The 72,089-nt window shown below is 42.3% G+C and overlaps 4 protein-coding genes across 5 annotated transcripts in view; 3 read left to right on the top strand and 1 right to left on the bottom strand.

Annotated features, from left to right (window-relative positions):
- cbarpb (CACN subunit beta associated regulatory protein b) overlaps positions 1-15,241 on the top strand; it is a gene marked incomplete at its 5' end in the record, with an annotated part of 20,067 nt that extends 4,826 nt beyond the window's left edge. Inside the window, 7 exons of the mRNA XM_079505409.1 lie at positions 394-455; positions 928-1,090; positions 3,212-3,383; positions 4,069-4,221; positions 5,418-5,652; positions 8,185-8,371; positions 10,399-15,241. Of these exons, the coding sequence (XP_079361535.1) occupies positions 394-455; positions 928-1,090; positions 3,212-3,383; positions 4,069-4,221; positions 5,418-5,652; positions 8,185-8,371; positions 10,399-11,941 (2,515 nt within the window). The 3' untranslated portion in view covers positions 11,942-15,241. The remainder of the gene's footprint in view (positions 1-393; positions 456-927; positions 1,091-3,211; positions 3,384-4,068; positions 4,222-5,417; positions 5,653-8,184; positions 8,372-10,398) is intronic.
- A 2,682-nt stretch (positions 15,242-17,923) lies between these two features.
- LOC306926946 (serine/threonine-protein kinase STK11-like) lies at positions 17,924-38,460 on the bottom strand. Of its 2 annotated transcripts, none has more exons than XM_079506473.1 (11): positions 38,333-38,460; positions 36,299-37,064; positions 36,083-36,166; positions 33,898-33,987; positions 33,674-33,806; positions 33,337-33,473; positions 31,948-32,075; positions 31,103-31,160; positions 26,731-26,939; positions 21,243-21,531; positions 17,924-18,674 (listed from the first exon to the last, which is right to left on the bottom strand). In XM_079506473.1, exons 2-10 carry the CDS (start codon positions 36,577-36,579, stop codon positions 21,293-21,295), a joined length of 1,359 nt encoding a protein of 452 aa, XP_079362599.1. In that variant the 5' UTR covers positions 36,580-37,064; positions 38,333-38,460; the 3' UTR covers positions 17,924-18,674; positions 21,243-21,292. The 2 variants fall into 2 exon arrangements, with proteins under 2 accessions (XP_079362599.1, XP_079362598.1); XM_079506472.1 differs by having other exon boundaries at positions 38,268-38,436.
- A 3,237-nt stretch (positions 38,461-41,697) lies between these two features.
- Positions 41,698-48,418, top strand: fstl3 (follistatin-like 3 (secreted glycoprotein)). Its single transcript, XM_079505921.1, has 5 exons — positions 41,698-41,897; positions 42,381-42,566; positions 45,323-45,538; positions 45,724-45,951; positions 46,582-48,418. The coding sequence occupies exons 1-5, from the start codon at positions 41,834-41,836 to the stop codon at positions 46,632-46,634; spliced, it is 747 nt and encodes a 248-aa protein (XP_079362047.1). The 5' UTR covers positions 41,698-41,833; the 3' UTR covers positions 46,635-48,418.
- Positions 48,419-62,746: 14,328 nt separating this feature from the next.
- Positions 62,747-72,089, top strand: part of rnf126 (ring finger protein 126) — a 9,791-nt gene continuing 448 nt past the window's right edge. Inside the window, exons 1-9 of the mRNA XM_079506933.1 lie at positions 62,747-63,131; positions 63,915-63,973; positions 64,382-64,442; positions 65,207-65,445; positions 66,057-66,125; positions 66,238-66,307; positions 66,464-66,557; positions 69,642-69,757; positions 70,018-72,089. The exon at positions 70,018-72,089 is cut by the window's right edge and continues 448 nt beyond it. Coding sequence (XP_079363059.1) covers positions 63,057-63,131; positions 63,915-63,973; positions 64,382-64,442; positions 65,207-65,445; positions 66,057-66,125; positions 66,238-66,307; positions 66,464-66,557; positions 69,642-69,757; positions 70,018-70,173 — 939 coding nt within the window. The 5' untranslated portion in view covers positions 62,747-63,056 and the 3' untranslated portion in view covers positions 70,174-72,089. The remainder of the gene's footprint in view (positions 63,132-63,914; positions 63,974-64,381; positions 64,443-65,206; positions 65,446-66,056; positions 66,126-66,237; positions 66,308-66,463; positions 66,558-69,641; positions 69,758-70,017) is intronic.

Below are 72,089 nucleotides of genomic sequence, written 5' to 3'. Positions count from 1 at the left end.
TAATAGTTTTTGTTTTTCCAATCATTTGGGGGTCCACTTGCATTGTCCTCACGGCCCACCAGTGGGCTCCGGCCCACAGGTTGAGAAGTGCATGGCTATATGTGATTGTTGTTGGCTGGGTTCTACGAATGGAAGCTGCAGACTTCAGGGGTAATCATGTCACAGCATTGATCTGAGTGTCTTTCTCTCTCTGTGTGTGTGTGTGTGTGTGTGTGTGTGTGTGTGTGTGTGTGTGTGTGTGTGTGTGTGTGTGTGTGTGTGTGTGTGTGTGTGTGTGTGTGTGTGTGTGTGTGTGTGTGTGTGTGTGTGTGTGTGTGTGTGTGTGTGTGTGTGTGTGTGTGTGTGTGTGTGTGTGTGTGTGTGTGTGTGTGTGTGTGTGTGTGCGCGCCCCAGGGCCAGCGATGACCCCGAGAAAACCAACACCACCTACATGGAAGATTCTCAACCCACACATGGTGAGAGAGACACAGATGGAAGAATTTTTGAAATACTCTGTTACAAGTTAAAGTCCGGTATTCAAAATGTACTTAAAGTACCAAAAGTGAAATACAGTTTTCAAAATGTATAAAAACTCTTTTGAAAATATCGGATCTACAAGATCTACTTAGTTACTTTCCACCACTGGGGAGAGAGAGAGAGAGAGAGAGAGAGAGAGCGAGAATCAAGGGTATGGAAGGGACTGATATGGAGAGACATTGATGGAGAGGAGTAATTGATAAAAGAGATAAAGCGGATGAGCTTGCAGATCTGCTTGATACTTTTCTGCGACGCCGTAGTATGATCGATTAGGGCATTCATTTATGAAACCAAAACACAAACAGTTAAAACACAAAGATAGGAGGTTTTCTGCCGGGCCCCATCCCCCCACAGCAGATCGAACCCTGAGTATGTCTGACTCTGTATTGGTTTGTTTGTCTTTCCATCCAGAGATTACCATCAGGGTGGATGAGTCAGAGTGTCTGTCGATGGCCAGCTCCCCTGACCAGCAGACGGAGCGTTTCCTCTCGACAGGCACCACAGGCCGCAGGGTCTCCTTCAACGAGGCCGCACTCTTCGACCACGGCAAGAAGGCCCTGGAGAAAGGGCGAAGGTCAGACAGGATAGCATTTGCACAAACACACACACACACAAACACACGCACGCACGCACGCACGCACGCACGCACACACGCACACACGCACACACACAAGCGAGCGCACACGCACGCGCACACACACGCGCGCACTTACACACTCATGTACGCACTCATGTACGCACTCATGTACGCACGCACGCAAGCACGCACGCACGCACGCACGCACGCAAGCAAGCGTACTGTGCACACTGTACTGTACATATTAAGGACCGGAGGAAATAATAATTTGATCTTTTATCATGATCAAGATAATCTTATTATGGTACATTTTCATTATTGGGATAATCTTGATTGCATGGTTAACATCCTCACATGAGCATCACAAAGCCATTTTTATGTGTCGCTAGTAATGTGTGTGTGTGTGTGTGTGTGTGTGTGTGTGTGTGTGTGTGTGTGTGTGTGTGTGTGTGTGACTGTGTGTGTGTGTGTGTGTGTGTGTGTGTGTGTGTGTGTGTGTGTGTGTGTGTGTGTGTGTGTGTGTGTATATATATATATAGCCAATCAACAAGTTGAACTCGTATGCCTAGTATATATTGTATGCATACAAAGTCAATGGAAAATGCATGCTGTCATCAGTTTTCACATACACTATAGTTCCCCTGCTCTTAGGGTGCCAAGAATTCAAGACAGTCACATTGTTACTGTATCCATTCCACTGATATGTTGGTTAGTTAAGGGTTAAGTTGATGAATATAAAATGAGTCCTGCATGTACGTACAGTATGTATGGTATGGAAGGGAAGTGGCTTCTCTCACTCCCTCTTTCTTTCTCAGTGGCCTACTTTTCGCCAAAGAACCCCACCTCAGTCTGAAGATATGCAAATGCCTCCGAAGGAATCATTCTCTTAGGCTAAACACATTATTGCAGATGCTGTGGGTTTGAAAGGCAGAAATCGCTTTTCTTTCTCTTTGGCGTATCTTGTCTCTTGTGTCATGAATGATGCAAAGGCATGTAAAGTAAGGTACACAAGTTCATGTGTTGCAATTCAAATTACTTATTGTTTCATAACAAAAGGGATGATGTATCAGTGGGCAAGGACTGACACATTATGGTATGTATGTATGTATGTATGTATGTATGTATGTATGTATGTATGTATGTATGTATGTATGTATGTATGTATGTATGTATTTGGTTAAAATGGGTAAGGTTTTAAAAAAGGCAAAAACATGCTCTGTTGCACTGGCCTAAAAGTGGGTCCTCTAAAACTGCTTCAACTTCTGAGAATGTGTGTTTGGTTCATTAGCCACCAGATGGCATATCTTATAAGTATGTGTATGTATGTATGTATGTATGTATGTATGTATGTATGTATGTATGTATGTATGTATGTATGTATGTATGTATGTATGTATGTATGTATGTATGTATGTATGTATGTATGTATGTATGTATGTATGTATGTATAGCCTGGAAGTGATGTGCGACAACACACACACACACACACACACACACACACACACACACACACACACACACACACACGTTAGACAATCTAACATCCGGTCGCGTATTTTTGGCTCTTCAAAATAAAGGTTGAATGGGGGGAAATGCTGGCGTGAATTATCAAAATTATTAATAAATCCTGGCGGGTAAAGGGTTAAGTACAATTTTGAGGTATTTGTACTTTACTTATTTGTACTTAACTAATTAGTTACTAGTTACTTTGTAGATTTTTAATATTATGACAAAACATACATTAACCACTTCAGCCCCTTATACATTTCGGCCATTTGAAAATAGCCAATCTACAAGCTCACAAATAGCCGTGCTACAAGCTCACAATGCGTTGCGATGCGACGTATTGTGAGCTTGTAGATCTGCTATTTTCAAAAGATTTTTATACATTTGAAAACGTAAAATGGGACATTCTGCACAATTAGTACTTTTACTTTTGGTACATTTAGTACATTTTGATGCCAATACCTTTGTACTTTTACTCAAGTAAATTTCGAATTCCCGGACTTGTAGTACTTGTAACGGAGTAGTTCTACAGCACATTGCAGCTAGTATTGATACTTTTAACTTAAGTAAAACACGTGAGTACTTTTTTCCCACCACCCCCCCCCCCCCCAGGTACACGCTCACCGAGGGAGACTTCCACCACCTGAAGAACGCGCGTCTCACACACCTCCACATCCCCTCCCCCGCCCTGAAGATCGTCACCATCCACGAGTGTGACTCCGCCGAGAACACCGTCACCATGGCGACACACCCCGCCGCCAAGTCGGCACTCTCCATCTTCCAGGTGACGAGTCGACGCCGCCGCCCTGCCATTAGTCCCCAGCCGTGTCGTTAGTCATGTCCGAGACCAATTAGAACATCAGTCAGACGCGCCAGGGCTGAGAAAATATATCAACCTAATGTACCCAAACGAGGGTATCATAGATCTTTTCTGTCTGCTCATTTCAATGGGCTATGTGCATTGATTTCCCATTTGGATGGGGGAGTTGAATCACTCATGCTGGATTTGACAGTCTTTGGACTTGAGGTGATGTGGCCTACATGATATGTTAAATCCACCAATGTTCTATTAAAGAGTGTGATTCTGTTTGAATAGTATAAACATTGCTTGAAATTAAAAAGGGAGATGAAACTTGAAATTAAATGAGAGTGCCGGTCCGGCATGTTTTGCCCATCGACTATGACTCACCGTATACTTGACATTACTGCCAATGCCAACCACTTATTTCTTCTGTTATTGCGGAATCCATTGGATTCTGTTAATATCAGTAAGGTGTGAAAATCAACCAGCATACAAGTAGGCAAACCAACACGCAGTGAATTAAGTAATGATGCCACTCATGCCAGTATGGCCCTTCAGGTACTACAGTGTACATTGCTTGAAAAAAGAAGTATGCTGAAATGTTTTGTCTTAAATTGTCCAGGTAAAACAAGATCTAACTTTGTGTACTATGTCTGTCTCCCTGCAGCCAATGCTGTGCCCTCTCCCCCAAACAGCATTGACCAGCCTGAGCGTCAGTCCTAGCTCAGCCCTTCCTGGGGACATCTTCAACTCTGTGGTGGACACCAGCTTCAGAAGCAGCCACACAGCCATCAGCACCAAGGAGCCTAGCTCCTGCTCTGTGAGTCTGCTTCTCAGACCTGGTCATGTCAAGGACCCAGTGCTCATTTCGTCGACTATAAAAACTATGACGAAGAATATTTGTCGAATACCTTTTATCATGCGTTAATATTTTTATTCGCGTTATTTCTTCTGTAATTCATTTATCAAATGTAATCATTTAAAGTCCCAGAACTAGAAATGTTACTCAAAAGACTAAAGACTAAAACCAAATTAATATTTGTTGTCAATGTATTTGGCCACAGGCCAGTCCCCCACGAGAAAATATTTTGTTTTTCTGCCAGGGACCACCCCTATAGAAGATTTGTACTGTTAAAATATTTACAAAATATATAAAAAACGAAATCTATTTTTCTCAAGGTTCTTTTGAAAATAGCAGAACTACAAGCTCACAACGCATGTCATTTAGGGTTAAAGTGGTTCAACTCAACTGTTTTATGCTATATTATTAACACATTTTTCTGGGAACCCCTGGAACCCTCTCAAGGACCCCTGGGGGTCCCCAGAACCACTGATTTAGTTAATACATTGACTGCTCACTTTATCACACAGTGACAACACTTGATCGACGAAGTTAATAAAATGGCAACAATATGAATGATTATGTCAACGATAACGATGTGTTGACTGTGTTCACATATCACACATCTTAGCGCCTTGCTAGATTGCTATGCATGCAGTGCTTACAGTTAACACTGTGATTTATTTGTTAGTGGCTACACAATATGCATGAATGCAAATAATCACAACACACAACAATCACAACAATAGCAGTCTGTGAACAAATAAATCACCAACAGTCAATGTTATGTGTAGATCAGTGGTTCTCAAACATTTTCCCAAATGTATATATTTATTAGGCCACGGACCCCCATTTGAATAAAAGTGCCAGGGACCCCCATTAGATGTTTTGTTGTTAGATTATATTTAGTACAGAACTCTACTGTCTCTACTGTAGGTGAGGAGATACCAGTGGAGAGAGTGAAACTATGATGTGAATGGTCAATTATTTCATTATTATTATTATTTATTATTCAATACAGCAATGCATTGATATTAAAAGGTCCTTTGTAATTTGTACTGCTTAATACTAGTGCACAATTACTATAGCCTAGTACTAGTAGTATACTTTAAATAGTTTGTCCTCTGGTCTTAGTTTTTCCATCCTGACAGAACATCTCTGTGTTCCCCATGCAGATTGAGATGCTGGGAGCAGGGCCCTGCAGGGGTGACGGAGTGCATGGCGTGGGCGAGGGGGCAGCGGCTACCGGTAGCACAGGTGCTGGAGTGGCAGGAGGCCACCATGGGCCGGTGCTGCAGTTCTTCACCAAGCTGCGACGCCACGCCAGTCTGGAGGGGTCCAGCCCCTACTTTAAGATCAAGAAGTGGAAGCTGGACAGCAGCCAGAGAGCTTCCAGTCTGGACACCAGAGGTAATAATGGATCCTTTATTTTATTTTTTGGCTTTCGCCTTTATTTTATATTTTTTTATGAAGGGACAGACAGTAGGCTGACAGGAAATGGGGAGAGAGATGGGGGGAAGACATGCAGTAAAGGCTGTCGGGATCGGGAGTCGAACCCGCGGCACACTGCCAGACTGGATTACCAGCCACGGTGCCTGGACCGCTGAGCCATGGCCCAGGCCTGGATCCTTTATTAATGGATCTTTGACTGCACAACAACACTGTTTACTTTATTTCAGCTATATTGATACAGGATCTGTTCACCAAGAAAACGTTTTTGTTAGAAAACAATGACTCACGGTATACCCGTCATTACTGCTGGCCATTTTCCGAAGCATACCGTAGTTGTTGTGTTTTTCATTGGATTGCATCCATTTCAGTATGGTATGAAAATCAACTTGCTTGAGATAGGTAATCGGACACGCTAAATATCATTGCATGGTTATTTTTGTCAAGTTATGTGACCAATGCATCAATTTAAAAAGTGTATTAAAAAAATAGTTGCTGGAGAAAACATTGATTTGAAATCCAAACCGCTATGACTTAAGTTATTAGCCATGCAATGATGTTTAGGCAACAATGACTCAATTTTAGATAACGTTAGGTAATGTTTTAATCATATTGGGGCAAATTTTATCAACTGCTAAATCTGAAAATAAACGTGTTTATGTATATGGCAGAAGCTGTGAATAATGACGTATGTGTATTGAAGCTGGTATCATCATTTAAACAGAGTGATGATAGTGTTCCAGCATCCAACTGTGTTACGCACGCACGCACGCACGCACGCACGCACGCACGCACGCACGCACGCACGCACACACACACACACACACACACACACACACACACGACAGATGGCTCTGTGACGCACAGTTTGCTCTTTCCAAGTCAATTTGAGGACCTGAATGAAGCCTCCCTGCCGTTCCCTGAGGGAATGACAACACTGACTTATACCCGGTTTTGCACAGGTGGCGCACACTGAAAATAGCTGATCTACAAGCTCAGAATGCATTGCAGCGCGATATAACAATCAGAACCATACAATTGTATATCTGAGTTATATTAAAAACCTCAATTAAATAAAGGTCCTGTACCTGTGTAAGTAATTATTTATACTGTAACCAAACTGTATTGCAGACCAAGAAGAAAACACAAAACTGTTGCTTTTGAATTGAATTACCGTAAATTGCAATATCTTTATCTGACTTAAACTGGATCAAACTAAATACTAATTCAGTCAGACAACTCACGAATAGATTTAACCAATATTTATTATAGAATGAGAATACAAGTGTGCATATGATATTTATCTTGACGTTCGGCTCTGCTGCATTTTCTCCCTGCTCGGCACGATTAAACACCATCATAAAACATTAAGAGCAGGGAGATAGATAGAAAACCCCCAAGGGGAACATAAATAACAGAGCCCACCGGTGGTGCTGGGGTGGTGGTGGGAGCAAACATCACATAACAACCAGGAACCATATGCAGAGGAAGGCAAGGAAGCTTTGTGAAGGAAGAGAAGTGGTCACGTGACTGGGCTGCGCCATGACACTTTCATGGACACTTTCATGGGAGCCAAACTCACACCGGCAGTGCAATGAATACTTATTAATAATACTTAACATTATTTATGAACAATTGAGACCTTTGTCATATAATCGGTTCAGGAATATAAAAGAAGACATATCACAGGTTGTTTTCTAATCACTTACTTTTCTATGTGCACAGAGTGCACAGTATAAAATTTTATCTGAGGATCTAAACAGCAGCAGGTATCGTTTCTGGCTCCGAAGTATCGCGATATTTGGCTGACAGACAGGAAACGGTGGGAAGTCTCGCGATACTTGGTACGTTCAGAAAGGTACTTTGTGCTCTTTAGATACCATACCTCTATAAAAATTACACAGCGTACATCGAAAAGCAACACAGCAGACAATAATGTGTTACATGTCTTCTGTTATTTTCCAGAAGTGATTACTTTACAAAAGGTCTCAGTCATTCATAAATAATGAGCTGGTCACTGAGCTCTCATTGACTCCAGTGCATTCTGCCTGTAGTAAAGGAACCCTGGCCTCTCACTTCCTGTAGGCTACTTATTTTATAACTGTTCCTAGTACCTCACTTCCTGGATCTATTGCTAACATGCTTTTTCCCCACAACATGCTTTTCTTTCTCCACAATTTAGTCGTTATGCCAATGTATTCCTCCACCCACAACCTCCGTGGTGGTGGGCAGGGACTTTACCACTGCACCACAACGCTATCCCGATTTTTAAGTGTACTTACAATTTTGTATTATTGTTATTATTTCAAAACAAAACAAACAAAAAAATTCTGACAATTCCAAATTTCCAATACATCTCCAAAAATGTAAACAAATAGTGAAACTGTGAGCTTGAAGACTGGCTATTTTCAGCTTTTGGGTCTCGAGTCGAGCTGAAAGGTTTGTGGGAACACCTGTAAATTAGACAATAACTTGTCTCCCCCCTCCCCCCAGGCTCTCCTAAAAGGAGACAGTTCCAGCGGCAGCGTGCTGCCAGTGAGAGCATGGACCAGGATGAAGACTCCCGTCACCACATAGACCTCATTCAGTACATCGCCCGCACCCGGGACGTCACCTACTGCCCCGGGCGGCCCTCCTCCTCCCCAGCTCCCCCCTCCACCCCGCCCCCCTCCCTCGGCAGGTATCTTTAAATTCCCTTGCCATTCATCCACGTCCACGGCTTTTGCTGTCCTTTGCACTCATGTCTGTAGTGCTGTCCTTTGCACTCATGTCTGTAGCTAGAGCAGTCGTTCTCAGAGTGGGGGTCCCTCAGGGGACTCTGGCAAAATGTGTTAATATAGCATCAAAATCAGTTTAACCACTTTAACCCCTACACAGGGTACATTGGCGACTTGAAAATAGCCAATCTATAAGCTCACCACAGGGAGCGAAGCAATGGGTTGTGATCTTGTAGATCGGCTATTTTCAAAAAATCTTGTATAGGGGTCCTTGGCACGAGATATTTTCAGAATGGTGAATACATGAATGAAACAGTTTGAGAACCACTGCTCTGCTGCAGTTAATGCTCTGCTCTCAGTAAGCTGCAGCTTTGAAGTCCTTATTCTCACTCAGCCCCTTTCTCTGCACCTCAAGAATGCTTTTGTTCTTTTCTATCACGCTGCCTTATAGCTATTGTTTTATTTATTTAATATTTGCTTTTTTAGGACAGCAATATCACAATAATAATTAATTAACCTTTCTTCTGTTTAATAGATATATAATATTTAATAAATAATATACATTTAGAAATATTTAATTGGATGAGACAAATTTGTTTCCAAAAATGAATAGACAAATAAAATAAAATTACAGAACAATGTTACAGTATATATATGCAGTTTATAGGAGCCAGACAATAATTATAAAGTCACTCCAGAGAAAGTAATTGTTTCTATAATATCTCTCATAGCTATTCTAAATGATTCCTGGTGTGGCTCACCATAAATGGCAGACATACAAGCTTGTAAAACATGAGAGGAGTGTACTGCACAGTATCAGTGCACATTTTGTTTAACAGAAAATACAAATCAATACAATTAACAATCAAGCAAAGGTGGTTGCACACTGGACGCGTTTTTCGGAAAACCGCTAGAAATCCGAAAAAAACGGGCTCGGTGTGTAGGGACCTTTACTTTGGTATTTTTGTAATTTAGCCATGAACTTGATTGCTCTAATCCAGAGTGACAGTGAGTCTTGCTCAAGAACACTTTGTCAGGAAACCTTGACTTTTGTGGAAATCAAACCTGTACCCTTTTGGTTACAATAGCAATGGCATATAACCTGCAGTGAATATAATTGTGTATGAAAAAACAGTACTATTTGACCCAAGTCAGACTTCTAATGTAAGCAATTACCTTAGGATTTCTTGGAAAGCTATTAGATTATCCAAAACCAGACGTACCGTTTTTATGGTTTCCTGTAGTGTACAGTATGTTTGGAGGAATTGGTTGAGAATTGGGACATGGAGTATAAGATAGTATAAGAAACTAGTCCCTTCCATCACTGATGTGGTGTGCTGATAACTAAGAATTCCAAGGATTAAGATGACCTTCCTATTTTAGATTCGGTTTTACGACAAGACAGAATCTGGCAATCCTAATAAGAATGAACAAAATAGTAATTTTTCAACCAGTTACTCTGGTTAAAAAATGTTAAGTTAAAAAAAAGAAAAGTAATTCCCTGTAGATCTTTGTCTATATAAATATGTATGTAAATATAAGTAATTTCCAAATTCCTGAACGCTGCTAACCAAGAATGATGACTAATGTTATTTACCAGTTGCAATTGTAGCTATTAATATGACACAAGTCATGTTGTTTTTCACATGTATGCAGGGAAACACATGACATTAGTTGAGTTCAGTTTGTTAAGAACATGCAACAACCATAGCAAGCCATGAAAATCACATCAGTGTGCACTGTGTACATAGCCATGTCTCAGACGAATGTGGTGATTGGCTTTTTGCTTTGGAACTGACCCTTGCCATGGGTGCGCGTGTGTGTGTGTGTGTGTGTGTGTGTGTGTGTGTGTGTGTGTGTGTGTGTGTGTGTGTGTGTGTGTGAGCACGTGCGTGAGTGCTCGACTGCTCGTGTCCATGAGTATCCATGATCCTTTTTTTGCTCTCTCTCTCACTGTGAATTTTCCCCATCGTCCCCGTCTGCTTTACAGGTTAGAGGTGGAGGTGATGGTGGAACCCAGCTGCTGCCGTGGTGGTCCGGGGGTGATTGGCCTTTCCCCTGATCCCCAGGATGAAGCACTGACCGTGGCCGAAAGGGACAGTGCTGACCCGGTGGAACCCCTGGACCCCCAGGACTCCCAAGCCCTTTACAGAGACATCTGGACCCTTCGTGCCTCCCTGGAACAGCACGCCGGCAACGACAGGAACTCCGTGTGCAGTGACGCTGACAGCGTGTGTTCGCTGGGGGGACACGCCGAGACAGAGAGAGAGAAGGGGGAGCTCCCAAGCTACCCATCACAGGACTTGGGAGACGAGGCAGAAGATGTCGGAGAGGAAGACAAGGACTTGGCTCTGTACATGGCTGAGGAGCTGAGCGAGAAGAAGATGAAGAAGAGGAAGCAGGACAGCACGGACTCAGAGCGAGGGGGCAGCGATGGAGAGACAGGGAACCGCAAGCTGCTGCAGATGGACAGTGGTTATGCGTCGATAGAGGCTCCGTCCCGCGGACCGGAGGACCTGAGGCTGTTCGGGAGCAGCAGTCCTAAAGAGAAAACCGCCCTGGAGAAGAGACACCACTTCACCAGTGCCGGGCGAAGCGGCACGATCGGCGAGAGCTTTGAGTCCTACCTCAGCGAGGAGGAGCCTGAGGAGGATCCTCTGTTGGGCGCCAGTGGAGGAGTTGCCATGGAGACAGGCGCCGGCCCACTGGGCTGGTCCCCGTACGGTCAGATGTTCACGCCACGGGAGGCGGTGCAGCCGGCGCCCCTCCCACCCCCCCAGCCCCTGCATAGGCGCGACTACAGCATCGACGAGAGGACGGATGCGCTGTTCAACGAGTTCCTCCGCCACGACCCCCAGTTCGACCAGCACGACTCCCCGCTGAAGAAGCACCGTTCGCGAATCCACCTCCGCAAGCAATGGCAGCGCCACAAGCAGTGGAGCGACCCCGGGGTCAGACACTACCACTCCTCCTTTGAGAGACAGCGGACACCGTTGCGGCGAGGCCAGAGCGTGAACTACCCGCTGGACACAAGCTACCACAGCACACTTCCGCGCATCGTCAGCGCTCCAGATGAGGAGGCGGCTGACGGGGCCGGCAGCAGGCCGGAGACCCCAAAGGTGGAGGCGATGCCCATTGAGGGTGGAGGGGAGCAGAGGGAGCAGGGGGCCACGAGGGTGTCCGAGAGCTACGCCAGCACTGTCAGAGACGAAGCGGCCTCCTGCTCCAACCCTCCTCCTTCACACACTCCTTCCATCACCGAGAGTGAGGGCGGATTTGCTGAGCAGCCTGACCCTCAGGAGGACAGCAAACAACCCATACCCCCTCCTGAGCCCCCCGACGAGCGCTCGCCCCCTCAGCCCCCCAAATCCTCGGGCTACGGCCCTCAAACCTTCACAGCAGAGCTGACAGACAAACTGACTGCCAATCTGGAGGAGAGGCTATACGCAGGCCTATACAGAACCAGGGACACACCGACCGAGTGCGTGACTTTTACGGTCACGCACGCTTCTCCTGACCACAGCCCAGTGTAGCAGGGTTTCAAGTCCTCCACCCCAACACCTCTTGTCCCACTGACTGACAACATTCCATTTGATTTCTGTCCTGCCTTGGTCTTGACACAAATATCTCTACTCTGTATAGTTTGTGACCTAGACATCTAAAACACATTGGCGTATCTGTTCTTTCAGTCCATTTAAAGACTGCGTCCCAAACTGGGCACACAAGCCATGTGACTGACAACTTGTGTGGTTCAGCTAACTCACTAGCGATGTGAATGTGAACAACAGTCTTTCTTTATACTGGTTAGCATTAAGCAAGTTACATTTTCATAATTTTAGTCTGTTGAGAGTAGAGAAAGCCAAAAATAGTAAAATGATAATAATAATAATTTAGTTAATAGTCATTGGATAAAAAATAAAATAAACATTCAAGTTTTTCTTTACAAACTTGGAGTTTCTCAGAGTTAGCTCCACGTCTCCATACGTATTTGTGAACTATTTATGCCCTACCTTTGTGTCACTACTACTGTAACTCCTCCTCTTCTCCAGTGGAGAATTGAGGAGAACAGCCAGTATTCCCTCTGTACTAGTGGATTCACTGTGAAATCAGGTGCTATTAGACATGTAGGGATCTGTGGATTTTGATACAACGGTCATGTCAGTCCTGAGCACGTGGTTACTATTTATTTTCACAGGCTATAATATCTGCCACCCATTAGCAGGGGTCTTCAACGTCTTTCAGGCCAAGGGCCTCTTAACTGAGAGAGAGGTGAAGCTACACATAGTATAAAACTGTGTTGCAGATTCAACTTTTCATAGATAGCTGCATCAGTGTTGGATTCATGTTACTTAAACAGTCAATACTTAGTAAACTTGACCTTTGGCTCTGTACTTGGTCTACTCTTTTTTCCCTCTACACACAAAACCTTGTTGCCGAAAATAGCCGATGTACAAGCTCACAATGCCTTGAGAATAGGGATGCTAGGGTTCAAATGAGTCATGTAAAAACAGAATCCTACCACACAAAGATTTGGCAGCCCCCCTGTAGTAACTCTGAGGACCCCTTAGGGGTCCCGAACCCCTTGTTGAAGACCCCTGCATTAGAGATATTCAATTCATATGAGGCGTACTATGTCACATTATGTCCCAGGAAATCATTTAAGTCCCTGCAATTGTACAAATGTGTGACTGAGACAAATATCTGCCAAATCTGGAATCCAAGGTTGTTTACTCACTGCTCTTCAGACTCCATGGTTCCTTATAGTGCATATAGACGGGCATGAATTATACACTTAGCAAAGCCTGTATAATGTGTCCTATTGAAATTGCAGTTAGCTCTCATTTCTCTGTATCAGTGAATGTCTGGCTTTGGAAGGGTGTTTCTATTTAAACATGTTTCCCTGAAGAGGGAAATATTCTACCGATACCTGACGGTTGTGCTGTTTAATGTCATTGAATGTTTCTCATTTTGTATCATTCATTGAAATATCCTGTTTGTATTGCTTTCTGCTTGTGACAATGAGAAGTGACACAGTAGGACAGGGTTAGAGCAGCCCACGAGGAGGCTGTGTAACTAATTTTGGTGCCAAAAATATATTTGTATATAGAGGGATCTTAACAATGGCACGATAGAACAAGGAAGGTAGGCATATTTTAGCACTCCTCTTTGGTGACAAAGACTGAATCACAGATATAACAATACTGTCTGATTGAATGAATAAGCTATGACTCCAAGTTCATCTCTGAAGACACTCATATCTTTGTAAAGATTGAGAATAAGCTCAGTTTTAGTTACTTTTACAGACATGCTGGTGGGGTTATTTTAAGGCTGTTGAATGGGACTGATGCGGTCCTCGCAGACGTTAGTGTTTATTGAGTTTCTTTATGAGAAAGGCATGCTTTCTTGTGCATGGAGCTCACAGGGAACAGGCTTTATTTGTTAACAGTTCACATTCTTTTTTTCCCCTCCCCTTCTCTTTTTCCTCCTGAGAAAGTTGACAGTGCAGTGCATGTTTCCCTCAGGGGCAAGGACTTGCACTTCCTGTCGGCGTAGAAAACCAGAATGAACAAACATGTTATTTGTTACAATTTCCCCCCTTTTTCTATCCTTCTCCGCCTCTGTATGCATTTCAAGCACGCTAACGAATCAAAGCATATCAAAGGCAAGGAACGGCAAGCCTGTTGAAGAATTGGAAAAATCAATTTCTTGCACTTATAGGCCACCAATGGCTTGAAGCAGCACTCTGCCTTCACATCCCCAGCAGCGTGCGGCAGAGGAACGCTCCGTGAGCGACCCAGTTTTGCTTGTAAATTCCCACTCTCTGAGGGGTTGTTAGGCTCCCCCCTTCTCACACGTGCAGTGAATGGAACCACTGCAGAGGATGGCGTTGAATATTGATTTAAAAAATGGAGGTGGTGGGTCCTCTCATCCTTCCTTCCTGTCCATTCCCTCACTCTCATAGGTGGTTAACGGTACAGCATTGTGACTCTTATCTCCAGTCAGATAAGATCTCTCTCATCTGCCTGATAGAAGTCTCCTCTTGTGGCTGAGTGGACTGAGAGACACAAGCCATGGTTCTCATTAACGGAACAATGCCGTCTTGATTTCTCTGACAATTCTGACAGACGTCATGGGTGAAAAGGGAAGAGTGTAATTTGTACAGTCAACAGTAAAAATGGCAGAGTTAAAGTTAAAGAGGGAAAAAATAGACATAAATACCGAAGAGGGTGAAAGTTCAACATTAGACGACAAATAAGTACATGGTACAAAGATGAAACGTTGTGTATACAAACACATTGTTGCCGGAGCTAGACTTAGTCTGTCCTTTATTAGGTTTAGAACTGGGGACAGTGGTAAAGAAATGTTTGTATACTAAACCAGTAGCCTGTCCAATACAATGATGCATAACTCTTCATAGGTGTGCATGAGAAGTAACATTTTAGTTCATATCTTCATATCATATCTTCATGACTTAATCTACCAAATCAATCCTTTGTTAGAAGGCAGAAGTTAAAAAGCATCAGTATGACTAGATTTTGTATTTTATGGAATCAACTTTGTTTAGGAGTCATGCTTACAATACTGTAAATGATGATATTTTGTGAGGTTTATTTCCATGATAACAAAACAAAAAAAAGAAAGAAAAAAATCTACAATCTATTTATGTATTCCTTGCTTGTTAGTCAACTGCTCAATTTCTCAAAGTATAAAAGATAGAGTTCTAAACAACTTTGCCTTTGTTGACCCTGATCCATTGAGCCTTGAGGGACCAAATTGTATGAAATGTTATTTTGGGGTTGTTATCCAATCCGTGAATAAATGGATGAAACATAGATGGTTCTACTGCGCCTCATTTCAAGCTTCTGGCTTAAAATCATGGGAAAGAGGAGGATGTCTCTGATGATGAATCTCACTTGTTTCTTTGTGGGCGAGTCTCAGTAGTCTGTTGGATTTTCTTTTTTCACCTTATCTCCACCATAACCAGCTCCAAATGCACCAAAGGAGTAAATCAGATGGTCAGAAGTTTACTTTCTCAGCTATGCTTACTGTAACCAATTCATACTTTGTCATTACAGTGCTTTTTGAGTTTGTAGAACTATTTTTACTACTTTTTTAAAGGTTTGGATTGTAATGCCCAAGGGACGCCAGGTTGAAAGTGTGAGCATGTACAGGGGCATCTGAATTGGACAGGACACATCATGACTGAGGTCAAAACATAGCAGACAAGCTGAGCTCTCTAAGCAGCAGGCAAACCTGCCCATTGCATCTTAGAATAGAACAAAAGAATCAAATGCAAGTTAGAATAATACCACATTGCTCACTCCTGACAGATGCTGACAGTTCGTCACAGCAGGCGCTACACAAATTAACCATGACCACTGTGATTAGGATGCTAAATGAATTGTCAGGAAGTGGAACACTGGCATAAAGCATTATAATGTAAATGTAGAAGGATCAGGAACAGATGCAATAGAAAATTCGGAATGTTCATTCAAATTTGAATGTAAAAATGGTATGAGGATCGGCATCTCCAAATCTGGTTCTCATCAGGAAAGGAAAGCAACAGATTGTTGCGTAGGGATTTGTGACAGGTGAAGGAGTTTATGTAGGTCAAGGACTTGTTCATGAGTGAGGAGAGGATGGTCATGGTCAAGGTTGTACTTTGTTACATCTTGTGTATGGGTACATAAGAGTAAAACGTATTTGTTTGCCATTCCTGACGCACAAGATCAGAAACGAAGCAGCAGGAGCTGGAGCAGTATTGCAGTCGCTGTACTGCACTGTTTTAAATGTTTTTTTTTTGTGGCTTTCGCCTTTATTTTATATTTTTTTATGGAGGGACAGACAGTAGGCTGACAGGAAATGGGGAGAGAGATGGGGGGGAAGACATGCAGTAAAGGCCGTCGGGATCGGGAGTCGAACCCGCGGCACACTGCCAGACTGGATTACCAGCCAAGGTGCCTGGACCACTGAGCCATGGCCCAGGCCAGCTGTACTGCCGAGCTGAGCAGATGATGCTCGAGAAAGGGAAGTCTGGAAATCTCTGTTGGAACTGTTACCCCCTTGACCCGATTCCGGATAAGCAGTTGAAGATGGATGGATGAATGGTAGAACAAGACAACCCAGTTACAAAAACAAAAAACTAATTGAAAATTACTTCAAATGCTTCAAATGTTTATTAATCTCACCAAGCACTTCTATTTTTCCCAGGACGTATAACCCAAATCATCTCACAGCACAGCAGGATGTTAACGAACACCTCCCCGTCTCTTTGTGGACGAACAAATGGAAATTAAAACGCTTTAGACTGTCCATTGTCCTCCTGAGCCAATATGGAGCCTGGCTCTGCCCATAGGGCTCTTGCCTGCACAGGATCAAGCTTGGCACAGCAGGAGCTCAGATCATCTTATCAAAATCTGGGTTACCGCCAACCCACCAATCAGAATAATACATCAAAGTCACTGGGAAACAAGCGTGATGCTGAAGAGACTACAGCATGTGCAGAGTACCTTGAATCACATCCTGCTCTTAATGTAAATTACATGCAAATGAATCGGAAACAAACATTAGCTATCCACATCATTTGGAATGGTCCTACAATATGCGGAGCCCATGTATAACATGGTCATTTCTGTTCAAGGTTCAGTCAAATAAGACCAAAAGAAATCTACCAAAAACATTTCAGTGCATTCAAGGCCCTTACATAAGGTTACTCACTCACTGCTGCCTGTAGTCATTAGAATTTTAATTTCATTAGTTGTTTCATCTCGAAAACCTCGACAGCAACCGGCCGAGTGCAATTCCTTGCATTGGCAAACCAGGGGGACGGCAGCCCCAGCTCAATCTAGGACTAGGTGAAGTGATTGGGAGGAAATACTAGGTACAAGAGCAACCAACTGGCACTTGACTTGGGGCAGATACACCTGGTAGGAAGGAACGCATTAAGCAAGGAAGCCCAGTGTGGCCAACAGAAAAGGCAGACAGGCAACATACAGTGAGATCACAGCCACGACTGCTGATGCCAGAAAGGAATGCCAAGCCCTTGGACAGGGAAAATAAAGGGCTCAGTGGTAATCAAACCTTGACATTTCAAGGACCCAGAGACTCGTGCTCAAGAGTTACAGACCTGTAATGGTCCATTTGGAACCCTGGGGGTACCTATATCCACTTTGAGAAACACCGCTCTAGATTTTAGAATCCAATCTAGAGAACCCTCATACTGAACCAGATGAGTTCAAGTGACCTATTTTCCTTCAATATTAATATAAAATGTTTTCTTTTCCCTCCCTTGGCTAATCCGATTGTGTAACCACACTTGTCCAATAAAATAAGTTCTGATTCATGACATATTGGTGACGGATATAATATGTTTAATTTATTCATTTCCTGGGATGAGTGGTTCAGCTGTACTCTGAATTCCAATGTTAACACACAAATTGAATTGATGTACTTGGCCACTGTCTGAGACTTTAAACCGTTTCAACAGAAGGAAATGACACAAGGCACACATACTGTACTGTTGCTGGTTGGGAGTGCATTTTATATATAAATATAATTTAAAAACAATGTGGGAGAGAACCACCAAGCAAGAAACAATTCAAACAGAGAGAGGCAAATATAAACCCAACCTCAGACACAATGGATAATGCTTGTAGTACTACGAGTTCTCTTTCTCAGTGCACATCACTTCATCATGCCATTTATTCATTCACTGCAATAATTATACAACACTGATTTCAAACAGCCCCGACATTTCATTCCGTTCAATCACTTCAAAACAACATCACAATGTGCGCTTTAAAAACGGGAGTAACTGCTGAGTTAACCGCGTTGAATTCTAAAACTAGCTACATTCATTCAGTGAGGGGAGGGGAGAGAGGAGGGGGGAGATGTGGGCGGGGTCTTTGGGGAATCTGCAGTTGAGCTTTGCTTAAAAGTATAGAGGATGGCTACAGTACGCACAGTTTCACACCACTGCTCCTCCTCTCCCTCGTGCTTCACACGGCATCGTCTTCATCCTTGGCACCGTTTGCTGTCATCACGCTCTTCATTATCAACCAGCCAAGACGGGCAACCAGAGAGTTGGATCAGCCAGCCAGTCAGTCATGAAAGCAGCATGGCGTTTGTACAGGGTTTCCCTATGTGAAGTAGTAGTGTGGTGCTGCTCTCGTCTGTGCAACGCAGCATGTCATTGTGTGTGTGCGATGTCTCGAAAAAACACTTGCTTCCTCCACGCCAACAGAAAGACATCGTTAACACTCCAACCTATATGGGACATAACAGGATATAAAATACATTGTCATTTTAGCATCTACTAAAAGCCTTTCATTCAGCATTCTACAGCTTTGTAAAAAATCACAGTTGAAGGACTAATTGGTTGGTTTGTATTTGGGTTGTAAAATTGTCAAGAAACAACACACAGTTGCAGGTGAATCCCAGAGCATGTTATGGTCTGTGGTACAGAGCATGTTATGGTCTGTGGTACAGATCATGTTATGGTCTGTGGTACAGAGCATGTTATGGTCTGTGGTACAGAGCATGTTATGGTATGTGGTACAGAGCATGTTATGGTCTGTGGTACAGAGCATGTTATGGTCTGTGGTACAGGTCAGGAGAAGTTTACCATTACTTACTGGATAATAATAAGCAATCGCAGCTTTTCTTTCTGAATCCTGTGTACGTCATAACCATCGCCTAGAGATGGATCCAGGGATTTCCCTCTCTCTATATTTGTGAGATGCCCTGGCTGTCAAGGTGAGGAGTTTTCTGTGCCAATTTAAAATGTCTGCCTTAGAAAACACGGTCTACTTTAGTCTCCTCACAGCCAGACTATTAGTCATCCTCCGTCTGGAAACCACAAATGGGGGGATGGTGTGCCATTACTTAACGCACAGACTGTATAAAAACGCACACAATCAATCCACATAATATCCAATCAATTTTTTAAAGGTTACCAAAGTGCTGCACAAGTAGTCTCTCTCAGTTTCACCTTCAAACATGAACTGACTGAGTGGAGCGCAGCACTGGGGGATGTCTCCGAGATGATGTAGAGGAGGAATACCGAAACCTCCCCTCCCCACCTCTCCTCCGCCTCCATCCATGTGCTGCCCTCCTCCCTCCCCCGCATCCACTAACCCCCTCCAGATCACCTTTTAGCGGAGTGGCTCCAGGCACCGTTAAAATGTGTGGGAGACACCGGTGACTCACTCCCTTTCCTCTCCGCTCACTATTGGACGGCTATTCCATTTTCCACCTATTATCTGTAGCTAATTCAATGTGATGGCAGCAGCGGATAAGTACGAAATGATGCAGTATGCTCAACAGGAGCTCTACTGAGTGAACTGCACAACCTCTGGCATAACAATGCTGTGAACGTAAACGGAGGACTGTGGCGATCAAATGGTTTCGTATTCAATTATACGGCTTGGTAGTTTAAAATTACCAGCCATGTAAACGTATGACAAATCGACTTATATAATGTAGATCGACTTGCTGCTTAATAGGGCAGTAAAATCATCATGTCAGTACTGCGTAACATTGACGGTTTCTCCTCGTCAGACAAGCAGCGTCTGTATGTTAATGCCAGGTGAATATAAAGAGGGAGAGAGCCAGACATCACGATATGATGTCCCACTCTTTCAAACCTCACGAGCCACTGGGGGAGCCTGTTGGAAGAAGCTACAATTGTGAATGAGTCATACAGAGATACAGGAGACAGAGAGGGAGAGGGACAGACAGAGATGATCAGAGGGGCAGAATAGAAGACAGAAGGAAGGGCAGAACGGCAAGAAGCCAGATACAGATGGACGAACTGAGTCAGAGCAATATATTGAACGAGAGACAGACACAGTCAACGTGAATGGGTCGCTGCAACATGGATACACAAAGTAAAACAGAAGCCCAGGAGAATAAGAGAAACGGAGAGAGAGAACGATTTTTAAAAAAAAATTGGAGAAAACCCTGGAAAGCTGATTATGCAGCATCTTCCACCCACGTACTCCACCCACCCACGCTCCCTCTCTCCTCCTCCCTCCTGTATAGAGTGCAGGAGGATTCCGCTCTAGCCCGTCGTGTGGCCGCCACCACTCCACCAGCAGCGCTCCCGCTCCCCCACCCCCCAGCTGCGTCATCCAGCTCTTTCTACTCTGCGCAGCTTCCGCCCTCCCCACTCCCTCCTAGCTCATACGTCCCTGAGGGCCGAGCACAACTCTCCACGGTTCCGTTTCGCAATTAGACATAAAACGGAAGCTGGCGCGCCAGCTGGCCATTGCTGTCGTTTACACTGTAAAATCCTCAGTGCCATTTTAACTGGAATCTCAAATTATTAAAATAGTTTGTGAATTTACAGTGTAGAGGACACACACTTTTACTCCCTATCTTGTTATGGTATTTTAATTGATGTGCGTTTCATTACAGTTCTTTGTGCTGCCTTCCCACCTCGTCCTCGCCAAGCTTTCAGCTCCTACTAGGCGTGACCGAACAGCAACTATTTGTGCCATTTGAATTTGACAGTGTTAAGTACCTTTGAATTCACCTCGATTTGGGTGGCTGAAGCCGAGTGGCTAGCTAGAGAGGCCATCTGGTAATTGGAAGGCAGCCAGTTTGACCGCCGGCTCCCTCAGTATAGTGTCAAAGTTTCCATGAGCATGACTGTACTTAACCCCAACAGCTTCCCCCGTGCAAAGCCATCCGAGTAGCCATCTGCTGGGTGAAGCTGTAAAAGCAATTTCCCCTCCGCAGAGGACCAGAAAATACCCCCTTTCCCCTTCTGACGGGATCAATGTTATGTGGTTGTATGTGTATGCAGGTGTGCATTTTGCAACTTCACCTCACCTGTCCAGTGTGTGTGCTCTGAGGTGGGGCGGGGCGAGGCCTTGGGGAGGTCATTGCTGCTTGCAGGTGGAGAGCCTGCGGATGCGGCTGTAAGTGGACACTCCTGTCCGGGAAGGGTTGGAGGAGGAGCTGGAGAGGCGCTCGGACCTTGGCCTGGGCCTGTAGGCGGAGAGGCTCTCCATTTCGTTCTCTCCGTCGGTGCCGTTCACACACAGGCCCCTCAGTGCCAGGCCGGCCCCCAGAAGACCATGGTGGTTGTTGTTTTCTATCCCACCCTCCTGCAGCCGTCCTGAGGTATGACACATCACAAAAACCAGGGTCAGCACCGGGGTAGATTAAAGGCCACAGTCGAGCCGCTGTCAGACTTTCAATTAACAATAATGAATTAATGAATACAAGGAGATCGAACTGGGAAGCAGCGGGATTAGGAACCAGTTCATCTAATTAAAAAAGCAATACATATGAAAGGGTTTTAGAACCTGAACTTGGGGGGGAGGGGGCAAGGACAGAAGTAATCCTTGAAGTTTAATTTCACCAAATGAAGTTAGATGCACTGAAATAGAGTAGACTTGGATGATCAGGATCTATATCCAATTTCACATGCTGCTTGTTGACTTGAGAAAAGAAAAAAAAATATCATTTTGTACAACATGGTCCTTGTGTTTATCCAGAGGTTATGTCGCAAACAGTGCCAAGTATTGTGTACTCTTTTCAAATACATTAGATTTATTTTTTTATAGTTAACTTACATTTTATAATTGAAGTCAACAAGTCTTGAGTCATTTATGATCCGTCAGGTGGAGGCAGACAAATGTAACCGTCAACCTGGTGTCCTCTTTTGGGCATGTCATTATAGGCAAGAATGTACCAACATTTTTCCAAACGCTATTTGTCATATTATGACAAAGTACTGTATATACACAGTAGGTCATAAGTAGCTAAGATTATTGCGTACAGGTCAAAGTACTGTACAAGGGGATATTATCAGTTGCTTTAAATAGTAAAGCTAACACCCACAACACAAAAGCAAGACATTTTAAGCTGATTTACTTCTGAAAGGGGGCAAACATTTCTAAATGCATAATGCACAAAGTTGGTGAGATGAGCTTTGGTCATATTACTGTATGTACAGTAGCACTTTAACCCATTCTGACCTGAGATCAGATTCTAAAAATGTCTTCTACATCCTGACAGTTTTCTGAAAAAGCTATGTTTCTATGTCAGTCGTTCTTCAAAAATAGCAGACCTACAAGCTCGTAGCGCGCCACTCGGTGGCGCGCTATGAGCTTGTAGATCTGCTATTTTTCAATAGCTAAAGCATAACAATGCTAACACCAAAAGGGGTTCCCGCCCAAAAATGGGTTAAACACTTTTTGAGGGGCGCTAGCCCCTACAACTACTGGCTTTCAGAAGTACGTCATACGGCATAGAAACCTCATTAACAGCTTAAGTGCTCAAGACGTCTGTCTCCACACGTCTTTATAATTACACCCATAGAGGGCCCAGGACGTGTGGGGACGCCTTAGGGTTTTTGCCAGGTGAAACCTGGCTAATGATCGCTGCTGTTGGCTATGGGGACTTTGGCATGACCTAGTCATGATTGGCTGCTCGAGTCTGACCCCATACTCTGAAACACCGCCTAAGCCAATGCGAGTCTGACCCCATACTCTGAAACGATGCGCAGAAATCTCAACCAAGCCCCCCAGTATAACTCTATATGGTATAATGTTTGTTTAGAGCACTTTAAACATTACCAAGCACCCATCACATCACACAAGTGTGATTTTGGGGTTGCAACATTTTTATGGTTACATTCATGTTTGCTGACAAAAGCCCAGAAAGAATTGTGTACTAGAAGCTGTATACGTTTACAAATTCCAATCATACTAAAATAAATAGGAAATTTAAAATAATAACCTAATTTGCACAAATAGGCAGCGCTCTTGTATCAACTCCCGCTTGCTTCAGTAGTGTGCTGTCAGTGGTGGGTTTACTCATTAGCCTGAGCCATAAATAAGTAATCAAAGCTAGAGCAGTGACATTCCGCTCGCCCTTATCACTAGCCTCCACCTATCAATCCTACATGGCATGGATGAGCAAACACATGCACAGAAATGTGAAATCCCCCCCAACCCACATACACAGAGCTCTATAACTAACCCCCCCCCCCCCCAGCATAATTGTGGATCATATGTACAGCTGGGATATGGAACCCCTGCCAGTCACATAGCTCCACATCTGATCATATTAGGTGCAAACTAAATGGGAAAAGAATGAAAGCAAATGAGAAAAGATGGTGGGTTAAGGTGAGACTAAAGAGGGGGGGGGGGGTTGGATGTGTGGGAGGGCAGAGACACAAGATGGAGAAAGGGAAACATACAGTCGGTGCGGGTGTGACTAAACTGACTGCAGCAGAATGACTCACCCAGTTGCTATGGCAACCTAAAGACTCGCTCTCCTCTAATGGCCGATTTGGGCTACTAGTGAGCGACGGCTAACAGGGAGAACATGCACATTTCCGGGAATCATTGCGAGAAGGGTTGCAGAGGCCATTGTGTGGGCACGCACACTTAAGGGTACACACACACACACACACACACACACACACACACCCCCCCCCCCCCTTAGCACTGCAGTTAAAAACCTATGGCTGCTTTTTCACTGTAGTGGGTTGAATTGAAGCAAAACAGGCTCTGCGTGGGCTCAATTCTAATACTCTTGATAGGCAACAGCTTTATAGGGTATAAGGTCCAGCCTCCCTGCACACAACTAAAACCCCATTAGTAATCCCTTAAGAATAAATACACCCTAAAACTGATTTTGGATGCGTTTGCACTTTACAGCGTTTTCTATAATGTTGTTTCATCTAGCTTTGTGTTCATCAATAATTGTTTCTCCCAAAGATGAACTCCCAACTGAACTGTGGATTATTACTGCACATTTCATTATCTTGGTCAATTTCTCTTTTGTACCTTGGAAATACATTTTCAGAATAGAATGGGACCTTCAAATGGAGGCTGGTTGCCGGTCAAAGTTCCTGGTAGATTAGACCATTTTATACCAAGCTGCAGCCCAAATGCCCTGGTGGTGACCGTTGTGCCATATGGCCCCGCCCTGGCTCTAGTGACTGGGAGATGAACATGACAGGCCCGCAAGTAACAGGAATAATCAAATGCAGACAGACGTCAATGAACATCATAGGACAGTAACGGAAATAATCCAATCATAACAGAGTCTCGAACAGACGTCAACTATGCGACACTGTAAACACAGCTGAATGGAATTAGGTGAAAATAGGTTGCCTTCACTTTGGATGGAAGGGGATGGAATCTAATTTCCTGCCACACATACGGAGAATTCCGGTCCCAGCATACTCGAGCTACAATGAATTGGCAAAGGAAGATTATGCCTGGCATAGTGGGGGCGGGGAAATCAACAAACAGGAAAAGAAGAGTGATGCTCCTCCTGATTTAATTGGGTCCTATGTGGACACACAGTCACAATCAAGGCCAGCTCATAACATTCTACAGTAGGAAACAAATACAGTAAATGTTCCTATTGAAAGACTAACATAGTAAACCTCGACATAAGACTAATGAATAGACATCATTTCCCCAGCGACCGCAAAGGACAGATCTGGCCTGCAGGACTGATGTGTAATAAGGCAGAATAAAGGGACCATTTCCTTAAGTTGAATGGAAAGTCAATGATAGGAGGCTGATTGGGAGTGGTTTCCGAGGGCCTGTTACAGTACATTGCAGCCTGTCCTTATGTCACCTCCTCTGACTCACCACGTACTCAATCGCAATTATGAGGGGAAGATGGGGGAAATAAATGGAATTTCATAATTGCAGAGGACGTCCAGATCGCCTGGAAGAGAAAGGTTTTATAATAAAAGAAAAAGGTCATGAATGCTCATTGCAGGAGTTCCCGCACTCCAGTGATCTTCAGTGTTTTAAAGACACTTTGGACCCTTAACTGAATCTAGCCCCCATACGATAAATGACTGGACAATTTGAAAGCAAAAACTGGAAGAAATGAGTGCCGACTAATTGCAATGAAAGGGCATACAAATGATAGAGGTAGAAGGAAACCAGCTTTCAAAGATACTTCGTACTGATAAGTTAATTTCTAAGCCTGCAGGCTGCAGCATACTTCTTGCCAAAACAAAGTTTGACGAGGTAATTACTAATAAGGACGTCAATGCAGAGAAAATCAGGGACACCCTGGACAGAAACATACAATACAATGACATGACACAATGAAAAGTGTAAAACTTTTACACTTCTCATTGTTTAGAGCATTTAAAAAGAATGCTTTCAGGCAGAAAGACCAAAACCATTTATCATGCACCAAAATGAAGCTCTCCTCCCCTGCAGATAAGATGCCGTCTGTCCTTTATCCAACAGCTAGGTCAGATCATACAGACAAAGAGACTGTACTAAGCAGACCCCAAAGACAGAAAAACACAGTGATGTCCAGAAAGCTCTGCTAAACAGCATGGCACATTAGCCCCAGACTATAACCTAGTCTGCCAGTAGCCCATCTACTGCCCAGCCCTGTCAGGACAAATGGCTAGACACTAGAGAAATCAGTGATTTCCCCCAAAAAGAGTACCTCTCTTGGTTGGCAACAAGGACAAAAGTGTCTGGCTTTAAGATTACCGATGTTATGAAAAAAGTGGAAGGGAGGGAGAAGGAGCTAAAGGAAAAGTGCAAAAAAGAAAGACTAAAGGGACTGTGGGAGGGGGAGAGGCAGTGTGTGTGACAGCTGAAAAACGGAGAAAATGAGAAGGAATGCATGAAGCGAGACTTAATTAGCACTCTTCTGATGAAAGATATTGGTTACCACATGGCAACAAATGTGTCTAGACAACATTACTAAAAAAAAAAGGTCATAAGTGCATCAATATCAGTCATCAGACGCATCCAACATATTTGTCTCCACCAGGCCGAAGGCAAGGGGAGAGAGTATGTTTTGCACTCCGTCCGTGTGTGTGTCCGTCCGTCCTTCCGTTACCAGCTAATCTCCGGCACCGTTGGGCCGATCCATGCCAAACTGTGCACAAACACTCCCTGGATGCCAACGACGAACCTCTGCCCCAATTATTCCACAACGGCTTGTTATAGCGCCACCATGAGGCAGATTTTGGCAAAACACATTTCTGTAGATTACTCGTACACATTTTATCCATACAATCACACAATTCGGTCATGTGATCAACACTGATCTGCAACATTTCCCATCTTCCATCCAAATCAGCCTCACGGTGGCGCAATAACAGGGCAATTCCTGTTTTTACCTATAACTGCATCGATCTGTGTACAACTTTGTATGCGCACTCCCTAGAGGCCATGGAAAAACATTTTCCCTGCATCCCTCCACATCTGCCGGTTATAGCGCCACCATGACGATGATTTATGCAAAACGCATCGTTTATATCTATCTTTTGAAATGATGTTCCCTTGGCTTTGGCCATCACACTAACCTGTGGGAGTGAAGCCATGTGAGTACATGACGTCATTGTCGCCATAGAAGAGCTCATCTTCCTCATCCTCCTCTTCATCCACTTCCCCATAACCATGCAGGTGTTCCAGGTAGGGGACCACAGTCATGCTGCGCCAGGGGTCCCTGCAGTCAGCGCTGGGGGGCAGGGGCACAGGAGGCTCCGTGGCTGGGTGCCTCTTCCTCACCCAGCTGAAACACAGGAATGCAGGCACTAATTAATAGGGCTGCAGTCAATCAGTTGAATCGATTATTGAACGACTTGTGATATCTACAGATAATATTGAAATACATACATACATACATACATATACACATATATATATATATATATATATGCATACTCCAAACTCCAAAATAAAAATCACGAGCACATTATGAGAGTCTTAACAATCACACATGATGTTTGGCTAACAATTATGTTTGGCTAGTTCGTAAAAAAAGAAAAATGCCACTGCACTGCCAAAGTTCTTATGATTCTTATAGACATACACTAGCTGACATACTCTAGAATAAAGTTCATGTTTGGTTGGAGTATGCTGCAGCCTTTACTCGATTAACATTGATTATTATTATTTCTTCGCCTCAATTTTTAATCAATAGTTGCAGGCTGGTAAATGACTGCATGGAGTAACAAGAAAACTTTAAAATTCAGAGTAAATACTGCGTACGTATTAAATTTAAGTTATTTTCTATATAATCTTTCACGTATACCAGTGAAAGATTATATAAAATAAATTACGATTCGAGATAAATTTGGTTTTTGACAACTTCTGTGTGTCAGACCCGTGAGAACTTGTTAGAAGACAAGCAAAGCAGCAAGGTGTGAAGGCTCATGGCTCAGCAATGAGAATCATGGGACATCCATGCGTTGCTGTGATGACGGTGTGATCAGCTTCATTTATACTCCATCCATCGCACGACGGACTCGCACAAGTAATCTAAAATGACATTGGTGTCATTTTAGATTATATACGTTGGCTATTAAAAGATTACAGATGTACAAGCTCACAGCGCTTCACTTCGTTCAGCACTGTGAGCTTGTACTTCTGCTATTTTAGGATTGTTCAGATTTAGGCCTACTCTACAAGCAGGATGGTTATTCTAAGGAAAATAGATACAACTTGGACATTACACAATACACACACCAAAAAAACACAAGCTTGTATTCACTGTATGAAATTTTCACTGCAGCAATCCACATTCTCAGTAGGTGGCTTTTCTTCCGTTAATACAGCATGCTATTTTCAGAGGCGAAAAATTGCCACATCACATGGCCTTCCAATTGACAAAAAGTCAATTCTCCTCCAACCCACTTTGTGTAGCGTGCTGCATTCTCTATGAGAGAGATGTGAGTAATGTTTAGAGATGGAGGGATGAGGAGACCTTGGCCTTTTGTTTCATAACTCTAGAGTCCAGAGTCGTGAGCGACACAGGGGCACGAAGTAGGTAGTCATTGCAGTTGGTTAACAATGTGTGGTGTGTGCTTAACCTTATTGTGTGAAGTAGTTTGTGTGTGTCCGTGGGCACAAGTGTGGACGGTGAGAGTGGAGTGTGTGATGAGTGGGAGTATGTATGTAAGAATTGATCAATGTGGGATTGCATTCTTACATGTATTGTACACTTCTGCTTTTTTCCGTTTTTCATTTTAACATTCAGGTCCGATATGTGCAGCAGCGCAAGACTGAAAATGTTTTTCAGGTGGACGCAATACCTGCCCACATTAAATCGCCTGCTGTTTGAGTGTTTAGACTGTACAATCCTGAGAGTTAATTTACACAGTTTCACAAATTTCACAAAGTTACGTACCCATATGGGCGTTAAGGGTCCATTTGGCTACAGTTGTTACACTCTCAGAGTTAAATTAACACTCAGGATTGTCATGTACAGGGTAACAATCATCGCTGTGGTACCTCCACACTCCAGTTAGTTGCATACAAATAATGAACAATTACATCACAAAAAGGATGAATTACACAAACCAAATAGAATGAATGGCCATGAGCGGAGCATAGACAATGATTGCTGTGGTTATTGACATTTCTTGGAAACATATCATTCTGGTTTGTTCACTTGAACATCACATTAAAACTGCATCCCCCTCCAGCCCATTGTTAGTCGCCGTCAATGTTCATATTTACACTCAGCAAAGTAATTAATCGTCAAGACCCATCTGCCCTTTTGCTTGTTTAAATATTTATACAACAGTCTCTTTTTTCCATGTACCATTTCCTCCCCCACTGTTGCTTATTCTGGCTGAGGCATCATGTAAATAGAAAGCTGCCACATATGACAGAGACAGGTTTGATTCTGGAATGATTCATAGTTGGAGTCGATGAGCACACAAGTACACTCGAGAGGTAGGCAAAAGAAGGCTCATGTGTGTGTGCGTGTGCGTTGGGGGTGGAAGGGGAAAGCAAGAAGAGGCACATTATTAATGCTATGAATTGCCAGCAACCAATAACAACCTGAGTGTGTGTACAAACTGTCAGTTTGCATCATTTCTAATAAGAGGCAATTTCACTCAAAATAGTGAATGAAAAGGATATGATTATAAAGCTGTTACGTAGTGTGGAACAGAATCACGACATTCCCTCCTCCCGCTCCCTCGCTTTCCTTTTGTCTTTTACAACACCAGCACATAGATACGCTTCAGTCATTTGTTACCATGGCAACTGTAGCCAGCACTGGCAAGAGCATCAGTGCTTGTGTAGTCAAGAGTCTTGAAAGGGCTAGTTCGAAGAGAGAGAGAGAGAGGCAGGCAAGTCATCTGCAGGAGACAATTTTAACATTTACCGTACTTTGCTTTTCCTAGTTTTTTCTTTCCATGTTTACACATTTCACTAACACTAGGACAAATTGAACAAGTGAACAACAATTTAATGGGATACACGGCTGCCTGCCATAGAGATAACCCTAACGGCAGCAGCTAGGCCACTCAACGCTCACTAAAAATATCAGATCTACACACTGGATCGCAGCATGACGGGTTGCGAGCTTGTAGATCGGTTGTTTTTGGAGCGTGACACGGCGTGCAACCAGGTATAAATCAGGCACAAGTCCCCTCTTGCCGTTCGCTGATGATAAAAACAGCTTCTGAACATTGTTCAGAAGTACGGTAATTAAAGGGCCATATTCTCTTTCAGGTTCTGTGTATTCCACCTGAGGACCAATGAAGACTGACCAGTCAGTGGCCTTGTGTTTAGAGTGTCCGCCCTGGGACTGGGTGGTCAGGGTTCGATCCCCGGCCGGGTCATATCAAAGAAAGATGGGACCCAGTGCCTCCCTGCTTGGCACTCAGCATCAAGGGTTGGATTGGGGTTAAGTCCCTGCGACATACTAGCGTCATGTCCAGGGGGTGTACTTGTACATCAAGCTGCCTCAAGCTACAGAAACAGGAGATAGGCTCCTGCACTATGGGCTCCATGGATCGGCAAGGCTTAAGGCTCATTCATAGTCTGGATTTTCGGTGGTGAGGTGACCACCGGAGCTGAAATAACGTTGAGCTGTGGTGAGTAAAAACAGAGAGAAGGGCTGGGGCAGTGGTTTGCTCTTCACCGCGGCTTGTGACGTCATGTTGTAGTTCGGTGGTCACCTCACCACCGACAATCCAGACTATGAATGAGCCTTTACTTTACCAATGAAAACTGCAACTTGCTCCATTTACACAGCCTAGCCATTTAACACATTAACATTTTATTTTACAAATGCCTTCTAAACCAGTAGTTTCCACACGTTAAATGTTTAATTAATGTTCAAAAATAGCAGATGTACAAGCTCGCAGCGCTGCACAAAGTGACTCTTTTTGAGCTTGTATATCTTTTTTTTTAAACATCTGTTTATGATTTTTGGTATACAGGCATTTCAGTAATATTTAAACAGCAAGTTACAGATTGGTCAAAAAAAATAGCAGAAACATACAAACAAACAAAACAAGACTTACAATAAAAATCTGACATTTTTGAATAGCCAACGCAAAATGACACGGATGCTTTCCTGTTTTTAATGGGTTAAAGCTTAAATCAAAATAATGCTGTCCACAGAGGGCATAGTGGCGTCAATATGAAGACAACCCAAAAAGAGTGAGGCTCCATGCAAAATGTTGCACACAAGGAAAGCTTGTTTCCTCAAACACATTACGCTAATTGTGTGCCGCACACACGATGTGACCATCACTTATGGCGCTGTAGTGAGACCAATTTCATCTGAAATTTAATTTGCACTTAATTTTTGGAGCACTCTCTCTCCTTGGCATGTGTGGAACTTGTTGTGGAAGATAAGTTGAACCAGCATCTGAACTGTAGCAATAAGTTGTAGCAGTGGCGTCACTGACAAGATGGAACATGATGACTTACTTATGCTGTCTGATGTGTTGTATTGAGAACCTCTTTGCAGGGTCATAATCCAGCATTCCTGGAACAGTCAAAAGTAAGCCAGTCAATGTTGGTGTGATGTAAGGACAAGCGAACAGACATGTTGTGTGTAACCCAGTGGGTCCCAAACGTTTTAGCTCGAGAGTCGACACGCAAAAGAGAAATTTGATGTCTACCTGGGACCCAAACTATAGTAAAAATATAGTAATGTAAATGCGACCACATTCTTTGCTATGTACCAAAAATATATTCAAAACTAGATTACTGACCACCAGTGACCAAAAGTGCATATACAAAATGGACAGAAACTAAATGTAACCACTTAAAGCCTCATCATCATTGTACAACTGTCATGTGGCCGAAAATAGCCGATCAAGTTGTGAGCTTGTAGATCATCCATTTACACTAGAGTGACACCATCACAATCATGTCAAAGTATGAGCTAATACAGGGGTTCTCAACCCGTCGCCAAATTATTTTGGGGGGGGTCCCCAATTTATTAAAACATTTTTTTTAATGCAACTGAATGGCTGGGAAATGGAAATTAAGAGTTTACATAGTACACATAGTACATGCATAAACTTCAGGATTAATTTACGATATATTTTCTCTATTAAAGGTTATTTTTGCAGTCAAGTTTGTATTGGGGGTGGGGAACGGGGGCAGGGCGGGGTCGCGAGACATGGCCAAAGCATTTCCGGGGGTCCCCAGCCAAAAACATTTAGCACCCCTGAGCTAATAGACCCAGGCTATTTTTGAGGATTCTTGCCTATAATGCCATGCCCAAAAAAAAGACACCAAGGTTAATGTGGTTAAGTAACTCTTACCACTGAGTAGGCTTGAGAGGAGAGGGTGGCACTCCTCTGGGATGCTGTACTCCCCTTTCCCAATGTTCTCAAAGAGCTTGTAAATGTTATCACCTTCAAACGGGTAAAGACTTGTCGTGATGTTGTATCTAAAAGAGAAAGCAGGATATAGTCAACCTACAAAAATCATGGATAAAATTCAACAGGAGAACAGTGCTAGACAATCTTACAGTACATCATCTGATTGGTTGCAGTTTATCGTTGGGGGGGAGGGGTGGGGGGGCACTACCCACAGTTAGCCGTGTTGCTAATTTTGCACAATCCTTCAATGATGATGTTGCACCTCGTTGTAAAGGTGAAAAGTCAGGCTTTCCAATGATATATCACATACAATACTAATTGGTATTATTAAAGGGGAGAAATAATCAACCAAACTGATTCTCTGGCAAATACATAGACATTATACTTGGACACAGAGACAAACCTGTACCTTGACATGAACACAGAATACACACATTTATCGATAAACAAAGTGTAGCGATATTGAATGGAAAAGTAATTAAACCAGTTTTTCGTTTATAGCTAAATACAACGCACAAGTACTTAGTATTGAGCCAATCGATTATTTGCATTGCAAAATGATTCGATACAGATTATTTGCATTGCAAAACGATACGATAAAGTAAATGTTGCAGTTTACATTTCGATATACTTAGATTCTTGAAATTAAAATCGATTTTTCGATGCAGTTACTATATCGTTACACCCCTACCAGTAAGACGCCCTGAGTGCAAGAAGCGACCTCGCCCTTCAGAGCTTCTTAATACGGCACAGTTGAGAAGCAGGAGTTAAACTATTAATCTGGTGTCAGTGAGGACAGATGTAGAGTTGCTGGCCGGCTCCATATATGCAGATCTAGTATGTCAAACCATGTATGGCTATCTAGGGTTTGATGAGGTCAGTGTCGTGATCTTCATATATGGAGATCCAGGTGATGATAGTCAGCTACACATATAGAGATCCATGTGTTGTACCAACTTGGTACATTTGCATGTGTGACTCACGTCACAGCAACGACACTGGTTATCATGACTGTCACAATATGGCATACCCACGCACAAGCCCCCAGTAAGGCTATCCGACCAACATTGAAGCTGCCACTACCTACTGGCGAAAAGTGGAACTGCAGCACGTTCATGATGTCATGCGAGTCATCCCAGGACCTCAAATTTGAGGTCTGGGCTTAACTCTACTTTATTACTCTATGCCCACGCATGGTAATCATGTTGGAACATTTCATTGGAAGAAAATTACACTAGCGACGTCTACCACACTGGGTCATTAGGACTCACTCATCTATTATTCAGTATATGCCAGTGCCCAAACACTTTGAATATATTATGGCCTTACAGTGTGACACCAGCTGACCAGATGTCAACCTTGAACCCTGAGAAAGAGTCCAAGCCATTGGCTATCTCTGGGGGTTGGAAGGCTGGAGAGCCCTGGCTTGTCCTACATGTGTCATCTTCTGCAAATGGCTCCAACGCCTGGAGGGAAACATGGTAGTACTCACACATCATCTTTGTACTCACTTCAACATTAATTCCCTCATAAAGATCAAGCTTCATGCTGTTCACACTATTTTCATTAAAAGTGAGGTTTGATCATGCTTATCAACATAATAATTACAACAAAAAAGCAATTCAAATACCAATGTGAATAGTGTCTGACTCTTAATATGACTGACCTCTGCAACACCCAGATCAGAGATTTTGAGAGCCCCATTTGTGGTAATCAGCAGATTCCCCGGTTTGATGTCTTTGTGAACGATGCCCTGGCCATGCAAATACTCCAAACCATCCAGCAACTGGCAGAAGTAACTAAACAGACCAGAAAGACAGTTATACTAGAGCAGCCGATTTAAGCTCAGATATTTTATGGCCGTTATTGTGGTAGTAGCAAATAAATTACCCATGAGATTGATAAATTGGAAACCTTTTCTCAGGGACACTATCAAGCATTTCCTGCATCCCACAGACACAATACTCCATCACCATATACGTAACACAGTTAAGGAAATGAGCAATTAAGATGCTATTAAGATACACTAAGCACAGTATTCGCGTCACGTCACATCGCATCACAATCATCGTTTTAAAAGATGTTTGAGAAGCATTAAAAATATATATTTACTTTAGAAGACAATGACTATAGAGCAGGCATTGGGCCCGCTTTGCTGGTCAATACATGGCTGACCAAATAGTCTGATCAATAAAACTCTACAAAGAACATTGATTGAACAGGCATCTTGAAAATAAACCAGCACACTGCTTCTTCAGACAAGCCTGCAAATGTCAATTATAGACTCAACAACCCACTCACTCACTGATTCAACAACCTCTGATAGATATTTGTGTAGTTGAATACATATACGTTTTACACCTGTCTGGAGCTTTGAGAGACTGGGAGCCATACAGAACAGAGTGAGAGATGCATCAGCCCTGCCTGTTAGAAAGCTTTATGAATGTGGGAGCATGAGACCAATATATTTCCTACCACTGGGGAGATGTGGAGAAAGGCACACTAGCACACAGGCAGGAATAATAATGACAGTCACTATGACAGAGGGAGTCCCTTAGTCACGACTTTGTCAGTGTCCATCTCTCACACTGGAGAGGGAGGGAGCGAAGAGAGAGAAATGTGAAGCGAGGAGGAATGGTAAAGAGCGAAAGAACAAGGGAGTAAGGGAGAGAGAGAGATAGGCGAGGAGGAATGGTAAAGAGCGATGGAACAAGGAAGTAAGGGGGAGGGAGAGAGAGCAGTGTCAGAGCAGCGACGTGCACCTACATTAAACAGCCCCATTAATTATGGGCCGGAGGGGCACATGATCGACATGAAACACCCACGGAAGGAGGGGTTGAAGGGGAAAGAAAGTTGTTATGGAGGGGCTGCGATGGACGGTGTACGTCACTGGTCCTGCCCTCATTGCCGGTTCAATCAGTAACGCAGGAAAATAAATTGAGTGGATAGATGATGCAGCTGCCTTCAGCCAGGCTGGGGCAGGCAGGGCAATTACCACTGCCGAGACCAGTTTAGTTGGCTGACATACGCAACACCACAGTGACTTCAGACAAGACTGTGGGTGGGTATAGGGAGAGAAAGGAGGGAGTTGGAGAGAGCCAAGAAAAGAGAGATATACAGAGAGAAATGTCTCCTTGATATTCTGCTTGTAGATTAAACTCTGTGGCTTTCTTCTGGACAGATTAAATGTTACCAACGTTGTGAGTAAAACCACTTTTGAACAGAGTTACTATAGACCAAACAAACACTCTTTTGTGCAAATAACTGTGGAGACTTTCCTAATGCCCTGAAGATGGCGGCCAGATTGAAATGTTGATTCGTGATAAATAACGTTTTGCAACAAGGCTACAAAGACTGCATTTCTTTTACTACTTCCAGACTGATTGACACAGCCTCACAATGTATTTTATACTTCTTTTGTTTAATCTAAATAACAGATAGTAACCATCATAGCAAGTGTACTGGTACTATACTTACGATATTGACAAGATAAGAGGAAAAAGAGCTGTGGATCACACTATAGAAATCACACAGAACGCCACCATGATACAGAAATTCAATTACCAAGTTAATCTGGTTGAATCTGTCAGACAGGACTGAATCCATTAACTCAATTAAATGTGACTCAGCAACAGCAGTAAAATCATGTAGGCTAGAGTTCACAACTACCGTATGACTATATAGTCGCCTCTGAAATGTCAGCTGCTGATTTTCAGGGTGTTGAACATATGACAGAAAGAAGCATCTAAAATAGTATGTGGTGGGCAGCTGACCAGCTCAAGGTCAGATTTCGGGCCTGCTTAGGCTAATGTCAGACACAAAGGCTAACAAGTTTCATGAAGTGAGGGGATTTGCAACAAGCCCATTATGTTGAACTTTCCTTTTCCCATTTAACAGGTAGACACTACCCTCCGCTGGACATTTTCATGAACTACAACTAGAGCTAAGTGATATTACTGCAGTATGTACAAGACTTGTTTCCGCCTGATCTTTAATGTGAATAACTGGCAGTTAAACCTACAGATAAGTTGGGGACTGACTAATACAGTCTCTGTATCAGCATTAAAAAGGATATATCTTCTGTTTCTCCTCGTTGTACAAAACATCCACCAGTTGAATCACATTTTTGTGCCGCAACCTTTGTAGCAGTTGGATCTCCCTGGAAAACAATACATAAAAGTGTCATGTCTACCGCAACAGGTTAGCAACCTTTTAAGGACGATAGTACATAAAAAACAACAACCCATAGCTTGGTAATGTATCAGTACGTAACAAAAGTACAGCTACATACTTTTTGACATTTGCCTCTCCATTGGGTATCCGCCTGAGCTTCTTCTTCTTAAGGATCTTCACAGCTCTCCTGCAGAGCGTTTCAGAATCCAGCATCTCTTTCACTTTGCCATAGGATCCCTCTCCCAACAGGTCTCCCATCAGGTACTTCCCTATCAGCTTGGCCCGCTTCCTCCTAGGCTGGTAGATGACCTCGGCAGAGTCTATTCTATGGATGAAGGTGTCCATGCCCATCAGTTGGTTTGCTAGGTAGCCCATATGCTGGAGGTCCTCTGAACTCATTGCTGCACCGCGCCTGATGTAGGCCTAAGTTCTCAGACACGAATGGCTTTTACAGTGAAAGTTGACTCGGTCTCAGAGGGCCCGATTTATTGTGTGAAAGGCCCGCAAGAACACTAGTAAGGAGCAATTCAAATGTGATCGATAATGTGCAAGAAACTAAAAGATAAACCAGCCAACTGAACTATGACGCTGAACACTGTGTGGATCTGTTTGAGAGACCTCAGACAATACGAAGTGAGCTTTCTTCACGTGTCAACCATATCCTTGTAAGACTGGGGATTCCCGGTGACATGAAGTCTGCATTGTTCTTCTTGACTTGTGAAATTTGATGTAATACCGCTGGGATCCTTCTGCCCTTTACTTTGAATGTGTACTAGGTTTTTAGAAGATAGCTGCACAAATCCCACGTGGATAGCGCATTGTGTCAGGGCCAGGTGGCATGTGTGGACGATATCTTCTTTGCCGATCAATTTACCGGGGTCCTCCTGTAGATTGAAAGACATGTTAAAGGTGAGTACATGCACATCCACTCTAGCCCAGGTGCTAGACAAACGGCAATACAGGAGGAAAGAATAGAGTCCGCAACACTGGTGGTAACGATACTCAGCTCCACTGGTTTATTAAGATTCAACGTTTCGATCACTAGGATCTTCTTCAGGAAGAAGATCCTAGTGATGGATGAATGGAGCTGGAGTGGAGACAAGTTAGTATCGTTACCAGTGTTGTGGTCTCTATTCTTTCCTTCAAAGTCATGTTCCCTCAGTAATGCTAGCACTAAGTTCTTCTCACTCAACGATATGGCTGTCACGATTACAACATTTAAGCTGACAATGAATTGTCATACAAATAATTGTGATTAACGATGAAATTGTCTGTTAGGCAATTGGCATTGACCATTGGAACATATGACTAAACAATTCTGTTTGCCTTTTAGGCTTTGTATAATACAAAATTACACCTAGGCAGATATGACAAATAACTTGCAAAGAACCTACTGACATTTATACTATTTTTTTAATAGCGTAAGTAGCTGATATACAAGCTTTTAGATCACGTATTTTTTGGAAAGATTAACATGTTTCAACATGGAAACGAGTATGCTAAATAATTGCGATTATCTCAAATAATTGGGAATAGAATAGGCGATTATGTAATAATAATGACAGGCCTGTCGCCAACGCATGCGGGGTAAAGCCGGTAGGAGGATATGTAATTGTAAATATTCAGCAACGTGATCTAAAAGTTTAAAGACCATCTCTGCAAACAATTACGTTCCAGGTATACCTGCATACTGTCACAACACCTCGGTGTTGTAGGGCAGGCTACTGTATGAAGTAATTGGTTGTCATATAACTATGACAGCCTTAACTACCTGTACTGACATTGCGCCGGCCACCATGCACTGCAGCAGTATTACATACATTAAACGGTGTTAAATTACCTTACAGCAATTTTGTTCACTCATTTTTTAGCGTAGGTTAAATACTAGATAACTTCAAAGACTAACACTAGAGCTAGCTATAGCTAGCTAGCTATGACCTGTCTGTATCGCGGCCGATTCCCGACCCTATCTGGCTAACTTAGGTTAGCTATGATTAATCCGAATCAACCCGTGACAACTACGCATATATTTACAGTCCACAAAGCTACATGTAAATGGTCGTTATTTAAACTAGTGAAAATGTTACCTTTTGTCCGTAAGACTTATTTAAAGTGAAGCTTGTCAGAAGACAGCGCCGTTAGTAGATCTTACCAAACGCAGCTAGCGTTAGCTGTAAGGCGAGCAAGCCTCCAAAGTGTTTACATACGCCGTAACGCCATGCTGGCTTCCGCCGCATGCAAATCTGACTAGACCGCAAGGCATTGTGGTATTTAGGATAATTAAATGTTAGGCCCTTATTTATAACTCTGTACCAAATCTAACTCTATGGGCCAATTGGCCAAATACTGTCTTATTTGCCATTGTTCTCAAAATTTAAAATTTCACCGTCTCCCCTTAACTCTGACAGTATACACTATACAAATGGAAGTACTATAATGTCAGAGTAGACTTGTATTAAAGGGTCAATTTAGACCCCCTGCCTAAAGGCATACATATTCAGAGAGTCCATAGAATCCACTCTGAGAACCACTGTGGTAAACAACCTGTGCATCATTTGTATGATTTTTTTAAGCGTACGATGCGTTTAGTTTAAGTTTCTTGCATTGAAAGTGGATTTTGTTATTTCAAATCGCCCCTTCTCCCTGGCCACTATAGGCTACTAGTTAAATAGACTGTGGCATGCTGCTTAAAGTGCTGTGATTATAGGGAACGATACATCATAAAATAAATGTGATGAACACTGCAATCCTACATTTTCACCATGCCATGTCAACTTGTCAACTTTTGTCACTAGATGGCAGTACCGTTCAATGTTATTTTTTCATTTTATTTATTTTCTGATATAACCAAAGAGCTCCACACACCTGCCCCATGAAAGGGGGGCACTCCATTTCAGATGTCATCCAGTAGAGTCTTCGTGTTCCATCATGCTGCAGTGTCACAGAGTTCCCCCACTTGAAAGGGCCTTACATGTCTGGAGACCGGGCAAAGTAATCTATAATAAAGATCATACATAAGTGTGTGCGCTCCAAATTCCCCACCATGCTGAATTCATTTGTATGGCTTGGCAGTGATGATCCAAACCATGTGAGGAGCTGAGTGGATCTGCAGAGACCCAGTGAAGAGGCAGGGCCACCCACAGTCACCGCTCACTTCTCTCTCTTCTCCTTTCCTCTCCTCCTGGGTCAGGCAGCATTCCTTTGGTACCCTGGGGATCCTCCACTGCTCCATGCATGCAACAGAAGGCAACATCATTCTCGAAAACACAGCTACAACAGCATATGCTACTTTCATTTAACGCTACGATCAAAGGGACAGCATAAAAACATGGTGACAGGCAGATGGGGAGACTGACATTACTTTGGCTTACAGCATATACCCCACAGGGAGGGGAGGTGAATGAGTGCAGGCAGACGAAAAACAGTAGAGTTGATGCTGTTGTTAAAGTTTATCTGATTGTGAGAGTCAAATGTGATCATGCTTTATGTAAACCTGTCACAATCCCACAATAACAGGATAATATTACAAAAATACACGCCTAGGCTGTGCCAATGAATGAAACAAAATGTCTGAACAAATCCCATGACAGTCTCCAGCCCTTTCCTCGGACAACCCAAGAAATGGGATGATGGAGCTTTGAAACCTTCAGAGAGACCACTGTAGTATACATGAATTATTACGCACATTATCCCCCTCAGTTCATTGATGTCTGGCACAAACTGAGCCGTGGACCACCTCTAAGCGTTATGACGGCCAGTCACCTGCTGTTACCCACTGACACTGATGGTTTAAATTTCTTTATGCTCACTTGGTGGGCTTTTCCTTCTGTGTTTGATCAACCGACTAAAGATTATTGTGTGGGTTGTATGGTTCTTGGTAAAGTGCACAATACTCAGTGTACATTTAACTACATGATTTGTACTTTGGACTGATGAGTAACTGAATATAGTTACTCAAATAACTTGCTTTAGTGCAATTCTAGGCTTGGTCAAAGTTCAAGCAAATCAAAGGCTTAATCTAACAAAAATAAGATTTTATTAGATTATTTTAATTTTTATTTGGATTGGTATCTGTCATTTTTCTGATCATCCTTATCTTCTGTAATTAGATTATCCAACACAGTATTGTCTTGGGATGGATGTCTGGCTTTCTGAAACAAAAGTCAATGGTATATTTTCTCTGTGCAAGAGAAAAAGTGCAGCAAAAAAGAAAAAAGAAAAAACATTACTGGAACATTTTTTGAAGAAAAAACCCATTCTTGCAAAGAGGCTTCATCCTCATTAACAATACAAAGACTGTCTAGACTTGGTGTTGGTCTACTGCATTACAAAAGGTTATTTTTTTATATTTGCAATATTCCTCCACTTTTCTTTGCCGAACCACACAGAATAACTTTAAAGAGACAGTGGGTGGATCAGGAACAATGGGCTTTTACGTTTTAAGGAGTACAGAAAACCACAGACAACGCCACGCAAGAAGAGTATGAGAACTTCAGTTTACCAGGCAGAAACTCTGAAAGATGTGACCATAAATAAGTGACCTGCAGGCTGGCTTTTGATGATGGAATAAGACCACATTGTTGTCAACATTATTTAATAATAATAATAATAATAATAATAATAATAATAATAATAATAATAATAATAATAATAATTATAATAATAAAAAGTACTCCAGTACTTCAACTCAAGTACACATTTGACTTTCACTTGTAGTAATATTTGACCAGGAGTATACTTTGACCTGTACTGAAGCTGATACTTATTTGTCCACCACTGGTTGACCAACCATGTGGTCCCCTACGAGTCTACATCGAAATAAGGGTGGTGAGTGATGTTTCACTTGAGTCACGTGTGCGCACCGCACAGAACAAGATGACACCAGGCAATATCACACAACAAGTTCTGAGGTTTAATACAAACATGGGGAATATAGGGTACATTACGTGACCAGAAGGTATGAGACAAGGACAAGAATAGAATGGATAGGAATAGAACATGTATCTCGTATCATTGTGCACAGACGTCAGTCTCTGATATGGTCATCGTATCACAGGAATTATGCTTACATATATGAATGATTCACCACATGTATGCTGGGCCAAGTCACTATCAAAATGGCTTTACCCAGGGATTTTGTTGTCCACCAATCCTTTGTGTTAAGCAGCAGTGATTTTATGATTTACTTGTCCAAATTCATGGAAACAGATGTGAGTGAAAAAACAACAACCTAAACAAAGTCTACTCCCAAACCTTGGATATTTTCCATGAATTAATTAGTCTAATATGATGTGAGCATGTTTTGCGAGGAAATACTGTATAAGTGCCCTGCGTCTAGTCTAAAGCTGGAGGGGATGGATAATTTCCTGACTCTGGAAATTGAGTCAGACTCAAACTGTGTCCTGCCCTGCCTTATTATTGGCTGAGAGCATCGCCCATCCCAGCAGCATAATTCCATCTGGGCCAAATATTTATATAGAGGGAGCGACATCACTTGTCCACAACACATTCATTCACGTAAGGGAGAACTACCTCCAGAGAAGATAGGGTGATCCTTCCCGTTGTCAGAATCACATCACGTGCCAAGAAAAGTTTTTCGAAAAGCTTTTTTGTTTTGTTTTTGTGCTAGTCCTTTTATTTGTGTGACAACACTATGAGCTTCTTCACCACTTTTCTGGGTGTAATTATTACTTTGTGTCAAATTGGATGGAACGATGGTGAGTGCTCTTTTTAATCCTAAAATGTGCTACTTTTTGTTTAGTTTAGTTTTTACTTTAAATTGGATGATGAAATAAACCCTCTTGCATATTGATGAGTCAACTTAAACTACAGCATGTACATTATGCAAGAGAATTCAATTTCAACTTAAATATAGTCTAGCCTAATGTACTTATAGCACGCATGCTCCATATGATGCTCACTATGTTGAATATATACTTGTAATAATAGTGAATGTACTTGTAAAAGGTCACTGCGGCCATACCTTTCTGCTGACTGATAGAATACATGAAACAATGTGGAAGTCAAAAGGCTTTGGACAGACAGTTGAAATAAAGTATATAATTTCAACCGATAAAATGGTTTATTTATCTCAAGGTTTGGTCATATGAGTAGGTTAACATTACTGCTTTTATTACTGCTTAAATATTTTTAATATAACGTTGCCTTATCACATGTGTGTTTATTGTGGTTCTGTTCAGCTGGGATGTGCTGGCTGCAGCAAAGCCAAGATCAAAGGTGTGACATGGTGTTGATGAGGGGAGTGACCAGAGAGGAGTGCTGTGCTGGAGGCCGTCTGGACACGGCCTGGTCCAACACCAGTCTGCCAATGAATGAGGTCAGCCTGCTGGGTTTCCTGGGAATCGTCTCCTGCAAACCCTGTAAAGGTACTGTACACAAACACATGATTCATCTCACTGCAACTCCCACAACCACCACCTGCTAGTGAAGAACTGATAATGTTGTCCACGTACTCTTGAGTCAGAATGGGCTTTACCTTGATTCAGTAACTGCAGAGAATTGATACAAAACAAAGCATAAGCATAAACTATGAAGCACACAGAATTTCTACTGTGTGTGTGTGTGTGTGTGTGTGTGTGTGTGTGTGTGTGTGTGTTTGCGTGCGTGCGTGCGTGCGTGCACTTACAGTGCACAATAGTTTGTTTATAGTTAGTTTCAGTCAGCATTCAAAATCATCACAGTTGTCAGTAGTGATCTTCAGGGTACGCCAACCAACGTGTTACACATTTCTAATAATAACTATATCACCAGGTCATGTGTTCTGTTGTGTACATGCTATGCATGTTAAGTGTTGTTATTGTAAAAATGTAGACATATCTTCAAATGCCAAACATAAACCATAAACCAGTGATTTTCATTGCCTGTGTGGCTGAGGTCTAGCTCACCTGGTGTCCTTGATTAGCCAGGGCCCTATACTCTAGGTCCTCAGGCGGACCTAATTTAAAAAAACACTGCTTTACACACAATGTCTCTATCTGAAGAGTTACTTATTTCAACCAAGCCATTTCCAAAGTAAGGTATTTATACAGTGAGTTCCCTGTGAAGCTTTTTAACAAAATGCAGGCATGGATCTAGGCCAGACGTTCCATCTAACTCCCTCCAGCTGTCCCGAAAAGTTTCCTCTGTTGGAATTTCATCAAGGTTCATTCAGGTTCAGCCAGAGTTAAATTCTGTTTTCATAGGGAGCACTTGTTCATGTGATCACAGGCCAAATTGTGAATTATGCTTTTATGTTACAAAATCCCAGCTACGGGCAGATCTAACGCACAAACGAACCCTACAGTCCCTATTCTGTGGCAAACCTTTGGCGAAAATAGCAGATCTAAAATCTCATAACGTATTAAGTTGGAGGCTTATAAATTGAACATTTCTGTCAAAACATATTTTATGTAGAGTTAAAAAAGAAAAGAAAAAACCCCGGTCAACAAATAATATACTACTACCAACCCCGGGTTGGTTTGAAATTATTCATGGTCTTCTTACTGAAAATAAACAAGACATAATAATCTGCATGTATGCATATTTATATTTAGATTAATAGGGCTAATTGAATTACAGTACCGGTATACTCATACATAATATGCTCTGTTCACTTGATAACAAAGCTCAGCACTAAAATGCTACAATATGAATGAACTTGACACTGAAGCACAGTCGTAGACACTATTGTTACACTTGTTTACAGGAGTTGACTGATGACAGCTTAATCATCATCATCATCATCATTATTTAGCAGTTTGCCATTTACAGCAGTGAATAAAACACACACAAAGCTCCTGATAACGCCAGACACTGCAAGGACATGACATTTTCCCTCAGACGTTGCCAATGGCCTCATCCGACCCGGAATATTGCCGCCTTTGTTTATAAACCCTCTAAACAATCATTGACAGCCTTACTTTATGATAGCCTGTCCTACTTGGATTTAATAGCACCTTGCTTTATCCCAAGGCATTTTAATTTAAAGAATCCGTTTAGCAAGCTACTAGCTATAATTCCTCTGAAGTTAAGTGAATCGACTCCCTTTGCAATCAGGTTTTTATCAGTCCTAGTTAGAAATTAGAATAGAGAGATGTCTACCTTAAAAATGCCAGCCAAATGCATCTGGGTCTAACCTATTGTGTAACACTGTCCTGATCATCTGGCATTCTGCGGGAAAATATGTTGGCATCATGAACGTCACCAGATGCTTAATGGCCTAATGCCAAGAAAAGGCAGATCAATGGAATAGTCTGGAATAATATCATGGCATATGGGCTGATAAAACGACTTCCAGTTAGGATCCTTGAGGTTTTGCGTCACTCCTCAAGATTGATTCACAGCATTCCTGGACACTGACTATAGTGCTGTGTATGACACTCATCTTTGAATTCACATGTTAATAGAAGGAATCCCAACTCTTATACCACACCATATGATAATACTGATTATTCAATAAGAAGGGGTATGCACTAATACCCGTGTGAGAAAGACTCCAGACTCCAGACTCCAACTATGAAAAACGTTCCTGCTTTTGTGCGGGATCCCAGAGGCTCAGTGCTGAGAAGGCTGAGCAGTGTCCCCCATAACAGGCTCAGAAAAGGTCCTGGGAAGAGGCCTGCACGAGGTGTCATGTTGTCTCTGCACTGTGTATAGGATTACAGTTCCTCCTGAGATTTGACGTTATGGGGTGTTAGTGGAGCCTGGGCTTCCTCATTTAAGACCCATCTCTCAGCCTGTAAACTTCCCTGACAGCTCTTTGAACTCTGTCTGCTATAGCGGAGCCCCTCCATCCCTCCACAGGGGCTTAACCCAGTCTGGGTGCAGCAGCACAGATGGATCTCATTGTTATGAAAACACTGCAACCTCACATTCCGCCCCAGCGAGACATTCCCGTGTGTGACCGTCAATAAAGAGATATGATTATTGTAAATATTGTGCAGAGTAAAAAAATGTTATGGCATGGGGGATGGGGGGATCCCCTCACTTTCATGCTTGGTTTAATTAGAAAATGTCTGCAGATCAGATCACCTGATATCTGCGGACTTGTTATTATACACGGCATAACTGTAAAAAAGACACCACGTGGAGCACATCTAAATCTGAGAATTCCTCCCCCCCTTTCTTTTGTGTGCTTTTTTAGATACTTGTGAGGGTGTGAAATGCAGCCCAGGGAAGGTTTGCAAGATGAAGACCGGAAGGCCTCAGTGTGTATGTTCCCCTGACTGCTCCCACATCTCCCGGAAGCACGCTGTATGCGGCAGTGATGGGAGGTCGTATAAGGATGAGTGCGCTCTGCTGATGGCCCGTTGCATGGGACATCCTGACCTGGAGATCATGTACCAGGGAGAGTGCAAAAGTAAGCAAATATATACGTACAGTAGGTGTACGTACTGTAAGTACTTCTCCGCTTCAAAATGATCACCGAAGTAACATTAATCCCATGTCCACGCCAGCCAAGCCTTTTCTGATCCATTACAAACATTTGAACGCATTGTATGATCACGGACAGGCGGCCTAAGTTTGGTTCTTGCACCCCCTCAGAGTCATGCTCCAATGTCGTGTGTCCGGGTACTCACACCTGTGTGACGGACCAGACCAACAGCGCCCACTGCGTGATGTGTCGCACAACCCCCTGCCCGATACCCATGTCCTCTGAGCAGCCCATCTGTGGCAACGACAACATCACTTACCCGAGTGCCTGCCATCTCCGTCGGGCCACCTGCTTCCTGGGTCGGTCCATAGGAGTCCGTCACTATGGTCACTGCAACAGTAAGTGTTCCCTTTTCTCTGACTGTCAAACTGTCACATGATCTCTCTACATGCATGCGTGTGTGCCATCTCTGTTTGTCTGTTTGTCTCACTCACTTTCCTACTCACTCACTCACTCACTCACTCACTCACTCACTTCAGTTTTAGAATGGCATGGCATAGTTGAATGAATTGTATATTTATTCGTGTTGATTTCCTTTACTAAAACTATGTCGAAAAATGTTTGTTTACTATACCTTTTTTCACTAACAAAAAGTAAATTGGTTTTACTGGTTGGTTGCGCTCTGAAAATAGCAGATCTACAAGCTCACAACGCATCGCAGCGGCTATTTTCAGCATGTAACCAAGTGTAAAATCAGGCATTTCGACGTCAAAATAAATTTTTGTCAACTAAAACTAGACTGACACTAAAACATTTTAGATGACTAAAATATGAGAAATGTTATTCAGAAGATTATGACTAAAACAACCTCAAAATGCGCTGTCAAAATCAACACTGGTTTATATACTGTCAGGGCCATAATAATCCACTCTTTTGTGAGTAAGTCTCTCGCAGGACCTTATGGTAATATCCTCTCTCTTTCTCTCTCTCCACTCTCTCCCCACCTCCTTTTTCTTTCTCGCCCACAGATCCTCCGAGGAAAAATCAGGATTTTGAAGGCAGTGAGGAAAATGCAGTCTAAATGGACTTGTTGCATTGTAGTACTAAAGAATCCTCCTTTACCTTACTGTTAATTTCCATGACACTCCTCTAGCTTCAAATGATGACCTCTTATTGAACTATCACTCACTCCTATCCTGTGTACATAAAATGACAATACATTTGACTTGGGAGACCTTGTTGGAAGATTTTCTTTGGCATTTCTTGCTCCTTCCAAGAAAGGGAAACCAAACATTGTTTTGTTGATGCATGTAGATTGATAGGGAGTGGGGATGTGGAACCAGGGGTAGATGAAGACATAAGTCTTGAGAGAAATTTGTCGGACCTTTTATCTCCATATTTTAACTTTATTTTTTTTAATTAATTTCCCACCTGATCATACAGTGTCACACAAAAATATCAAAAATAGCAGATACAACCTCAAAGCGCAGCTATTTTTCTTTTCTTTTCCCGAATTTGAATCCTGAAAAGTAACAGTTTTGGACATTGGAGGATTCCACTAGACAACGATGTGTGTGCATAATGTAAATAGAATACCACTACTATTTATTGGAGAGGGTATTAAGCTCTATTTATGGTTTTATCTTGTATACAAATATATTCCTAGAACAGCTGATGCAAATATGTATTTATTATGTTATTGTGTTTATTGTGTAAGTACTAATGGTCACTGGCATTCGTTCATTTGTACAACTTTTTACATTTGTTTACTGTTACCTCCCAGCTCATGTACACCACACACCCACAACTCCGTTCCAACAACAACACACACACACCCACACAAATGCACGCATGCACACGCACGCACGCACGCATGCACGCACGCACGCACGCACGCACGCACGCACACACGCACACACGCACACACGCACACACACACACACACACACACACACACACACACACACACACACACACAAACAAACTATTTCCCCTTAAAGCTGTATGGAGAGCGACTTTAATTTGTTTGGAAATGCAATACCACTTTATATTGTAGCCTGGCTGCCAATGTGTTTCTAATTCGCCACAACCAAAAACAGGACAACTGCAGCTTGTGCTGTCTGGATTTCACCCTTTGTTTGGAGGTGAGGGAGGGAGCTCAGTCCAAACAAAACCATACAGTATCTCCTCTCTCTCTCCTCCCTCTCCACATGTTTACGCTGGACCCTAATCAAAACTCTAAGCCACCCGCTGACCACTAAAATTAAGAGTTTAGTTCTTTCTCTAGTTTTATTTTGTGTTGGTTCAACACCAAGCCCTCCACAATACCTCCACTGTTGATGCCTTGGCTTTAGTCCGTAAATCGGTGGGTCATACAAGTTCATTCCAATGTTGTTGTTTTTTTTGGTTCCTTTGAATTGATTGTGCTTTTTAAAGAACTTACTAGACAGACAAAACTGATTTGCATCATTTAATTGAAAGCCAAATCACATTTGTCTGGGAATGGACCTTGAATTAGGCCAATTCCGCTCACCTGACTGCGTCGCCAACGTAGATGAATGTATTTGTTCATTGTTGACACTGCTGCCCATTGGAATTTTAGTAAAAATGGCTGATTTTCAACTGTCAGAGATCAGAATTTTTTTAAACTCAAAACTTAGGCTGAAAAATTGCTTTCAATAGCCTACTTGGTGTAATACCAAATATTTCTTTGTGAAATTCTCAGCACAACACAAAAGATTCTCCTGTAAATAGAAGTTTTGTGTACCTGTGTACCTACTGTAAAGTTTGAATGATAAATGCATCAACTTATTTTTGTATTTTTGTACTGCCATTTGAACTCAACATAAAGTATAATGTTTGCCATTAATGTCTCTTCTTTTAATGTCTAATTCATTGAAAAATCACATTCCTTGCTAAAGATCAAAATGGTGTCACAGTGACAGTACTCATGTGTCCAAAATCAATATAAATTTGAAACATGAAAATTGTTATGGAATAATATAACTATGAAAAGTAAAGTTTAACCCACATGAGGTTACGGTTAGGCACTGCCACAGGTCATGCAGGCACTAGCGTCAGATACATTATATTTCTTGAGCCATCCAGCCAGCCTGTGCGTGACATGGTAGGGCCTCCTCCCTGACAAGGTCTCTCTTGGGAGGTAGCAGAGAATCAAAGCCAGGCTGAGCAGTTTTTCTGCCCCCTTTTCCAGAGGGATAGCTCTGTTCTGCATGGGTGAGGTACCTAGAAGTGCGGTGCTGGAGTTGAAGGATGGATGGTGAAGACACTTTGGGGATGAATAAAAGAAGGGGCCTTACTGACTCACTTTTCTGTATAAAGTACCTCACCCCCCCCCCCTCCTCTCTCTCTCCTGCAATGTGCCATTCAGCCGCATCTGGTTCAGGTTTACAGAGATGTTTACATTCTTATCCAGCACCCTTTTATTACATTGGGAATGGAATTAGATGTTTTGTTTTTGCAAACAAGGAAAATAACAATGAATTTTAGGGGCTGTTGTTTGGCCTGCCACACAAAATTCCTTACATTTATGTTTCTCTTTCTTTTTTTGCATTCTGTGAGATCTCCAAATGAAGTGAAGAATGCCACTTTGACACTACAGTTATAAGCACCAGCAGCATACAAATATTTTTGTATTTCTATTTTTTCATCTTGTCGTGACGCACATGACATGCCCTATTTATTTATTTTTGCCCATTGAAGTTGCCTTTAAGCTTAATTTAAATACTACAAGCTAACAAAGCTGTTTGTTTCTTTTACAGTAGTGTATAAATTAGGCTCTGTTTCTCACACTATGCTGGGCATGCACTGCTAATATACTACACCTTTATAATGGTTCATTACTACGTGGCCCTCACATCTAGAGCAGTGGTTCTCAAAGTGGGGTCAGGGTTCCTTGAGGTTCTGGAAAACCCCTGATCTAGAGTTCTGAGTCATAGTAGCCTTGCACTTGTCTGTCTGTGTCCCTTTTGGAGATCTTTGAAAATGTCTGTCTACCTGTGTTTCTTTTTCTTTTTTTTATGTTTTTTTGTGGCTTTCGCCTTTATTTTATATTTTTTATGGAGGGACAGACAGTAGGCTGACAGGAAATGGGGAGAGAGATGGGGGGAAGTCATGCAGTAAAGGCCGTCGGGATCGGGAGTCGAACCCGCGGCACACTGCCAGACTGGATTACCAGCCAAGGTGCCTGGACCATTGAGCCATGGCCCAGTATACCTGTGTTTCTTTTATGCCTATATGGAGATACCTGATCCCATTAGTTGTATATGCCCATACTCTGTATTGCATGCGGTTGGATTGGCGGTTCTGGACAACCACATATCTGAACGACTAGGCTGCGGGCACTGCACTCCCTTGAGTCGTTGTGCGTTCTGAGTTTGAAGTCGGTCGGTGCCATACTGTATATGCACATGACCATATATGGGCATAGTGGTCGGATCTGTGGCTCCATATATGCCTATATGGGCATTTGTTTATGGTTATTTCTGAGTCATAATGACATGTCTTAAGGCGTATCGGGTTTGTTTATGGTTATGTCAGAGTCAGAGTGAAGTGGCCATGGTCCGCCTAGTAGTAGTAGCTAATTTTAATATGGGATTTAAGATGTGTGGGGATAGTATATACATTAGCCTATGTGTGGAGGCATCTACATAGCAGAGTACCTTGCCTGTGTAGTTCAGTCAGTAGAGGTATTATAAGTGCTGGTCAGTGGTCATAATGCATTGTTAGATCACCGGAACATGCATGCCCTGAAGGAATTTGCAATGAAGACACATCGATATTTCAGAGAATACCAGACTTTGTATTGGTTTGCTCAACAATGATTTTCACACATTCGAAGTCTGTGGAAGAAATAGTTGTATCAGATATGTTGTCCAGCTGAATCAAATTACCCGGTCACTGCAGTCATCGTGACTTTGTAATACTTTCAACATGAACAACCTAATCCTTGTAAACTGTATATCATTACGACACATCCCTCTGACTCACCTAGGATATGATGCTACTCGAGTCTTGTCACACAATGGGGGCAGTGGCATAACCACAGGGTGCGTGGATGAGCCATTTCAAGGCTATTCTAATTACACTGAGAATACGACCTCAAATACTGTATTTTGTTCCGCACACCACCCTCTACATTATAATCTCTGCATCCTGAATTGATGGAATGAGACTGCAGCACATGTGGTGTGTGTGGGTCAGTGCGTAGGTGGGGTCATGTCTGATGTGTAACACTGATGGATCGTACACCTATATCTGTTTGGTTCCTGGAGGCCACCTGTTGTAGCCACAGGGGCAGATACACACACATGGCACCGCAATCACTGGCCGAGTTGTTTATATCCTTACAAATGTGTGTGTTATGTTATGTTATGTTATACACACAACATTTCAGAGCCGTTTGCTCATTTTCTTCTGACACGTAATGCTTATTTCTCAACACAGAACATCCTTTCGTCCATAACATCCACATGGTGTATCATTTCCTCTGCACCGCCTTACTACTTCCAGTAAGATGACAGCCAACAGTTAGCTTTGCGTCGATGCTGTGATGAAACCAGGCTCTGTGCAGTGCCCGAGAGACCACCCAGTGACTCATTGGATCACGCCACTAGACCATAAACAGACCCGTCCCACACAGCTGAAAGTAATAGATATCAGAGCTATCACTTACATCAGAACATATCTGCCTCAGACGTTATTTCCCGTGTACTTAACTTAATTTCATGACTTGTCTTTCAGTCATGTTAAATCTCCCCTACAGTACATTAACCCCTGATGGTAGATCTGACACAAGAACCTGTAAATCAGTGATTCTCAACCTGTGGGTCGGTGCCACTGGTGGGCCATGAGGATATTACAAGCGGGACGCCACATAATTGGGAAAACACAAGATTTCAATGACAATAAAAAATGTAGAAACAATGACATGGTATCTTTTCTTTAAAACCTTGGAAAAAAAATGTTTTCATTATGACAAAGATAATATTATGCTTTGATAGTTCCATCGGTCCAAGCGGGAACACAATCGATTGATTAATATTGACCAATGACCATTAAAATAAACATACTCAAACAATGCATGCAGCCCGCAACCATTCGACCACTTAACACATTTACCGCGAAACACGTATCCATACGTTTTACAATATTTTCCGTTGCCCATCAATGTCGTAAATATACGGTTTACGCCGTGCGTTTACGGCAGGCCTCTTGGATACGGCGTGTATCACCTGAAACGGCATCCATCTTGGAACGGACGAGAGAAAACAAAAAGTTGAAAAATGATAGTCGAGAGTCCCATAATAGCCGCAATCTTTAGATTTGGTGAAATGAGGATGCCAATAAAATCCTTGCGCGTTGCTCCGCTTAGCATATTAGCGTGTTGCATGCTAATACGGACAGGATGCAGGTCATACTTCCGGTTCAAGATGGCGCGTCACAGGACCCGCGATTTGTAGTTTTTTGTAGTTTTCACGTGGCAAGGGCCACATGCTCGTGCTAAATGTTTTTTTTTTTTTTATAGCTTTATTTATAGGATTTTCAATTTTGGTAGACAAACAACCCCACATATACCCCACCCTCCCCGGTTCCATCACAAAAGAAGACAACAACAACAACAAAAGCAACAATAATAAAACCATAAACCACGATGATAATAAAAAAACAACAACAACAGGTAATAAAGGATATAAATAATATATGAATAAAATAATAAATAATAAAATACAATAAAAATTGCCTTTTACTAGATTAAGGGGCTACACAGTGAACCAACCAGACTCTAACCAGACAGTAGTACAATTGATAAAGGAAAAGAGGTTACCACACATCCAATTATCAGTATAAAACATGACAAGCAAAAATGAAAAACTTTGAAAGAGTTGAGAGTGTACATCGTTTCTAGAAATCACTTATAACAGCTAGGATACAGCATCAAAAGAAAGTGAAAGGGTGAATTCAATGAAAGGGGACCAAGCCTTTACAAATTTCCGGCGAGATTTGTACCTGTTGTATCTGAGCTTCTCCAATGGTACTATAAAGGATAGAACATCCTTGACCCAATTTGTGAATGTTGGAGGTTTATCAGATTTCCAATTGCGGAGAAGCTATGAAATTGGCTTGGGGAGAGGTAATTGGTGCATCGTCGTTGGGAACTCCAAATATAGCAGTTATCGGGTTGGGCGCAATTGGTATATGACAAATGGTTGAGAAAGCATCAAAAATACTATTCCAAAACGGGTTCAAGGAAGTGCATCCCCAAAACACATGTCCAACAGAGGCTGGGCTAAATGTGTTTTAACGCAGCAGCCGATTCAAGTGGGCCCTGATTCAGAACCACTGCTGTAAATATTAAGATCAGCTCAATCTCTTAGGTCATATACATACAGTATGCTACTACAGGAAAAAAAACCTTTGTCGTCTACATCTTTATGATCACTGCCCGCAGCCCCACAGGGATAGGATGATGAAACTAGATTCTAAATATTGTAGTGAAGCTGAAGGCATAATTTGAACTATAAGAATTACAATTTTAAAGCTCTTTCTGTTGCTGAGGACATTGATCTTGAAAACAACAGAGGTGGAGGAAATACACAGATCTTTAACTTAAGTAAAAGTACCAAAACACTAATCTGAAAAGATTCCATTGCAAGAAAATGTCCTGCATGAAAAAAGTAATGCCTCACTTGCCAAAATAAAGTATTCAGATGAATCAGCTTCAATTATAGTGTTCCACTTCTTGTAGCCTATGAGTTATCTCTTCTGATTGGATAAATGGATTGCGATTAGTATGATTTGAAAATAAATGTTCTGGTTACTGAAGAGCTGAAGAGACAGTGAGACCCCTGTTACTGGACAAACACTCTATATTTCAATGATTATCAGAGTAGGCTAGATTAGATGTATTAATATTGAGGCATCGGTGTGTAAGCACTAAGCAGCATGCTACTGTTGTACTGCTGAAGGTGGAGTCCCGACTTACGTCCCAGTAGCTACCCTCGATCAGACCCACTAGGGAAAGACCAGGGCCACACAATCCATTGGGACCACTCCGGAACTACTTTGCCGGGCCTCGGGGGCACAATTCTGGCAAGTGGAGGGACTAGGCTCTGTGGGTTGACTCCAGTCCGGGCCCCTCCTACGTCTCACTAGGTCTACTCCTGCTCTCACCAGGAGTATAGCCAGGACCTGTGCGTTGCACCAGACCCCCAGCACCAGATACTTCAGTGGTGGATGAAGTGTCTGGTGCTGTGGTGGATTCTTGAGCCGCAATGGTTCTGCAGGCTTCACTTGGGCAACGGTGGTACTGCAGGCTCCGCTTGCGGCTCGAATGGCCCTCCTAAAGGCCTCACCGAAGGTTTTTTGGGCTTCCTTCTCACGGAGGATGCAGGCTGGGGCACCAACCCATACTGCTCCCGGGGTGCTGTCTACATTCCGGCTGTCACCCGCCTCTCCGGTGGTCACCAGACTATACCTGGTTGTCACATAGTCTATTCCTATGAGTCACTATAAATACAATAGAATAGAACTTTATTATAGTTAAGTCAAGTGTTCCTAGGGAGCTATTTTAAACATGTATTGCTGTAGGCCCTATCCATTGTAGCAAATCTTCATCTGAAATGTAAAAATGGAAGTATACCTCAAAACTACATACTGTAAGTATTGTACTGTAAATTCTGTAACCTCCCACCACTGGAAAACAACATTTTGCAACCATACTCACTGGACATTAAAAGTAGTGTTACTAGAGGTATACCATCGTGAGAAGAAATCAGTAGATTTGGGGAGTTATACCAAGCTCTAATTGTCCCTAATTAAGCCTGTAGAATTATTTGATTTCCTGCTTGTGTCTTCTGGGACCAGATCTTTTCTGGTCCAGGCATTCTGCGTGTGGTCTTTACAGTATAGTATGTCTAGCAGCAGCATGTCACAGTGCACTATGAATACAACATAATGTTCAGTAAATGTTTGGAAATAGGCCTATGTTAAATATTTGACATGATGAAAGACATTTGACATAATATTTACTTACCTTCTTATAGTAAGACTATACAAAATGACATATTTTCAACAGGAAAAGGGTAATTTTCTTCAGTTGTAATTTTTGTTGATTGATATGTCGCACACACTTTGTGGCTGAAACACAATTGCAGGCTCGAGTGAAGTAACAATTCCGTGCTGAGCACTTGGGCCAAGTATGGGACAAATATGCTAACCAACCACGTAAACTGTAATGATATGGTCACAAAATTAAGTCTGGTGTCAGTGCATGCTAAAATAATGAGACTCCCATAGCGTGAAAGTGACAATGAAATGTGCCAATTAGGATACATTTTGATTCAGTATTCACCTCTGCAATTTGAGGCCTGGGAACATACCATGCTATGACCACAATTTCCCATCAAATTTCAGGTGGCCCTTGCACGATGAAAACCTTTCTTTTTCTCTTTTTTATAAGTGTTGGCCCAACAAAGAGCCCAAATACCTGTTTGTTTATCACGGAAAGTTGGTTCAGTTCCCTGAAAACTGTCCTGCACTGCAGTTTGACAAGCAGAAATCCAGCAAAGATGAGAATGGGAACACTCAACAACACTGCCTTGATTTTGATTTAATTACAATTTAAAGTCTCAGTAGCAGCAGCAGCTATAATTACCATTAGGACACAATTATCCAACTCGCCAGTAACTAGAGTTTCACTGTTTGGCACCTGGGGACAATATAACCCTAAAGACCTTTGCGGCTCATATGGTACCTATTTCCCTATAACACTGTGCTCAAGTAAACAGACTGATTGTCAGTGAAATTAGGGGACTCGGGACTCGTTGTGTGGTGTCATTAGCTTTCTGTTCAGCACAGAGCACAGAGGCAAGCCATGAAGCAAGACGTGAACACACAACACAGGCATGCATGCACACCCACCCACAAGCACATACGTACATGCCAGTAAAAGTATAGTATATCTTCCCCAACATCTATGAGACATCAATAGAGCTGTTGGCATTGGCTACCATTTGTGTTGTTTTTATTGTCTTACTCTTAACAGAGCCCAATTAAAACTTCTGCAGTAATAAATGCTGCTTAAACTGTAGCATTTGGCAGTCACCGTTTTCCAAGAAGGAGGTGATCCAACATGAGATTTCGGATAAATCAACCATGTGGAGTGAAAACCTGATGAAGCAAATATTGGAGAGAGACAACAACAAAACAGAAGAAGCAGAAAAAAATGCTTTCCCCAATATAATGTTAAAATGTTGTTTGCCTGACCAAATATTTATGAGCACATGCTGTATCTAAACTAAGTCAGTGCAGATCAAAGTGTGGCAGTCAGCTGCAGAACCCTGGTGGTTACAATAGAACACCATGAAATACCAAATCAAATCAAGACTTCATGTGCACAGAAACAAAATAAGCATTGAGTTACCACAACCCTTACTATTATGACAAAGAGCACTATAGACTTTAGAAGCTAATTATGTTGATGTAGAAACATTTATATTTTTTCGCTGCTTCACGATGCCATTGTATGAACTAATACTCCAAAACAAACATGCTATTGTCTTTGTCTGTGACACAGCACCTCACCACAGAGTGGAAAAAGTCTGCGGACAGGACCAAATCATTGAAAAACACAAGTTGAGAAGAAATGGTGCTGTTTGGAACACCAGCCGCAATCTTGAGTGTGCCTACTGTGTCTCAAATTGCAGTATATATTTCTTAATGTGTTGGTGAGGTTTTACATCTGCTCTTTCCACCACTAATGTAGATCTTTACAGCTTTCTGGCTCTCACTTCATGGACATTACTGTAAATGCGTGCATAATGTGTGTGTGTGTGTGTGTGTGTGTGTGTGTGCGCGCACGCTCATGTGAGTGAGTGTGTGTGTGTGTGTGTGTGTGCCCGCTCAAGTGAGTGTGTGTGTGTGCGCACGCACGCTCGAGTGTGTGTATGTGTGTGTGTGTGTGTGTGTGTGTGCGTGTGTGTGTGCACACACACGTGGGCGCACGTGTGTGTGTTTGTGTGTGATGCTCACTGCTCAGCACTTGCAAGAGACTATAGTGAGACTAGAGACAGTGAGTGTGCCTCGAGGGAGAGAGCAACATCAATGGGTGGGACTGAAAACAAGTGACGCATGACTAAGGGGCCCAGGAAGTTCCAGCAGGCGGCTGTTATTGCCGTTTGTTTTTGTGTGTGCGTGCGTGCGTGTGTGCGTGCGTGCATGTGTGCGTGCGTGCGTGCGTGCGTGCGTGCGTGCGTGCGTGCGTGCGTCTGTGTGTGTGATCTTGGGGCCCAGCGGAACTGTGCAGGGCATTCCCTGCTGGAGTGTCTGGAACAGCTCTACGGGGTGACAGAGGCAGCAACAGACCATTGCAGCCTATCTGCACCACCTCGGCAGCAACACTGTAATGCCTACTGGCTGCTGCCACCCATGAGGTGTGGTAACTATAGGCTATCACATGTAATAATATTACGTGTGACATATTATGTCACTGCAAATAGTTTACCCATAATTCCTTGTTTTTGCATATTATTCGTATTTATTTTCTATAGAGCTTGCCGCTCCTTACTTTCCTAATAATGTGTGTACACTGTACAGCTTGGTATCATACACTGCCAGTAAATAATGCACTTAAAAAACTCTTTGGTGAGTTGTTTCTTGTCCATACATTCTAACTCCTGAGTCCTGGTTAGTTCTAATCTGAAGAGCATCATGTAGACTGTAGAAGGTACTGAGTTGTTTTCTGCAACTAATACGACCTCTCTCTGACCCTCGCGTGCCCCACAGTCACTCACTCACTCCACAGATTGGATTGCAACAATGAACATTGGACTGTGAGTCTGTGACGGCAGTGACACACTGGGTGCAGTGCAGCAGGGGGACAATAGCTTACCTCAGCCAAGCAGACATAGCAAACCTCATCGCTATCAGACACTCTCTAATCTCAGCCCATGGGACTGACGTGTCTATCCTGCTCCCACACGGCCAGATCAGACATAACAATGTGGTGCGACCGTGCGAGGCAGTGGTCGAAAAAGTATTCGCATGTTTTACTGAAGTAAAAGTATCAATACTGCAATGTAGAAATACTCTGTTACAAGTAACAGTCCGGGATTTGGAATTTACTTGAGTAAAAGTACAAAAGCATTGGTATCAAAATGTGTTTAAAAGTACCAAAAGTAAAAGTGCTCATTATGCATGCAGAATGTCCCATTTCACAAGTTTTCAAATGTCTAAAATTATCTTTTGATCTACAAGCTCACAATGCAACGCGATGATGCGACACATTGTGAGCTTGTAGATCTACTATTTTCAAATTGCCGAAATACTATAGGGCTGAAGTGGTTATTGTATGTTTTGTAATAATAATCAAAATCTACAAAGTTTTCAAATAATTGTAGTGGAGTAAAAATACAATATTTGCCTCTGAGGTGTAGTGGAGTAGAAGTAGGCTAAATGTAGGCCTACTGGAAATTGGAAATACTCCAGTAATACTCCCAAAAGTGTACTTGACAGTGACACTGACACTCAGCCTGAATTTTTATTTTAATGCGTGGCTAGCGATTCAGGGCTGGAGCCAGGCTACTTAACTGGTGTGAGAGGACATTAGGGCGTAACTAGATGGCAAAAATGGCCCCTACTTTGAGGAAATAAGAGATCTAATCTCATTAAATATCTATATTATTATATAAACAATGTTTGAAAATTAAAGAGTTTCTGCACTGTTACAGTTTTTATCAATTATTTTGCAACCATATAATATTATAATATAATAATAAAAGTCAAAACAGATTGTATGCATTACTTTTGTGATGATTTTGTATGATTTGAAATCTGCTTATCCAGGTTACAACTTGCATTAATTATATGAAATGTCTGTCCATAGAGCTTGGTTATGTTACAGATGTCTGTGTTAACAGTCTGGCGATTCTGTTCAGAGTTTCAGACTCAGAGGCATGAAATTATACATCAAATCAGGCCAGACTGCTTGAGAGCTGTGATTGGCTGTGAGACAATCAGATGGGAACTCCTACTTATTTTCAACATGTGGTGCCAAGCACTAGATATATTTCTCAAGGTAGCCCAGTAAACTCAATACCCCTGCATACAAATCTGACATAGTCAGTTAGCCACACGTAAATCAGCAATGCTACGGCCCTCTGGAGATAAGATTAAAGTTACCTTAGAGAAAGTGAAATATCAAAGGAAATGTACTAAATGTACTAAAAACAGACCAATGGCTTTAGCTAGTATTCAATCAATCACTTCAACTCTGCCTCTTAAATTATAGTCCTTGTTGAAATCTTCAAGACCACCTCTGGACATTGTGGATGTCAATGCAACAAGAAATATATAACCGTTGACATATTCATTCTTACATCTGAAACAGCAATTGTGATTCAGGATTAAAAGTTTCTATTCCATTAAAAGCTAGGAACAATAAAATCCATCTGTGGCTTGAGGCATTGCTTCTCAAAACCATATTGACATGATATACCTTTAAAACCCTAAAGTATGCTTATTGCTTATATACTGTAAAAGCAATGCAATAAGATCTTCTCTGTCATCCTCCCATTTTTACTCTGGGTGGTCAAGGTTCTGGAAGTCTTTTATGAAAACAGACCCTTCATCATGAGTCATGACTGTCCTCTGTCCTGCACCTCAAATGCAACAACACTTGATGCACAAAAGCGCCACCATGTGGCAACATTGTATAAAGCAACAATTAAAGGGTAAGACCACTTTTGTAGAGGTTTGGGTTGTGAACTTGTGTAGTTACCTTGCCATGATGTAACTCCAAATGTGGAAAATAAATCAAGAATAATTGCTCCAGTGATTAGAAATTGATAATTCAAAATATGCTCCTCATTGACTTTAAATTGTACGCTGAAACAGCTCTCAAAGTCACTCTTTTAGTAGGCTACGTAAACAAACAAACAGAGTTGATTCAGACAGCATCACCAAAACTCATGCTGTTTTTTGTTTTGTTTTAAAAAAATGCTAACTTCCTGTTGATTTTACTATTTGAAGATCTGGATCTGGATCCGGTTCCTCGCATCCATTCTGGGTTTTCTTCCTAATAAAAATGTTTCATGAGTGGGTAATTTAAAAAATTTGAGCCGAATGCTAAAGAAAATAAATGCCTGGGCACTGCATGAGGCTAGTGCGGGTCATTGACTTCAAATTCGGAAAACAAATTAGTTTTATCCTTTTTGCCCATCATATAACGTATTAACCCATAAACAGTGTCTAACTGTGTCGACTCTTTACACTTTACAGTTCCATTATGTATTCTCATTATTAGTGTCATTATGTGTGATATTTTTTGGTTAAAACAAATTGTATTTTGTTAAAAGGTTAAATCACTATATTCTGATAGTAACCATTGCCATAGAGCAGCGGTTACCAAACCTTTTTGGCCATGCACCCCCTGTTACCTCCTGACCTAGCTGACGCACCCCCCCGGCCCCCACATGGAAATATAAATTGCATAAGCTATATAGGGACATACATTTCCTATTTATGCACATACATGAACCTGAATATGGCTTATATATGCAGCATAGGCTATATTCTGCATATACTTGCCATATATGGCATAATATGTTAATATATTTAAAATAAAACCATAGCACCACCATTAGCCTTTTCATGTCGCGTACCCCCTATAAGGTTCTCGCGCACACCACAGTTTGGGAACCACTGCTAGAGTGTTTGTTCAGTAACAGGGGGTCTCCCTGTCTCTCCTCCAGCTCTTTAATAAACAGAAAATACATTTTCAGGTAGGTGACACAATTCCAGGAAATCAGAAGAGAGTAGCTATTTATGAGCTTAATTGTCTCCACCGACCACCAGGCCGAAGGCATGGGGAGAGAGTATATGTTTTGCCCTCCGTCCGTGTGTCCGTCCGTCTGTCCGTTACCAGCTAATCTCCGGCACCGTTAACCTGGTCAATGAGAAGATTTTTCACACACACTCCCTGGATGCCAATGACGAACCTCTGCCCCAATTTTCCAGGACAGCCTGTTATAGCGCCACCATGACGCAGATTTTAAAATTTTTACCTATAACTGCACTGATCTGTGTGAAATGTTGAATGCACACAGCACACTTCCTAGAGGCCAAGGAAAAACCTTTGCCCTACATCGCATCTGCCTTTTATAGCGCCACCAAGACGCTGACTTTTGTAAAACACATTTTTTAAATCCAGCACATCGTTACACTCTTATCTCTATAGTCATGTGCTCAAGACGGATCGGTCCGATATTTCATATTCCATCCTAATTGGCTAACTGGCTTCCAAATTTGCAGGATTGGCCCATTTTGAACAAAAAGCCTCAAATCATGAATGCAGTGTGCAATTTACATGAATGTTTTTACATAATTTCCTACTAGGCTGAGGAATAAATCCCATGCACCCTTTTCACATTGGCCTGTTATAGCACATTTTTGGAACAAAATGCCTCAAATCATCCAATTCCATCAAAGGCGTAAGAAGAAATGGCACCATATTCACATTGGCCTATTATAGCGCCACCTTCTTTCGTGCATCATCCTCAAATGTCCAACTCAGTATCGAGAAGCCACGCCCTTATCTCTGGTCCCATGTGGAAGAGGCCGGCCTCCGAAGGTGGTCTGTAGTGTACAGGGGGCAGGTGTTATTTATGTGTTCGGCAGACTATTCAGGCTCGCCACACTCGCATGCTGCACCGTCTGTCAAGACCCACTTCTTCATTGCTGATTTGAAGCAGCCGACTCCAGTGTGCAGGCGGTTCAGTAGGGTGACAGGGTCCATTGCCAGCGTGGTAGGTGGGAGGGCCCAGCAGACTCCCACTCCTGCTTCCAGGATGCCGGAAGCCATGCACTGGTGGATAAGTCCACCGGAATGGAATGTAGCATCTCTTGTGCCGCCTTGTTGTAAGGGTGGCGGGACTTGAGTCTGTTTGCAGGCTCTATTTCCACTGTAGTGTTGTGCAGGATATGCCAGTCGTGTATCCTGGCTTTCCTTGCTAAGGGCTCCTACACAGTATTCAGCTGCAGAGAAGACCTGGGCTTGGGTGGAAATCCGCAATGTGTTGGCGGAAGCTCCCCAGGTTGTACCAGCAAGGTGTTGGATAAGTGAGACCCTTGATGTGACCTTGGCCCTCACGTCTTCAAGGTGTTGGTTGAATGACAGAGTTCTATTCAAGCGCACCCCAAGGTATTTTGGGGCTTGTTGGAACTCAAGGCCCTTGTTGTCAACGAACACATTGATTTCCCTTTTAGCCTCTCTGTTGTTGAGGTGGTATGCCGCAGACACTGTCTTGCCTGTGCTGAGCTGCAGGCGCCACCTACGGAGGTAGGAAGCTAAGATGTCCATGTCCTGGTTAAGACCATCTTCCAGGACCAGGTCGGTTGTCGTAGCATGATGGCCAGGTCATCTGCGTACCCATACTTCCTTGATGTTATCTCTGGAAGGTCGTAGATAAACAACATTGGGGAAAGGACAGAGCCCTGGGGAATGCCATTCCTCAATCTTCTCTGGACCATCGCTGGTCCACAGGATGAAGCTGCGGTTTGACAGCATCTCCATGATGAAGTTCACCATATGGCGATCTGGAATCCTCAGAAGCTTGAGATGGAGTCTGCGGTGCCAGGCGGTGTCATACGCGGCTGTGGATCATCCTCAGGAGGCCACAATAACCTGACCTGGCCTGGTGGAGACCAGCGCCCCAGGGGCACTTTTTCTAGTTTTTATAATGTTCCAGTTCCAATTTTGTCTGCTCATTTCTTTGTGTCAACACTTTACAATTCCACTTGTTTAATCTGTATACTGACGTTCTCTATCCTGATTTTAATAAAATTGGTATCCCGACCTGAAAATACATTTTCTGTTCAATAAAAAGCTGGAGAGACTCCTGTTACTGAACAAACAATATAAATAGGCTATAGCAATGAGTACAATCACAAAATAGAGCTTTACAGACACTTATTTTAAGGAAAATATTTTACACTACCTTTAACAATTTACTGCTTAGGCAACATTGCCGCAACAAATCCCCATAACTGACTGATTTAATTATTCATTGATGGTTGACTCACTGGTTGTTGAGGCAAGTGCGGTCCGGTCGGACGTTGACGTTGACGGCTCAAAACGCAACTTCGATCTAAGATAAATACTGTCCCTTCCAGGACCCCGTAGTTCGCCAGCGTACAGTCAGTTACCAAGGTTTTATCGGTGGTGTCACAAAAAAACAATACGTATTCTTAACTGGCTGGCTACAGTGAAGTCACTTCGACACATGTTTAGTTGAAAACAGACATGTTTATCTAGTAATAATGTCCGCCTTGTCAGGGGACAGCGAAGACACGCCTGGTGCGTACAAGAAAATACAGGCTACATTCACTTCCGATTGTTGTGACGTACAGTGACGTATCCTTGGTAGGTGTATTGTGTGGGGTAGCCCCGTTCCCCAGCCTCACCAGTGTCTACTAGCTAGTAAAGATGGCTGAAGCACCTCCATGGCCCAGCCGGTTCTTCTGTCACAGATGTTCAGCAGAGATTAGTCCTCGTCTCCCCGTAAGTAGCACAAGACCATTGTACGAAAGGAGACCATTGTAGTGTTGTAGCGAACTGTTAGCCAGCTTATGTTAACTAGGTCCTATTTATCGATCCAGTCTATTCTATCGTGGCTTGGGTGCTAACGCTACCTAGTTAGCTAGCTAACTAGCTCAGTGTTTAGAAGCTGTCTGCCCAGGCTCTTGACCCTTGTCTAATGCATCTTAATGTCAGTGTTACACTGGCATAGTGTTGATATTACAGTTACCTGTAGGGTTGTGAACTGAATACCGTGGCTTTTGTTAAATTTGTGAAACATATGGCATGATTTGCTACATTTTCTGTAGTAGTTTCAATGCCTACTGTAGGTTCTGTACTGAATGAGCCTGCAGCAACAATACCACTGTGCATTCTTCCTTGCTTTGCTATTCAGCAAGCATTAACGTGCCAGTCCTAGGCTAGAATGATCTCTGTCACTCTGTGCGAACAGTAAAGATTTCCAGCTCACAATGAAAACGAATGTGAATCAGCCATAGTTTCCCCCACTTTGCCAGTAATGACGCAGCGACTTCCTGATTTTAGCCAGCAAATACTGGTATATCGTCATTACAATATTTATGGCCCTGATTACTCCAGTGCAATTAATTCAAGCGTATTCTTGGAACTGGCTTCCTAAAGTTATTTGGATATTGTGCATCATTGGCCAACAATATTTGGGAAATTATGGAACAGGTGGTATTATTGTCAATATTAAATATTTAGCTTAAGTCTAATGTGTTGGATGGGGGGGTGTTCTGTTTACAGGACTACACTTGTCCAAGATGTGAGTCAGGATTCATTGAAGAACTGCTGGAGGAGCGAAGGTGTGTTTTTCTGAAGCCTAGTCATATATGAACAAGTTTTTCTCCATGTGTAGTTACTGTATACATACATACACTGCATACATTACAATACAATTTCGCTGTGAAGTCTTTCAATTAAATGTCTCAAGAGTAACGAAATGACATGACTTTAAGTTAAATTAGTCTTTGACAATCTACTCTGGCATCCCTATTTTAGGCTGAAATTCTCAGAAATAGCCTAGGTCTATATGCTTTATATCCTATTGTATATAATCTGTAGTATGGTGGTGGTGTGTGTAAAAAATATCAGATCTACAAGCGCTCAATGCTTTGTGAGTTTCGCTATTTTTGGTTTGTGTGACACCGCCGTGACTTATTATAGATCAGAACTTTGTTAACTGTTACAAACTGTATTTGTCTCTTGTTTAGTGCTGACAATGGCTCCATGTCCAGCATCTCCAGTGGAGACCAGAACCAGCAGCTTTTTGAGGTTTCCAAACTCATTATTAACTGACATCTTTCAATCACATATCTCCCTGCATCTATCCTGCTGAACAGGACGTGTGATTAGAATTTCCCTCATTACATTTCTATTTTGCATTCACATTTCAGCCGAGCAGTGTATATTATTTTTTGTTTAACGCAGAGGCGTATCTACAATAAGGCGAGGGCAGGCGGCCGCCTGTCCAAATCCATTTCTGGCCTGGCCAAAATCCATACAATGAGAAAAAAGAGGACAAAACAAGACATGAGAACTATTAAAATGGACAGCTGATTGGCCGTTGCGGTAGGGCGCGACCCTCAATCACCCATTGGAATGTAAATGCATGCCTTTCAGCCTTTGTATCCCACTCGTCTGGCAGGTATATCTCTGCCAGACGAGTATATTGTCGTCTTGGGGAGATGACAATTAACATATGCCTGGCCAAGTTCTGACCTTTGTGTGGCAGAAGTTAGCTTGGCTTAGTCACAGATTAATATACTATATAAGCAATATAATGGTTATACTGCACTAAGCTCTCTAATTGTGTGACAAAGACATTTATGAATGATTGTATTATCTTGGTAAACAAACACAAAGCATGTTTATCATATCTTCTCGAAGACTTCCATGGGCGTGACCTATGACCTGATATTGACATATGCTGTAGCTTTAGCCATCTGTTCATTGTAGACTGGATAAAATGTTCTACTGTTTTATACCATATCAGTTACAACATCCTTCTTTGATGTCTTCATCTTTTTGTATCTCAGAATGTAGACCACCAGCACTTGTTTACATTCCCCTCGGGCTATGGCCAGTTTGCCCTCGGCGTCTTTGATGACGGCCTCGACTTCGGAGCTGGCATGGGGACAGAGGACAACCGTGACGCTGAAAACAGGCGGGAAAGGGAGATGGCATCACGGCAGCGATATGGCGCCAGGCAGCCCAGGGGTCGTCATGGTGCCAGGCGGCAGCCAGGGAGGCATGAGGGAGTGCCCACTTTAGAGGGGTAAGGAGCATGTACTCAAGTGCAATTTTGACTAAGGTACACTTTTCTATTTTTTACTACAATACCTACTCTACTACATCAAATATCTTTTACTACACTACCATTATTTGAAAACTTTAACTCATTCAGGATGGGAATCCCTTTTTGGTGTTTTAAGCATTATGCTATACTTTAGCTATTTTTGAAAAATTGTGAAAATGTGGCGCAAATCTTTGAATATATATTCTTTCGGAGCGAACGTTTTTAACTCAAATCTTTGCTTCTGGGGGGTTCCTGGAACAACATATTTTCAGATGGGGGTCTGTGGCCAATTTACATATAGTAAAGTCCTTGACATAAATCTTTGGTTTATGATAACTTGTGAAACGAGACATTCTGCATAATGAGTACTTTTATTTTTGGTACTTAAAGTATATTTTGATGCTAATACTTATGGACTTACCGGTACTTGTAACAGTGTTTCTAGTATTGATACTTTTACTTAAGTATACAATTTGAGTATTATTTTGTTCAAGTTACCCCCCACCTTATCTTTGGGGCAAAGATAAGGCTCTGCTCTAAAACGGTCCCTCTCCTTCTTAATCATTGCTGTATATCTTTCTCTTACATAGAATTATCCAGCAACTAGTGAATGGAATCATTGCACCTACTGCAATGCCCAATATTGGTGTTGGACCCTGGTGAGTAGCTGGAAGAGAAACAAGAAGTAGATGAAGAAATAGATTCTATTTATATGACAAATGGTGTGCATTTTCTGTCTGCTTCTGTTCTGATAAGATATGTTTTCAAAAGGGGAGTTCTTCACTCAAACCCTATGGATTATGCTTGGGGTGCTAACGGATTAGATGCAATTATAACACAGGTATGTTTATTTCCAAATTGAATACCCTGCTCATATACAGAATAATTTTGCTTTAATCATTTAGATTGATATATTTTAGCAATTGTGGCAGAATATTTATGGCTATCCACATGTAAATCATAAAAATATCAATGTTTTTGGTTTTGCCTCCACTAGTTATTAAACCAGTTTGAGAACACAGGGCCACCACCTGCTGACAGAGATAAAATAAAAAGCCTGCCTACAGTACAAATCACAGAAGAACATGTTGGTAAGTATTGTAATTTTGAACATTATGGTTAGTTCATTGGTTTTGGTTATTTTTACAAACTGCAAATGGGAAGAGTAAAGAATATTCCCTTTATCTATTGGAAGTATGGTTTGTTCAGGACTATTATCGCATAGCCAGACAACTATTCCACAATCTCTGAATGCTATGTACTGTATATAGAGTCTGGAACTGGAACTACACCGCCTGAAATCCGAACATGGAAGCTGGCATCCGTTTGTCATTTCTGTTCATATTAGGATAAATTTGCGTGACTGTAAAGACGAAACAGAAGTGGGGAGGAGGCGTCGCATCCGTTTTATCACTTGCGCATGATCAGAGCTTCGATGCTCCAGACTGTATGACGGAAGTATTTGAAAATTGTGAGAGGCAACAGTCTGGCCACGCAAGTTCATAGCCATAGTCAAACTAGGCCTATTGTCACCGAAGGGCCCAGGCAGAGGGGTAAAAATGCACCTTTAAATCAGAGATCGGCCGATATTTTAAGTATTGCGGGCTAAGGATGCCATATAATTTTTTTTTTTTAAATCGCACGTTCTTTTAAAATTTCTGAAATTCTTGTTTGTTTTCAAATGGATAATTATGCTGATGTGCACTAGCAATGAAATCAGATGTCTTTCAGGGTACAGAATTATCTACATTAATTATGGATATTGGAATCTTTGAGCCTATAATGTTCTCCAAAATATGTTATGTTTATTCAACTTTCAGCATGATGACAGGTTTAAAAAGACAGGTGCCATTAAAAACACTGAATTATTTTGCCGTCCAGTGATCTCTTTCCTGAGGTGAGGTAGCCAGTTCCTGAAGTTAGATTGGAACAGCTTCCTGGTGAAGTCAAGGCATAGGTGGGTGCACCTCTCTGATAGGGTGCACAATGTGAGGGTGCGGAGAGCTCCTGTGTATCCGAGTACCTCCGGCCAAGAATGATTCTGCAAGCCCGTTTTTGGACTCTTTCCAGACTTTTAGTCTGGCTGGCAGCAGTCAAGGAACTGTGCCAGACTGGGACTGCATATTCCAGCATCGGGTGGCGGGTGCACGTAGCCTGTGTAGATTGAAACCAATTCAGGGTCTTGGACCCCAAGTTTCTTCAGGCTGAGGTCAACATAGACTCCTGGCTGTCCCATTTCAAGTTAGCTTGAATGGTGACCCCCAGAACCTTTACTGAGTCACACACTTCTAGTATGTTTTGGTCAATGGAGAGTGTTGGGAGGGCCGGTTTCTGTCTCATGCCAGTGACATGTATGACTTTGCATTTTCTTGGATTCAGTTTCATTTTGTGCACGTTTACCCAGATGTCCAGACCATTCAGGGTCTGTTGGAGGGTGCAGGGAATCTTGGGCTTCCACGAATGTGCCATGGTCATATCATCCACATATTATCACTGGACCTATACACAAAGTCCATTAAACTGACTAGATTGTGTGTTGTGAAACGGTTCCGTCGGCTGCCAAACTACAGGTTTGGCGTGATGTCGTTAAGAATCCAGTTCCCAGCAAAATGTTCACATATTTTTGAGAGTTGAGCTGTTAATGAGATCGGTCTCAATTCATCTATGTTGCATGGGGACGATTTTGGTATAGGGACAACAGTAGCCTCTTTCCATTGTCTCGGAACGACCCCTTCATCAAATGAAATGTCTGGGCCAGGGGATTTATGACAGTTGATGGAGGACAGTTTATTATAAACTTCCCACACTGGTATAGTGGGCAATGGGAGGGATGGCAGGAAGGATGGTAAAGCTGATCGTTCTAGGGGCTCAAATGACTGGGACACCGTAACAAACTTTGCATTAATTGCGTTGGCAATTGTCAAAGTCATGGGGGTCAATTCCTGGAACATCAATTTGGGCCTCCTTTTTAGGAGTTTTGCTGCACATCGATCTAATATTGTTGTGCCAAACTCTCTTCCGTGCCATCCACTTGTAGAAGTGCTTTTTTGCTGCATATATTTCCTTTTGGGCCTTATTTTTGTTGAACCTAGCCAAAGCACATGATTTTCCACATTTGAAAGCCTTTTGTCTCTGGTGAATGAGGTGCTTGATTTTGGGAGTGATCCATGGTTTGTCTGATGGATAGATTTTCACTATCTATTTCAGGCAAGATAGTATTATACAAAGCATTTGTCTTTTCACTGGTGCTGGTTGCTTCAGTCACCTGCCATGGATGGGTGGTGATCCACCCAACCAAACTCACTCAGACCAGGCTCCCTTATAGGTTGTACTACCCGTTTAATGCACTGGGGGGGGCATGATTGTGCTTTAGGCCTCCAGAGAACACATTTGTGGTCACTTGAGGTAACAGCAGGGAGAATATTGGGCCTCAAATACATTGGTTTCATATTAGTGATAATCTTGTCAAGGATGGCTTTGCCTCTGGTATTATTCTCAACCACCTGGCAAAGTTTATTATCCAGACAGATGTCACGGATGTCAAGGCGGTTAAGATCTCCAAGAATTACAAGTCCAATGTCTGGGTACTTAGTACGAAGCAAATCAGCTGAGGCTATTAGATGATCAATACGTTCATCATGGTGTGGTGATTTAGGTGGTGAATCCACCACACACACAGCAATAGCAGATATGTTCCGTGGGAGTCTGTGAGGCCTCACTTTCACCCAAAGACATTCATGTTGACTAGATGTTGTGGAACATTAATGCAGGTTAGGGGCCGGGGGGTATGATGGGACACAATCTCTGATGTACAATGCAATACCACCACCACGGTGGGTGCTGCGATTTGAATCGGTATCAGCCTTGGGGGAAAAAAATAACGTTTTGGACCACCTCAAACATTTCCGATGAAAATATATACAGTATGTATGTAGGTTCACTGCAGGTTATCCTCACGCATGGATCTGTGGTGGCTATTCTTTCAGCAAAACTGGTTTAGCAAAGTTCAAATGGATGTATTCCCTAAGACATTTGCTTTCACACACAAAAAAAACAATCTGTATAGTGCGATCTATTCATTTAATCCAACCCTGGTCCTATTGAAGTTTGTGACTGAGTTTGTTAGCTTCTCCATGCAACACAATTTGCATTGTAACATAATTTGTGCTTTTCAGGCTCAGGTCTTGAATGTCCAGTGTGTAAAGAAGATTACAGCGTTGGAGAAAATGTCAGGCAGCTGCCATGCAATCACATGTTTCACAATGACTGCATAGTTCCCTGGCTGGAACAGGTAAACTTGGCTATCTATTGTTCATTTCAGCTTGATATTCTACTTAAATACTATATACTTCATTGGATGACAAATAGTGAGTGAAAATAGCGGGATGATTTTTATTTTATTTTTGCTTTTAATGACTTACGTGTCCAATATAGGGACACCAGTGTTAATGTGGTTCATTACAAAGACAAAAAATGTAATAGAAGTAGGTAGAATTAAAGACAATCGGAGCTTTATATTTGTTTAACTGCTCTGTTCCCCCCCACCCACAGCATGACACGTGTCCAGTGTGCAGGAAAAGCTTGAGTGGGCAGAACACGGCATTGAACCCTCCAGATCTTTCGGGAATGAACTATACCTCTTCCTCTTCATCCACTCCGCCATCTTCAAGTTCCACTAGCAATGAGAACTCTGCAGATAACTCATAAAAGAAAACGGCAAAACAAAACAAAACAAAAAAACCATTCCCTGCATCTCACCCCATGAGCTTTCTATCGCTCCCGGGCTACCAATGAATCATCGTGGTGGCCTCCAGCCTCTCCATAGGGTTGGGGAGCTGCAAGCAACTGTTCCCTCACCATGAGTGCTCAGGCCAGATTCAGGAGTGAAGTGATTATTATGTAAGATCCATGTGTTTCTGCCCCTCCTGTAGCTTCCTTAAGCCATTGGGAATCTGGTTCGCGGGATGGATGGGGATCCTGAATGGGTCCTCCTGTTTGGGAGGATATGAAGAGAGAAGGATGGGAAGTTTGGAACCTCAGGATGTCCTGATTGTCTGAATCACCTCGCACAATAACAGAAAATCAAGGAATCAAAAGGTGGAAGATGTGATGACGTGATGTAGTAGTTGCTTCTTTTTTTTTCTTTCTTTTTTTTTCTCCGATGTTATATGATTTCAAATGAAACACTTTGGCTAGTGAAGATTATATGTATATAAACAGCAAACTTCTCTGTTAGCTCAACTCTTGAGTGTACCATTTTTACAATTTTACTCTTGAGTTAAATTTACTGAAGTTTATACAAGTAGCACCTAAATTACAGATAAAAAATGACTGACAGTGCACTGGCTAAGTGTATATTTCAGTCTTGGGTTTGGATGGATATGACATTTGAAGCATTTTGCTCTCCAACCTGAATTAAAATAGTTCTATATTATGTATGCATTTTATTGTTTTGCACTTGGTATGAGAAAACAATGCAGTGATCTTGAGCTATTTGGATAAGGTATTAGATACTCATGGTAATTACTTATAAAGGGATTTTCAATATATTTTGTCCACTAGCTTTTCATATTGTACAGGATCACAATGTTTCAGTGCAATTGGCTTTTTAACTTTTACATTAATGAAAAGTCCCCACCTACACAAAAAAAAGAAAGTTGCCAATTTGCAGTCAGTTTATGTAAAGAAAGACCTTCGTACAATGAACTGATGTTAAAATAAAAATATTTGGGTGGTACCACTCAATATACAGTCGTTCTCATGGGTTTTAACTTTTAGTTAAACAGCAAACAAATGGATTGGGGGGGAGGGCGGGGTATTAGTATTGTAACAGCAAAATGCAGTTTGAATTTAAGTTGAATGTTTGAACTTTAATTGTGCACTGCAGAGTATGTATATATTGAGTCGATTTGGAAGTCAACTTGTGAATGAAGAACTTTACTAAAATACTCTTCAATCTGATTTACCAGTAGTATTTGTATAGCAGATGTCTGCCAGTTCAAACTCTTGTATGCGTGGTGGTGCGATGGTCTATATCAGACACTAGGTGGTGTGTGATGGTGAAGTCGGAGCTTTACTATTGTCTTTTATGATAAATCATCTATGGTTTTGCAATGTAGTTCATACTAGGCTACTGTAAGTCTCAGTTGCATGTTTGGAATCCTGTTAATAACCATGGCTGTGCGATGCTAATTAATATCAATACAATGCACAAAGCTGTTTTGCCTTACAAGTGACTTCAGAGCAACTAGATTTCCGGCTTACACGGTCCTTTTAGAAACATTGGTGCACTTCTTAGTATCAACGTTCTGATTTAGTAACCCAGCTCCCCATAACTCTTCAATTTAGATTTACTTACTTAGTAATTCTTCACTTTTACTTAATTCTTCACCTACTTAGTCATTTTGTGAATCAATCATCCTTAAGGCTTTCAACGTTATCTTCTGTTTGCCTGAAAAATTTACACTGGGATTGAATTGATTGAAATTTTAACAGTTTGCAGAAAGGGTACAGTTCAATGATACATACTGTGATGTCAAACACCTGATGTAGGGTAGTTTTTACTGTGGGAGGCTGGGAGCTGAGCCCTTAAATGACCCTTATTCCCTTTGTATATTTAATAC

The sequence above is a fragment of the Electrona antarctica genome, assembly GCF_951216825.1.
Source record: "Electrona antarctica genome assembly, chromosome: 7".
Taxonomy (NCBI): Eukaryota; Metazoa; Chordata; class Actinopteri; order Myctophiformes; family Myctophidae; genus Electrona; species Electrona antarctica.
This window is presented reverse-complemented; position numbering and strand designations above follow the sequence as displayed.

Coding starts and splice junctions, on each gene's coding strand:
- LOC306926946 (XM_079506473.1), bottom strand. CDS start 36,579: ATGAGTTCAGAGGACCTCCAGCATATGGGCTACCTAGCAAACCAACTG. Junction 32,076..33,336: donor TGGTCAGCTGGTGTCACACT/GTAAGGCCATAA, acceptor TTTCTCTTTTAG/ATACAACATCACGACAAGTC. Junction 31,161..31,947: donor CCTCTCAAGCCTACTCAGTG/GTAAGAGTTACT, acceptor TGACTGTTCCAG/GAATGCTGGATTATGACCCT.
- fstl3 (XM_079505921.1), top strand. CDS start 41,834: ATGAGCTTCTTCACCACTTTTCTGGGTGTAATTATTACTTTGTGTCAA. Junction 45,539..45,723: donor GTACCAGGGAGAGTGCAAAA/GTAAGCAAATAT, acceptor GCACCCCCTCAG/AGTCATGCTCCAATGTCGTG. Junction 45,952..46,581: donor TCACTATGGTCACTGCAACA/GTAAGTGTTCCC, acceptor TCTCGCCCACAG/ATCCTCCGAGGAAAAATCAG.